The 71,380-nt window shown below is 45.0% G+C and overlaps 3 protein-coding genes, 1 long non-coding RNA gene and 1 pseudogene across 12 annotated transcripts; 2 read left to right on the forward strand and 3 right to left on the reverse strand.

Annotated features, from left to right (window-relative positions):
* The first annotated feature begins 2,650 nt into the window (after nt 1-2,650).
* Nucleotides 2,651-6,596, forward strand: LOC136528990 (uncharacterized; annotated as a pseudogene).
* A 3,167-nt stretch (nt 6,597-9,763) lies between these two features.
* On the reverse strand, nt 9,764-13,006 carry LOC136528136 (protein RDM1-like). 2 transcript variants are annotated; one of them, XM_066521048.1, is made up of 4 exons: nt 12,849-13,006; nt 12,628-12,759; nt 12,109-12,258; nt 9,764-10,464 (listed from the first exon to the last, which is right to left on the reverse strand). In XM_066521048.1, exons 2-4 carry the CDS (start codon nt 12,755-12,757, stop codon nt 10,067-10,069), a joined length of 678 nt encoding a protein of 225 aa, XP_066377145.1. In that variant the 5' UTR covers nt 12,758-12,759; nt 12,849-13,006; the 3' UTR covers nt 9,764-10,066. The 2 variants fall into 2 exon arrangements, with proteins under 2 accessions (XP_066377145.1, XP_066377146.1); XM_066521049.1 differs by lacking the exon at nt 9,764-10,464 and adding an exon at nt 10,508-11,036.
* A 1,920-nt stretch (nt 13,007-14,926) lies between these two features.
* LOC136527579 (uncharacterized) lies at nt 14,927-19,767 on the reverse strand. 3 transcript variants are annotated; one of them, XM_066520362.1, is made up of 6 exons: nt 19,379-19,767; nt 16,645-16,978; nt 16,326-16,542; nt 15,648-16,185; nt 15,451-15,549; nt 14,927-15,346 (listed from the first exon to the last, which is right to left on the reverse strand). In XM_066520362.1, the coding sequence occupies exons 1-6, from the start codon at nt 19,449-19,451 to the stop codon at nt 15,096-15,098; spliced, it is 1,512 nt and encodes a 503-aa protein (XP_066376459.1). In that variant the 5' UTR covers nt 19,452-19,767; the 3' UTR covers nt 14,927-15,095. The 3 variants fall into 3 exon arrangements, with proteins under 3 accessions (XP_066376459.1, XP_066376458.1, XP_066376457.1); XM_066520361.1 differs by having other exon boundaries at nt 16,645-16,981; nt 19,379-19,765; XM_066520360.1 differs by having other exon boundaries at nt 16,645-16,984; nt 19,379-19,763.
* Nucleotides 19,768-23,665: 3,898 nt separating this feature from the next.
* On the forward strand, nt 23,666-27,122 carry LOC136527126 (uncharacterized). Of its 6 annotated transcripts, none has more exons than XR_010776684.1 (5): nt 23,666-24,011; nt 24,072-24,731; nt 26,044-26,148; nt 26,497-26,688; nt 26,768-27,122. It is a non-coding gene; the product is annotated as an uncharacterized lncRNA (long non-coding RNA). The 6 variants fall into 6 exon arrangements; XR_010776683.1 differs by having other exon boundaries at nt 23,668-24,011; nt 26,497-26,629; XR_010776687.1 differs by lacking the exon at nt 26,497-26,688 and having other exon boundaries at nt 23,674-24,011; nt 26,768-26,818; nt 26,902-27,122.
* Nucleotides 27,123-57,813: 30,691 nt separating this feature from the next.
* LOC136526315 (putative B3 domain-containing protein Os06g0632500) lies at nt 57,814-59,326 on the reverse strand. The gene is made up of 4 exons (XM_066519018.1): nt 59,252-59,326; nt 58,899-59,151; nt 58,690-58,757; nt 57,814-58,155 (listed from the first exon to the last, which is right to left on the reverse strand). The coding sequence occupies exons 1-4, from the start codon at nt 59,324-59,326 to the stop codon at nt 57,814-57,816; spliced, it is 738 nt and encodes a 245-aa protein (XP_066375115.1).
* Between the last annotated feature and the right edge of the window lie 12,054 nt (nt 59,327-71,380).

Raw genomic sequence — 71,380 nt, forward strand, 5'->3', positions numbered from 1 at the left:
GTGTGATACACTATTATGCATTCATGTGTTTACTTTCATGCATCGAACTATTTTTATGTGATAGTGATATCTACGTGATCGTGATAGTTATGTGATATGTGACATGTGTGCTCTCTACTTTGAATTATTTATATGTCATATCACTTGTGTTATGCTCATTTGCTTTGCTTCCGCGTTTTACTCCGATGCAAATGAGCTTTATTACTTGTACTCATGCTTATTTCATATCTTTTGAGTACATCATATTGGCTTGGGTCATATAAGCTTGCCTAACTCTTTTGTTCTTATTGTCAAAAGTTTATATGAACTAAGCATGTTAAAAACCTCATCTCTTTCACATACTCGAGGTGATATTGTCATCAATCACCAAAAAGGGGGAGATTGAAAGCATCTAGGCCCCTAGTTGGGTTTCAGTGATTAATGACAATACGTGATTACTATGACTAACGTGTGTTTTGCAGCTGCAATTAAGTTAGGTCATGGTAATGGCAATTGATTGGACAATCATGGTTGTCATGCCCCTACGATGGAAATCGTTTCGGTTTTCAAAGGATGGACGATAAGGTTAAGGATGGACTAGTTTTAAGTGTCGTTTGGAGTTGAAGAGACACTTAGAGTAGTTTAGAACTTTGTTTTTTCCTTTGGCCGTACTATAAAGGGGGTATGGACAGGTAGCTTGACCTAGGTGAGTCTAGTGGGTTAGGTGTGGTGCACACTTATCAAATCTAGCACTAGGTAGCTCCTAAAAAGTCTTTAGATCAATTGGAGCAAACTTCATTCACATATGATTGCGAGGTGGAAGTGAATAGAGGGTCAAATGCTGACCAGACGCTGGTTCCGGTGTGACCGAACACTGGCGCAGAGTCCGGCCAGTTCATTTGATCAAGGCAAAATCGTCTGGCGCGACTGGACGCTGAGAGGTGAGTGACCGGACGCTGGGTGCCAGTGTTCGGTCGACTCCAGTAAGGTTCCAGAGAGGGAAAATAAACAATGGGTTTCAGGGAGAACTGACCGGAGCGTCCGGTCACCCCGTAGAGGCACATAACGGTTTGTTTTGAATGAGGAGTTATAAATACTTCCTCTATTCACTCAAGGGATCACTTTTGCTCATTCCAACAGCTGAGAAACACCCTTGAGAGTGCCAAGAAGAGCAAGGTCCTAGTGAGGTGATTGAGATTTGAGAATCCAAGAGTGAGACCTCATTAGTGAAAGCAAGAGTAGCAAAGTGTGCATCCACCCTTCTCATTAGGCTTGTCGTGGTCAAGTGAGAGTTCGTGCTTGTTACTCTTAGTGATCGCCATCACCTAGACGGCTTGGTGGTGATTGGGAGCGTGGTGATCATCCGGCGGAGCTTGTGGATGACCCAATTCAAGTTGTGAGCGGTTGTGGGTGATTCACCGCGACGGAGTGTCAAAGAATCAACCCGTAGAGAGCACTTGATCCTTGCGCGGATCAAGGGGGAGCTACACCCTTGCGCGGGTGCTCCAACGAGGACTAGTGGAGAGTGGCGACTCTCTGATACCTCGATAAAACATCACCGCGTTCCTCCTCTCTTTACTTTGAGCATTTACTTTGAGCAATTCAATTCTGGTCTTTACATTCATAGAATTGCCATGCTAGAGTATGATTGGAACTTAGGTTGTAAGATTTTTTATGCGGTAGAACATTAGAAACACTTTCTAGGCACAAGGGGTGAAGTTGGGCTAACCGTAGGGTTTAATTATTGCAAAGAAATTTAGAATTAGCCCAATTCATCCCCCTCTTGGGCATCTTGATCCTTTCAGATCCATCGTCGGCCACCATCGTCGAAGAAGACGCCATGGCCACCTAAGATCTGGAGGAGCCCCATTGCATCAAAGCTTTGAAGTGAGCCGCAATATACACCCGACGCCGAGGCCGGGATGAAATCGCCGTTGAAAGAACATTGGCCGGGGATACACCCCGAGCCCCTCCGACCCTAGATCAATGTTCGCCGACGACTCATGCCGCAGGAAACTCGAGCTCGATCCGCACTCCAGCTTGCTGCACCGCCCACAGCCGCCGTTGTACCCTTGATAAAATGCGCCGCCGTTACCACCGCCTCAACGAGACGACGGAGCAGCTGACCGCGCAGACTCCTACAGGGGACTCGCCGGATCCCCTCGTCCCCGGTCCCATCATTGACGTCAGAGGAGAACGCCAAAGGGGCGAGGAAGAGACCGGGGAATCTTATTCCCCTACGATGCCGCCACCATCGCCTCGTCGACGCCGCCAGGAAGAGGAAGCCGCAGAGAAGCCATGCCTCCCCGGCAAACCCTAGACCTAGATATAAAACTACCTAGTCTATGTACAACCGCACGGCAATTCACCGGTCCTCCTCGCTCTCCGACGCCTTTCTGGCCACCGGAGAGGAAGGGGACCAGTGGGGAATGGGGAATTTGCCGATCGGAGAGTAGTGAAGGAGAAGGCTGGTCGGGTGCCCATGCCTCGCTATTTAGCAGAGAGCCTGGCGTTTCTTGTGGCCTGGTACATCGGTGAGAAAGTTGGATCGTGGCCGTTGTTTGAACCGACATAAGGAGGTCGATGGCTCAGATTTGATCAGTGTCCTTTCCCTCAAATCCGCCCGTTCCCTCTCCGTTGCCGACCAATAAGCCATTGTGAGGCCCGAAGGGGGGAGAGAGAGAGCTAGGCGGATTTTGGAAGCTACATCAGCGAGGATATCCCAGACGGAGAAATTCTTGATTTCTCACCTCGTCCCCATCTAAATCTTCCATGGGCCTGCTGCATCTGATGCACCTTGTGCACATGCAGCCGGACCAGGAGCGCCGCCGCCGGCAAGCCCAGGCCACCAGTAAGCCGCCTCCTCCTGTAAGCTTGTCTTCTCTCCCTGATGGACAGGGGGCAGGTACTATTTATCTCTTTCCATAGTCTGCTCCAGATTGCCTTCCTTCTCTATAGGACTCAAAATAAAAATCTGTAGCAGTTTATTTTTGTGGCTGCAAAGATTGTACCTTTTTCATTATCGTGTCATTGAGGAGGCTAAGGTCCTCACCCATCTCCTAATTGTTTGATGTGGATCCGTGTACATAAATACAGAAGTTGGACAAGAGAAAAATCGAGTTACTCTGTGTGGTTGAGTTTGCTATTCATGACTCAATATCTGGGTTGTTCATAACATGCATGTTGCGCTGCAGATGGATTGATTGCTTCACGGGCTAAAAGAAAGGGTTCACCCTGCCAACGGGATGATGATTCTCAGGGCACTGAAACAGAGGTATATTCAGGACCAAGCCTTCCAGAGGTATGGCATAAAGTGTTGAGTGTTGAGTCTAAATTACTGCTTGCACTGCATAAATTGGTGGACATATACTAGCTCAATAAAGTTTATGAACTGATAGTTTAATGCTGTAGTCCCCTACTGTCCTGCTGCATGAAAATAAAGAAATGGTTGTCTTCTAAGGCTATCCGTACTCGTCGACCTCTATTTTCATCTCTAAAAAGGAATATTCTATCCTAGTCATTAAGATTCTCTACTCTATCCTCATTTCTTCCGCACCCGTGTTATCTCTATCCCATACTCTATATCTACTATTCCATATTTTATTCCCCTCCCTCTTCCTTTCTCTCTCTCCCTAACACTCTCTCTGTTGCTACAGTGTTTAGCGTGGTTCGCTCGCACGCGCGGTCTGTGGCGGGTTCCTGTAGCGCCGGTACGCTGCCGGGGCCTTTGCAGGCGCGCGGTGCGAGCGCGCGGTACGCTACCCTAGCGTACCGGCCGCTTTAGCGCTCTGCGCTGCGGTCAGCCTAACGAACTTACATCTTATCTCTGTTAGACTAATTCAGGCAGTACATTGTAATTTGTGAGCTGCATGTCCTTGCAGGATTGCAATTCTTTTTTATCTGGTGTGTACAGCCTACTATCTCGTCAATATAGTCACTGATAGCTGCCAAGTCTATTTGATTTGTTTAATCATTATATCTTGGCCCTCTGGCTGTTTAAATATTCAGATGTATACCGTAGCATTGGTAGTGTACACAAAGTGCATGCTCATTTATGTTACTTGCTAACATAGATTAGCATGCTATTGTACAAAACATCATTCCTTTCATTGTAGCTGCTCAAATGCAAAAAAGAAGAAGAAGAAGAAGAGCACTACATTCCCTATTCAGGGAGCAGTATATTTTCCCAGTAAAGGTAAAAATAGAGTTCAACTTCATAGTATATTCAGGATCAAGACTTAAAGAGGTACAGCATATAAATCCAAGTTAAAGATCACGATGACTGCTTTAACTGCATATACTTGCTCAATAAAGTTTATGAACTGAATAGTTTAATGATGTACTCTCCTACCATCCTGCTGCATTACATAAAAAAAAAATTTGTTGTTTTGTAACAAATGTGACATTTTATCTCTGTTAGACCAATTCAGGTGTGCATTGTCATTCTTTGTATCTCATCTTCAGTCTACTATCTCATCATTTTAGTCACTGTGGTTTATATCATGTATCTTACACTGTAACTGCCAAAGCTGTTTGATTCTGTTAATGCGTTATCTTGGCCTTCTGGCTGTTTAAGTTTTCATGTCCTAGGTCAAACTTCTGTAGTTTCGACCAAGTTTTTAGAAGACTATATTGACATCTAAAATACCAAATAAATGCACTATCAAGACATAATTAATTGTGAGTTTAAAGAACTTGGTCAAACTTCATGATGCTTGACTTGGGACAAAGTTAAGTAATAAGTGACCAACATTGACTAGCATGTTTTTGTATGAAACCTTCCTTCTACTGTTTCTGGCTCAAATGCAAAGAAACAAATACTGTTGAGCGCTACATGCTTGATTCGGGTAGTAGTATATTTTTGCAGTAAAAATCCAGATGGAGTTCATAGTATCTAATCAGGCCACTGAAACTGTTCTCTTTTCTTTTTCAATTTACAACCATAAACACTCCATATTTTATTTTGCTTCCATCTGAATCAACCATTTTCCTCTACTTCTAATGTTGAGCTTCTTGACCATGCTTGTGCATGCAGGACATCTGGCGTCATATACATTCCCTAATGCCAATGCGAGATGCTGCCCGAGCCGCTTGTGTATCTCATTCCTTTGTAGATTCCTGGAGATGCCATCCCAACCATACTTTCAGTAATGAAATATTGGGCTTGAATGGAAATGCATATGGAAAGGAAGAATTAGCTAGAGCTTTCTACAGCAAAGTTGACCACATTCTGAAAATGCATTCAGGAATTGGTGTGAAGAAACTCATGTTTCGAATCGCTTCAGAGTATACTGCAAAGGACTCTTGTTATCTTGACAGTTGGCTTCAGACTGCTGTTACACCAGGGATTGAAGAACTCACCCTTATTCTGTGGTCAATGAAGGCAAAGTACAATTTTCCTTACTCAGTTCTGTCCAACGGGAATGGGGACTCAATCCGATATATCTTCACCTTGAGGGTTGTTCCTTCCATCCGACAGATGCACTTGGTTGGCTAAGAAGTCTCACTAGATTGCATCTTTGTTTTGTATCTATTACTGGAGACAAGTTAGGGTGCCTTCTTTCATATTCTTTTGCTTTGGAGAGGATGGAACTAAGTCACTGCGATCGAATAGTTTGCCTGAAGGTACCTTGCCTGCTCCATCAGCTCAGCTACCTAGAGGTGTCTTATTGTGGCAGGCTGAAAGTGATAGACAATAAAGCTCTAGGTCTGTCTGACTTTGTATTTATAGGACACCCTAAGGTACAACTATCACTTGGAGATACATTGCAAATAAAGAACCTAAGCATGCGCTTTTCCGGCGTAGTTTATTACGCCCGTGCTGAACTTCCATCAAGCATGCCAAATCTCGAAGCTCTTACCCTACATTCACGCTATGAGGTATGACTTTAGGTGACTGTAGACTAGTGATATGCATATCTTACTATAGTGCATCAAGTCATAGCTTGGAGTTAATTAACCAGTCATCCTTTTGCAGATGTTCAGTACACCAATGCTGCATAGCAAATTCCTCCACCTCAAGTACTTAAATATTGCTCTTATGGGAGCACCCTTTTCCCCAACTTATGATTATTTGTCTCTGGCATTCTTTTTTGATGCAGCTCCTTGTTTGGAGACTTTTGAATTGGATGTGAGTCGCTGCCCATACTGCTATGATATTGGTTGCTACAATGGAACAATCACTTTAATTTTGCCTTTTCCATTATAGGTATCGCAGCGATACATGGAGCATGTCTCGAGTTTCAATGACCCTGCAGATCTGCGGCAGATGCGAGAACAACATCATCACAGCCTAAAGAGAGTGAAGATTGTGGAATTCAGTTCCGCAAAGAGCTTGGTTGAGCTAACATGCCATGTTCTCGAGAGTGTGACGTCACTTGAGTGCCTCACATTGGAAGCCCCTCAGAGTTGTTTGAGGTGTTGGGACCCTGACAACTATTCTGGCAAGTGCCTTCCAATGCACGAGGATGTTCTCATGGAAGCTCACAGGGCAGTCTTAGCTATCAGAAGGTACATCGAGCCTAAGGTTCCATCTACAGTAAAACTACATGTTTTGGAGCCATGTAGCTGCCATGGTTTTGAACATAAGCAAGATGCTTAATTATACTACTCCATTGTTGAACTAGTATTACTTGCACTGGTTATATTCTCCTGGTTGGCCGCGTGACCCACCTTCACAGGCGTCGGATCCACCGCCTTACTTGTGTACGGTTCAGATCCAGCGTTCCGAGCCGACGATCCCTGTGATGCGCAGCCGCGCAGGCATTCCAACGATCCGTGTGATGCGTAGGCATTCCAAACAAACACCCGAGACACTCGGAGAGTATCAGCAGCATTGCTGGGCGAGGAGCGAGCCGATTCCCACTCTGCTGATGCTGGGCTTTTCCAGGTGATTATCAGCCCGTTTAGATTCGGACACATTCTAAAAATCTGACAAAAAATCTTAAATTCTCAAAATATTTCGACGCACAGAGTCTTAGAATTGCAGAGTGCTTTAGAACTTAGGCACCGTTTAGATCTCAGCTGATTTTAAGAATATAAAAAAAAAATCTTTGAATCCCATGATCCAATCCAAACAAGCTAGATTTTAGGGGCATTCAAACACACAAATTGCACCATGCCGCCTCCGTTTCGAAATACTTGGCATTTTTTTACCAAAGCGCCATGAATTTGAAACAAATAAAGTGGTATAATTTAAATGTTTCTAGGACATTCATGTAGTAATTTTATAGGGGCAAACAAGAAAAAATGGTATCCAAAGCACCATGAATTTGAAACAAATAAAGTGGTCAAAAGTGTACTATTGTGAATCGGATGTTGGTATTTATTTGACGCAAATTCTGGTCAACACATTACCAAGGGTTAGATGGCCTAAGGCGCACACACGACCTAATCCGCAACAAAGGTAGGTCTAAATGACTGAGCCAATTAGCAAGCCGACGAGGCTGATTTAACGCTTGTTCTTAGCATCAAACAACCACGAACACCTCCTGGAAAGACCCATATCAAAGATACACTTAGCAGGGGTGTCATAGGATTGGCAAGGCCACCTAAAACACCAGCAAATCTCATCGAAAGAAATGATGAACAACAATGGTGTTGAAAGTTAAGGTTTGGAGATAAAAAGTAAAGTAGATAGGTGTTTTTGATGATTGAATATATGGATCTCTAAATAGGTCAAGTGGTCTTATTTCAGAAGAAAACTTATTGCACCTGCAATTTACAAATTTCCCACGAGATTTGATGAGTTTTGAAAGGAAAATACGATTTGGGGTTTAGATTGCCAAAAGTGGCCTGGGCTAGTTTCAACAGTGCCCTAGTCGAACTCCTAGCCAAAACCGGCTTGGGCCAGTTTTTTTCCATCTGCCCGCAATCTTTGCTTAAACTGGCCTAGGACGGTTTTAACAACCGGCGCCCAGAGATGCTTCTCAAACTTGGCCTAAATAAATTCAAAATTGATCCTTGATTTTCATGTCCACCTTCGACTCTTAGATCATATTTTGACTATCAACATACACCCTCCCTATTTTTAAGTGAAGCATATGCGAGTTTAAAAACACATGACGGTTATATCAACGATGTCGAGTTCATCATCTATGTTTAGGCTAAGGGTGATGTATACATCAACCATATTGTTATAAGGGTGATAAGTGTATATCAGCCATATTTCAAGCAGTTCTAGGCTTTTTGCTTGATTTTCTTATAACAAGTGCACTGAAATTTGTGTCAGCACCATCTTTGTAGGAAGTGTTTGGAATCCGTCTTGTTGCCCTCGGCTTTTATCTTTATTTGCAGCAACTCCTAACTTCACTTTTAGCATAGTGGAATGAGCCAAATTCTCAATGACAACCGGCTCTTTGATCTCATTGATCGGCACCTCCATGGAGCCAATTGTAAGAAATGTTTGCTTAATAGCCTCCACAAGAGCAGCGAGAACCTCCTTCTAAGCACATGAATTTGCTTTGGAGGCCACTGGACTTCTTTTTTAATAGGCTGATTCATTGAATCGGTTTTTAGGTGGGTATACTTGCTCATAAGTCAATCAAAAATTGATTATGATTGCACCTGTCTACTAGATATTTTGATCTTATTAGCCTTCTAAATTCCAATCTCTGAATGCTTTGGTTTGTACGTGTGCATGGGTCTTTGATCCACCTTAATTAGGCCGATTTGAGAAATCAGTCTTGCCATTTTTTTTACTATTTAGTGGCTTGAACAGCAGCAATAACATCTTCTCTTTCTGCTTCCCCACATGAGTTTCTTCTCCCTTCCCCCAGTGCCAGAAGTCTTGATGGTCAAATCCTATTTTTAATATTCCATAATATCAGTAAGCTTTACGTGCAAGACCTTGCACCAAATTATACACCATGCGTATTTTTGTCATTGCCGACATAAGCTTGTATTCCGATAAAAAAAACATAAGCTTGTATTTTCTATGTTTTATAGACTCAATCCCATTTGCATCACATCTGTTTCATTTGAGCCTAAATATATTAATTAACCTAGGACCAAACACATGTATTTGAGCCCAAATCTCACCAAATATTTTTTACCCTTAATCAAATAATGTCATTCAATCTGCCAAAAACTCACATAGAACCTAAATACACTTTCAAAATTGTTTGTGTTAATCATGATATTGGAGAAAACACATAAATACTCCCTCCGTCCTAGAATCTATAGTATAACATAAATTGTAAGGCGCATTAAGAGCTAATACAAAAGACACGTGACTTCATTTTCTATATAATCGATTTAATGCTCGTATTGGATATTACATTTGTAGTAGTTTTTATGACTATAAAAATGATCATGGGATTACATGTTATTACAAATATAACTGTATTAAGTTTGTATTTTAATAGTTATTAAAAATTCTTGGGCAAATTATTATTAGTCAAAAATTGTAAACCTTGAACCTTGGTATGCACGTTCACCTTATAAAGGGGACTGGAGGGTGTAGTAGTTGTAGCGCATAATAGGCTTGCTAATAGACCTAGGGCAGCCAATAATTATTTCATTAGCTAGTGGAAGGGCAAACAGGTGCCAATAATCCTTTGTACCTCCAACCAACTATCCAACAACATATCAATCAGCCCAGCTAATAATTAGGGCTTCATCTCAATGTCCTTTTTAGTAATGCATACATGGATTATGTAACAGAAGCAGAATGACATGCCATAGCTCTGTGTGTCTGCGAGTTTGTAAACTCTTCATATAAGTGTGACGGACAGCATGGTAGACTACTCACTGAGCAAGCCATTAAACTCTGACATCAAAGGTAACTTCCAATTTGAAGCAAATATGTTCAAAAGATTTTGGAATTCAAAATTTATGTAATCATTGTGGCAACTCGCAAATGCAGCAAGACATGACATACAGAATATGTCAGCGGTACTATTTGACCCCAATACATAGCCATATCCAAAGCCCAAACTAAACATAACCCTAACCAGCTCCACAGTCCACACTCACCGACCCAAGGGTCAACTTACCGGCCACACAAAAACAGCCAAAGCACACGATGAAAGCTAATCCTCAGTAGGCATACATGTTCGAAGTCTTGCTGTATTTGTACCTGGTACTGTTAAGTATCAAAGCCAGAGTACACGCCGCTCCCCCTCAGGAGCCGCTTCTCCTCCTCAACATAGTTCTTCCCCCTGCTGGCTTGCCCCCGGTCCCTCTTCCGCTTCTCCTTCTGTGAGAAGGAAGCATCCTTCTTGTCTTTCTCTAATAATAACTGGTTCAGCGGGGCATTATGCAGACCGATAAGCTTCTCTCCTTCAGTCACTGCAGCCCTGGTTTGCTCACGTTCTTCATAGGATTCAGGTGCATCTTCTTTGTCATTGCGGTCTTTCCCAGTGGACCAAGACCAGTTAGCTTCCTCTACTGGACGAACTGTCAAGACAGATGGGCCACCATGGTATCCATGCCGGCTCAAAGCACTAAAATCCACACCAGTTTTCTTCTTCTTTGACTTGGCCGCTGTTCATAGAGCTAAAATTAATGTTAAAATAAACTCTAACAAGAAGATATCATACTCAGAAGTCAGAACAAGCATCATGTGGAATTCGTATCACTGTATTGGTACTTGCTATTTAGCAAATCAAACTGTGTCAGGCTTACAACATGGAAACCCCAAAATAGACAGAATAAGAAGACCCAACTCGTAAACGTCTGCTAGTCCAACTTTATGGAAGGAAACACTGGATCTACGTAAGCATGGTACATGGGATCTGAGGCCCAGAGACTAGCTAAGTGCTGGCCAGAGGTGGTCAGCCTATGGACCTCTTCAGTGGCCCAAATTAGGGTCTCAGCTCTGACAGGGTGGATGATAGCATCCAGACGCCGGTGCTCATCATCACTCCCAATCCTTTGCTGATCCCACTTTTTTAGGAGGACATTGGTGAGGTAATGCAAGGGTTGTTCATACAACTGCTTCAGCGATCCAGCGAGTCCCAGCCACGATGTGAATGGGATTACAGAATCACAGTAAGCAGGAACAGGAATGTGCTTCATGTATTGCTGATACATTTCGGCCCTCCTGATCAGAGAACCTGCATGATCCCATTACCGCATTAGAAAGATCATCATTCCCGAGGATCTGTGACAGCTCAGTCCATGTCTCAGAGGTGCCCAGTTAAAAAACTAGTTTTTTTTTCTCAAGGGACATTTGTAAATCTAAGAATTTAATCTTAGTTGTAATAACTGAATTGAGATTGTAATTTGGGTTGTAGTTACCAAAAAAAAGTTGCAACAAAAAACACTAAAGCCATATTTTAAAAGCATCTTCCTTATTTGCACAAACTATTCCTTGGAAAAAATCAGGAACAAATTTCCTAAATAAACCAGTTAACCAGATACAGGTATTGGCTGGTAAACCGGCAGCTGCAGCTGAAAGCGAAACTTTGGGGTCAGGTAAGGCGAGCCTGTTTAGTGCTATTGCAATCTGTAAAAAAGAATAGGAAACCTAATCTTTCCCAAAAATCCAAGCCGCTGTATTAATATGCTGACCATCAGTTTGGGAAACTCAAAACTTGAACTATCCAATTAACTCAAGGACAAGACTACATTGATAAGCTGACAACTTTCCATGGAAAACAAGTCAATATATCAGAGTTCACTCAATCACATGAAGAATACCATGTTCAAAGAGAGCTCTGGTTATGGTGATTACGTTGCTTAAGTAGCTTTCTTCATTTTTTAAGCAAAACTTGTTCAGCCTATTTTTCAGTTGCAAACCAACTTTTGTAAGGCAAATAAATATAAACTAAGCAAGTCTCCCCAGTAACTAGCTTTTTATTATTCCCTCTACATTCAATTTGATCTGAGAAGACCACAGTCCTAGACCAATAAGCAGTAGTCTTCATACAGGGTTCCCAAGCAGTAGTGTTCATGTATTGCTGCAAATATAAGTCTTATGACCTGTGCTGCATCGTTGAGAAGATGAAATCTGGAGACTAGCCTACTCAAAACCAGGTGTCAACTTAAGCCCAATCCACAATACACAAACTTCAACAGTCACAGTACAACATCAATCAATTATCAATCATATCAATTCGTCGCCTAGTCCTATCCGCAAGTGAAACACACAAAAAGCGAAGTCATTCACGAATCAAAATCCCTCACCTTCTGCCACCGAAGCAGATTTGGAGGAATTGGGCAGCCCAAAGGCATTCCAACCATTCCCCTCCCCAGCATCGTCGTTGGAATCCGAGCTCAAGTCATCATCGGAAGATACGCCATGGGATTCCTTATGCAGCACCACCCTCTTCATATCTTATAATCAGAAACAAGGTCAGTGCCACTCCATTAGGAGACAATCTTCATAGATGTTAAAAGGTAACCTTTATATATTAGTTTGTCAATATTAAACCTATGGAAGTATGGCCTATGTTGCATCTACGGAAAGGTGAAAACTGAACAATAAGAACTACACCCCTGGTGACCACACACTAACAATTGACCAGACTACTCATAATTGGGCAATCAATCATCTCAGGGCCAATGGAGACTAAATAAAAGTTTCAACAGTCAAAGTGAACCATCAAACAACCATACCAAGGCATCAGTCTATCCGCGAGTGAAACACGCATATGCAATGAAATTAGCAGATCTAGAGTCAGTAAACAACCGGAGAGGTCTCACCTTCTCCCGCAGCAGCAGCTTTGGAGGCGCTCCCGCCCTTCTCCTTCGCGCCTACTTGGTCGGAATCTGAGGCCGAGGAGTCGCCGGAAGACACGTCGAGGGGCTCCTCCGACGGCACCGCCCTCTTCATATCTGATACCCGCCAACGCGGTCAGCGCCACTCAATCCGAAGTCCGCAGAGAACGCAGAGGAGCAGGGGGTTTGGGCCTTTGGGGCCTCACCTATATGAAAGCGGAGAAACCTCGCCGGATGGGGGTGAGGTTGAGGACAAGGCGGAGGACGCGGTGGGTGGTCGCAGGCGCCGTGAACGCCGAGAGTAGCTCGAGTTTCGGAACCCTCGGACGGCTTGGAGGCTGGTTGTGGAGGAGAGTGGACTGATTGATTAAAATTCTTGGGCTCAGTAGACTAATTTGGCCCATATGGAACGATTGTGTTTCTTGGTCCACATATGGTCTGCATATGAGGGCCCGTTTGGACTTTGGAGGGAGTGGGAGAGAGAGGCCTAGCTACAGTACAGTAGGGATAAAAAACAGATCGGATATGACTGATATTACATTTGTTTTTATATTTCTGTTCGGATTCGGATTCGAATACGGATACTGTCAGTCATGCCGGATAAGATACGATGGGATGTCGACATCATAAATATGCGATTTGAGTATTCGGATACGGATACGGTATCGGATGTTGAACATCCAGACTTGGATACGGTAGATCTGAACCCCTCTAAACGGATTCGGACTCGAATACGGTCAGAAAATATCAATACCGTTTTCATCCCTAGCTACAGTATATGTGCTGAGTTGCATTTGCGAAATTGCGAAAGAAAAAAAAACAAAACGATAATGCTAGGAGGAACGTCCGTCCGCGGCGAACGCTCCTGTCGATGGACCCGACGTCCGGAAGCTGTTGTTCCTAACCGCTCCCTCTGCAGTCACCACAGGATTAAAAAAATTCACGCATCACCGCGACCGGGCTCAGCTGCAGCTCCCGCATGCCTCTCTCTCTACCGCGCCTCCCGCCGGCCTTCCTCTCCACCGCCGCCATGCCCGCACCGCCGCGGCGTGCTCGGCGCGCGAGGCTGCACCACTGACTGCTGTTGTCGCCTCCACCGCGTGCGTCCTATCTCCTTGGGGTTGTACAGCCGCCCGCCCACTGTCATCCTCCTTCTCCACCGTGACCGCATAGCCGGGATCCCATTGTGCCATGCTCCGCCCGCCTAGCTGCCATGTTTTGCTGAAAGCGCATATTGCAAGCGTATGTTTCGAGTGTTTTAAATGTTTCAGAGGTATGGTGTAAGTGTTTTAGATGAATATTACGAAAATAGATCAGGATATTGCATATATTGTAAATGGTTGTATACGTATGTTGCAACTTACCAATGCTTCATCTTTGTTTTTCGGACGCATGTTGCAAGTGTGTTTATGTGGATGTTGCATATGTTTCACACATACGTTGCATGCGTTTTATCTGGATGTTGCGTATGTTTGTAATGGTTTTTATGTGTTTTTTTAAGTGTTTCATCTGCCTTCAGACGTATGTTGCAAATGTTGTATTTGGATGCTTCAAAAACTGATCGGGTGGGCATCTCTCCTGCTCACCTTATGTTGCATCGTCTCGGTGTGTCCTCCTCCCAGCGCCGACAGGGCATCCATACGACGTCGTGGCCCGGTCCTTCCGAATCAGACGCGCCCTCCCCCTCCCCTCTTGTCGCTCGAACAGCGCGGGCCCTGCGTGGAGCATGAGAAATGGAGACAGTGCAGGCCCTGCGTGGAGCACGAGAAACGAAGGGCAGCACGCGGGGCGACGTGCGAGCCTAGCACTGCCGTAGGCAAAATGCTCCTTTACCGATACACAGCCTGTTCGCTTGCTCGTATACGATTGTGGATTATAAGCTGGAATAGTATTTTTCTCTCACACCAAACCAGGCAGCTAAATAATTCACGATCGTTTACGGCCTGCCGAACAGGCTGACAGTTTTCATTAGTATGCAGTTGCCAATGCAATTTATCTTTTATAGACGAAATGGTCAAAATGGCCCTAAAAAGTTTTGTAATTTTTAAAACGTTCACGTAGTGTTTTTTATTGGTTTTTATAAAGGCAAAATGGGAAAGTTTTTTTGGATACGTAGTTGTCAAGTATTTTCAAACAAATAAAGTGGTACAAAGTGTAGTATTTGGAAGTAAATCTTAGTACATTAGGTATGAGATGCTTCTAGGTCAAGTTTAGAGTTCAAACTTAAAAGTGTATACTGTATCAAATAATACCCTCAAAAGGAAAGACCAAACATATCCATGAATAGGATAAATTAATCCTTTTATTGAAATTTTGTTCATGCATTTCATATGGAGCGCAAGTATCTCAGCTGCCAAAATCCACTGCCGATGGATCGCCACAAGATTCAAAAACGCGATATCAATGTATCATTTGTTCCATTGCAGTTGCATGTGCCTTTCGCTCCAACGCCGTCAGACTTTGGGCACGGCAGCGAGGGAGGCCTCTAGCTTCTCCGCCGGGTGCGAGAGATCGACCATGTCGCCCCTCAGGTACTTCTCGTACGCGGCGAGGTCGAAGTGGCCGTGGCCGCACATGGCCATCAGGATGACCTTCTCCTCTCCGGTCCGCTTGCACTCCAGCGCCTCCCTGATCGCCGCCGCGATCGCGTGCGTCGGTTCCGGCGCCGGGATGATTCCCTCCGTCCTGGCGAATTGCAAGGCAGCTGCTCCACAGTTCATGGACGCCAGTGTTATGATGTTATTCTTCTTTCATCCATTTCCTTGTTGAAAAGTCTCATTGTCATTGACGAAAGGTATAGTAGGATACCTTGAAAGCATTCAGTCTGCTGTATCGCGATGGCGTCCATGAAGCCCAGCTCGTACACGTGCGAGATCAGAGGTGCCATTCCATGGTAGCGAAGCCCACCTGCAACGAATAGAAGTGCACGCATTGCTCGATCAGCAAGAAGAAGAACAAACATCAGAGTAATCGAGGAGGCAAGAAAGCGTGTGAAGAAAAGAAACCTGCATGGATCGGGTCGGGGACGAAGCCGTGGCCGAGGGTGTGCATCTTCATCAGCGGCGTGAGCCCGGCCGTGTCGCCGAAGTCGTAGGCGTAGACGCCCTTGGTGAGCGTGGGGCACGCCGCGGGCTCCACGGCCCTGAACGCGGGGCTCATGTTGCCGCGCAGCTTCTCGCGCAAGAACGGGAACGCGAGCCCGCCGAAGTTGGACCCGCCGCCGGTGCAGCCGATGACGACGTCGGGCGTCTCGCCGAGCGCCGCCAGCTGCTCCAGGCACTCCTCCCCGATGACGGTCTGGTGGAGGAGGACGTGGTTGAGCACGCTGCCCAGGCAGTACTTGGTGTCGGCGTTGGTGGCCGCCACCTCCACAGCCTCGGAGATAGCGATCCCGAGGCTGCCGGGGCTGGACGGGTCCGCCTCCAGGATCTTCTTGCCGGCCTCCGTCGCCGTCGACGGCGACGGGTGCACCTTGGCGCCCCACGTCTCCATCATCAGCCTCCGGTACGGCTTCTGGTCGAACGACGCGCGCACTTGCCACACCTGCATTCGTCATTAGCGCCGGTGCCACCGCAAAATTCAGCAACGAACCGAATCTTGCCCGAGCAATAAATCAACCACGAGTCACGAACAGAGGAGAGGAGTGGCCTCGCGATCTCGCGGTGAGAGAAATGCGCGCTCACCTCGCAGTTGAGGCCGAAGAGGCTGCTGGCGAAGGACAGCGCGCTGCCCCACTGGCCGGCGCCGGTCTCGGTGACCACGTTCTTCACCCCTGCCGCGGCGTTGTACCACGCCTGCGGCACGGCGGTGTTGGGCTTGTGCGACCCCGCCGGGCTGGTCCCCTCGTACTTGTAGTAGATCTTCGCCGGCGTGCCGAGCAGCTTCTCCAGCCTCCTGGCCCTGAACGTTGCATTGCCAGCATTGTGTTCACTCACTCCATACTCTGAATCTCTGATCGCAGCAGCAGCTATTGATCGACACAAAAAAAAAGTCATGATGTACCTGATCAGGGGCGTCGGGCGCCAGAGCTTGTACACGTCGATGACCTCCTCGGGTATGTCGACGAAGCGCTCGTCGGTGACCTCCTGCCTGATCAGCTCGTCGGGGAACAGAGGGGAGAGGTCGCTGGGATTCAGAGGCTGGTGCGTCTGCGGGTGCAGCGGTGGCGGCGGCTTGACCGGCAGGTCGGCGATGAGGTTGTACCATTGCTTCGGGATGCTCACCTTGGCGCCCGGATTCGAGCTGGCCCTAGCGGTGAATCTCAAGCTTCTCCTGCTGGCACTGGCAGCAACTCGGCGTTTCGGTGTGCACAGCAGCGAAGCGCTCTGCTCTGGCCCTGCTGCTGCGTAAGAATGTATGTTGTCAGGTTGGTGTTTGCATTGTCATCCACCAAGATGAACAAGATTTAACGAAAATAGCCATCAGTAGCACCTACTAATTTGCCAATGCCGATAAAAGCTCTAGATTATCTTTGTAGTTTTTTTAGAATTCTAAGGACAAAGCCCTGGTCCATAATGTGTTGCAAAACAAGGCTAAGAATACTAAGTGTTTACACAGCTCGGCCTCACGAGCTTTACTAGTAGCCCTGGTCCATAATGTGTTGCAAAACAAGGCTAAGAATAACCCTCCGTGTTGTTTGTAGTTGTAAGACCATCCCGAATAATTGAAAATCAAATGTTGTATTTCAACAAATCTGAATAGTTAGATTATAATAATCAGCTAAAATAATTTAATGGTGATCCAAACATAAGAGATTGTGTGATAAATTATTATAATCCAAGCATCAGATTATAATTATTTTGTAATCCACGTGAGACCTACTGATTGGAGTTTTATTTTTGCAAATACTGATAGGAGATTATGAACTCAAAAAAAAAAAACTTGCGCCTCCACCCTTGGCACCGCAAGAAAAAGCTGCAAAATGCAAGGGCACCTCAGGTAATTGAAGAATCCAAACAGTTTATACTATCATAATCCATAATCTAGATTATTATAACTATATCGTAATCTAGATTGGAATCAAAACATGTCTACACTGGTCTCTAGAGATGGTAATGCCCTTTCACATGCCAACTCAACCATTTAATCATTTTTGCTTCTCCGGAGGAGCCTTACCAAACGGTTTGGACCTATTTTAATAGGTCTCCTTCTCAGCTGCGGCTCCTTTGGAGGAGCCCTGTCAAACATTTTGTGGGGAAAACAGCTCCAGCTCCTCTAACCCTTCCAAACACACCCGGAGCTGCTCCCAACAAGGGCGGTCCCAAGGCCCGGCGAGCGTGGGCAGCTGCCCGGGCTCCAACGCTTTTTTAGTGGTATTCTACAATCGCTGCTACAGAAAATTGAACGCCCGTCAAGCAAATTGAGCCTGAGCTGAGCGGAGCACCTGCTATTGCTAGGTGACGTCGTACGACGCTAGCTGGCACATATCACTTTCTAGTAAAACTACTACCATTATATTGCCGCTGTCAAACCTCTAATAATGTATCTCATGCTTCTGTTTTGTGGCTCCTGGATGTGTTATATTACGGGTAACTGTATATTTCCTTAGCCTAGTACGTACGCACTATCCAAAACTAGATAGGTTAGGATTATGCAGCAAATGAATAGCTACTCCTTATAGAGTGCAAATTAAACGAACTCACGATCACTTGACGGGATTTCCTGATACCACGTAACCAACACGCATCACCACCTTCAGCCGGACGCTAGCACGGTGTATAATGTCAGAAGAGCCCATACTATAAGATTAGTGTTGCAGAGGCCGTGTTGATCTTAATAAGCCTGTATTTACTAAGATCATGCATTATTATAACTTTTTTCTTCTTAATAAAAATGTGCTTAGGTACATGCGGCCATGAAAAAAAAAGGCTAGCACTCATATAATTGATCATATTCATGGTCTGTGGTGGTAATCCTGTTTTATGCTAAGATGAAGAAGAAAACTTCCTCTGACTTCGCCCAGGCTCGGTTCAATTCCAGGGTCCGCCACTGGCTCCCAATCATGTAAAAATCAACCCGGTCTATTTTGAACCTAATAATTCTAGAAATTTATCGGCCAACTTTTAATGCTTGGCCTAGCTACGACCCAATCACATACTATTTATAAAGAATCCCAACTATCTGATCAGAACACAAAAATGGCCCCTTCTGCGACTTGGGTTTAGCGTTCTAAGTCGTCAAAACTCCACCCCACCCAAAGGTGAAAGAACCTACTAAACATGCTTCTGAAATCGTCAAAAAATCGAACCTTTATGCAATCATTCATGGATGCAATCATGCAACCATGGTTCCTGTTATCTGATACTCCCCAACTATCTGAAGAAACAGAGACACAGTACTAAAAATAATGATATTCAGATGCGTTGAACAACTAGATATATATGCTACTCGATGCTGGGATGGGGAGTGGCCAACAAACAGCATCAAAAGTTCAAAACGATAACATAGTATACTCCTGGAGATTTGTGTTGGCAGAAAGAAAGCTAAAAAATTTGCAAGGGCGGCACAAGGTTCCCCAAGCTGAACCTGACCGAGCCAGGTAGAGAAGAAGAGGTTCTTGCTCCCACCTATCCAAAGAAGAAAGACGAAGCAAGAAGTACCTGGCAAGGTTAATGAGGTCGACGAGCTACTATCCAAGGTCATCGATTAAACTAGCAAGGATCGGAGTTGGAGAAAACAAGCAGACGAATCGGCGGGAGGAGGATTCTGAAGCGGGTGTGTGTATCCATGGGCGCACCTTGGGAGAGAGCAGGACGAAGGGTGGAGGTTGAGGCTGCGGCGGTGGCGGTGGCGGCGGCGGCGGCGGCCATTCTCGAGTCCTGGAGATGTGACTGCCTGACTGCCTGCCTGCTGCTGGTCTGATGCTCGCGGCCGGTGACTGCCGAGTGGTTTAATCACCGCGTCTCACGGTCACGGAGCGCGCGGGCGGACGCAGAAATTTTTATGCGGATCACGGTGTAGTAGTAGTTTATTCAGAGGTTGCTTCAGGGAATCAGGGGCTAGCTCCCTTTGGAGAGGAGTCCCGAACAGAAGAGGAGCGATCCACCAGTCTGAGTGACCGCTGACCAGCCTGTCGACGTCGCTGTCCCCGCGCCTTCAATGGCACGGCGGCTGCGGCAGGGCACTTTCGTACTACCTTCTATGGACTCGTGGTCGTGGGAGCAGAAGCGAGCAAAAGGTCAGACGAAAGGTTGCGGAGAAGACGAGAGAGGAGCACCAAGCAGACGCCGTCCGGCGCACGGAGTCCGTGGATGGGGGGCAATTTGCATGGTTGTGGCTCGCCGTAAGTAAATTTTCAATTATTTTTTTTACGCAAACCAGTCCGCGGTACTTCTTCGTGAACCCGCTCGCCCCTCCGTTGCATGCTCTGACCCCAACGAACTCGCCAGCGGCGGCGGCGGATTAGGGCAGCAGGCGTTTCTTCGGTTGTTCGCTTCCTTTTTGCCCCCCACCACCAATGTGGCCCCGCGGTTGGTGCAGCAGTTAACCGCGCGTGATACATAAGCCCTTGTTTAGTTGGACCCCAAAATCCAAAAAGTTGCTACAGTACCTGTCACATCGAATGTTTGCGGCCCGTGCATGGAGCATTAAATGTAGACGAAAAGAAAAACTAATTGCACAGTTTGGTGGGAAATTACGAGACGAACGTTTTAAGCCTAATTAGTCAATGTCTGGACACTATTTGCCAAATAAAAACGAAGGTGCTACAGTAGCCCCAAAATCCAAATTTTGTGAACTAAACAAGGGCTTAGGTGCGAGGAAAAGAGCGTCGAAACTAAACTCGCGGTTTTTTTTATATGTCGTGTTGAGGTGTAAAATTTTGGAATGGACTGTGATAGGTGTCTCCAAAACAAGCAAGTCCTCGTTAAGCTACGGATAAATTGAACGTTGTGCACGTTTCGAAACACAGTGGAGAGATGCGCACGTCTCTGTGTTGAAAGAAATGGAGTGTGGCCGTCGTAGGTTGGACGTTGAATTTTTATGCTCACGATGGAGTATGGACCACCGGTCAGTGGATGATGCCACGCGACGTCCGACGAAGGATTCAAGCACCGAGGCCACATGTCACCTGTGGCTTCCTTTCCACTTTCTTTCATTGTCCACAAATTCGTATATCTCTACGGTAATGCACTAATCAAAATTATACTATGTCTCCTCAGAAAAATACCCTCCGCTAAAAGTCTCTGACCATTATACATCCAAAAAATACACACAAGAATTTGTCTCTATTAAAATAAAGACTAATAAAGCACCAAACCCCATCCAACTGCTAATCTGACTAGTCCATTACGCGCGCCATCGCGCGCGTCGACAAATCACCTAGTTAAGGCGCAAGTATAAAACATGTTTAATCTTTGCATGGAAGCAATATTATGAGTTTAATGTAGATATGTCATGCACAGAAACTGAAAGATTAGAGCTTTTTTTATATGGTGCAGGACACATCTAATAAGAAAGTCATATCACATTTCCGCAACTTATACAGATAGCGTTTGTCGTGTTGTGTATTTAAGTAGCATTTTATAGCTAGAATGATGCCACAGAAAGCACAATGATACATATGTATTATGGAAAACATTCGATGAAACTGACATGTACCTACTCCGCAAAACAACAGGTTCAGGGAGCTCAGATTTGCATGGAGTGCATCCCTGAAGTGATGTTTTGCCTAGAACATTGGAAGTAACAGAGAAATAAGATAATCAAACCACCGCAGTAGGAAAGGTATCAAAATACAAATATAGTTGGAATATGAGCAGTGAGCACCTTCAACATTAGCATGGCACGGCCAAAAAAATAAAGAGAAACCCACTAGCCCCTTGTAGCATGTGGATGAACCATTTGACATGAAAGGCATCTCCATGTCCATTTCATAAGAAAATCAGCACGGTGGTGCCACGGCCAAAAAAAAGGGAAACCCATTGACGACTTGTAGGGTAGTTATTCAGTTACCTGTACAACAACATGTTTTCTGAAACCATTTAAAACCACAAACGATACTGCTGTAGCAAGCCTGTTGAAAGATGTGGACTCTATGTAAATCATCATATAGTGGCATGAGAATGAGAGGCAGCAGGAAAGGATTGCAATAGCCGATATCCTACTTCTCAGTGATCCATCGGTGTAAGCGACACATGAATAAGTGATAAACAAATGAGCAATAGATTAATTTAGTGGAGGCAGTCAACTAAATAAAACGAAATAGAACAAGACCTGATAAATCTAGGAAGAGGGGGTGATTTTCAATGGAGAAAGATGATCCTATGATCCCTATGCCACATACATATATGGAGTGAGTGGTAGGGAGAGACGAACGCATAAGCGTACTGTTTACCTTGGACGGCGTGGCTGAGGTTCGATGGAGGTGCCCGTGCCCATGGAATTAATAAAGCGAAACCAGAACCAAATTAGTAGATCCTGCAGGATAATCTATAAGTGTCAAATGGTTTAAAATTAGATTGGCCCAAAATAGTTTTTCCAATGTAGGTAACAGTAGGATAAACCAAAGAACAAATATAAGATGTCTGCTGAAAGGTAGCTACCAAAGAACAAATATAAGACAATAACGATCTGGCAGGCAAGGAAGCTGGAGTTTCCAGATTAACCTTAATGAACTCTGAATTCTGAATTTATCACAAAGAGAAAACAAAGAGCATTTGTTTGTCTTGCTTAAGCAGAACACTTGATGTGATATTGGTAAACTGAAGGACATTTTAGTACTCAATCTTGATAATTTACATGATCCTAATTAGGAGAGATGGAGAGAAAATAGCAAGGAATGTGAGGGGTGGTACCTTGAGGAGCACAGGAAGCATCTGATGGCAATCCTGACACACACTGCTGCAATAGATAGGGAGAAGATCAATAGAACTGAAATCAACAGGCGGAATATACATGGAAGCAGATACTGCAAACCTAAAACTAATCAATGCACCACAGGATCGATCCCTTGGTGCAGTCACCCGCTCCCAGTGAGTCCGGCGTCTCGTAAAGCAAAATCATGGAGCAAGAAACATTGACAAGGATTCTGAACTTCGATTAACATAAAAAATATAGGAACAACGTGCAGGGAACTGACAGGCTCCAAGAAGAACAGACAGAGCATTAAGGCTACAACCTGCCGCCCACATCAACGAATTCCATGGAACGTGCAATGTCAGATTTGCTGCCGTAGGCCTCCTCAGAAAAAGAAGACAGGCTGCTCCGCCTTGGGTGGGACCCAGATCCGTAACAGGTGAGGGAGAGAAGAACTTGTAATAGGAAGACGGAGGAAGGGCCCGCCAGCGATGGAGGTGGGGAGACGCCGCAGGGAGACGCTCGGGCGATGGCACAAGGAGACGCTCGTCGACGGGGGCGGCCACCGCCGGGGCTGGCACCCGTGCCAGGGCCAGTTCTACGCCGGTGCATCACCCGCGCCGGGGTCCGGCCGATCCGGGACGGCCATCGATGGAGACGTGAAACCCTAGGTCGGCGTGGCCGCGGCGGCGGGGGCCGGGCGCCTAGGCCCGGTGCCGCGGGGCAGTGCACCACCGGAGTCGAGGCCGGGGCTAGGGCCGGACCGGCGCCACCTACGCCGGTGCACCGCCCGAGCGGGGGCCGTGTCCGCCGATGCGGCGCAGCGCCGCCAACGCACAGGGGAGCGGCGGCGGTGGGGGGCTCGGGGCGAAGGGAAGGGAGGGGAGGAGGAGGAGGACGCGAGATATTCTGGGAAGAGTCAGTAAGGAGAATCAAAAGCTGCGTTTATATATATATGGGTTGGCTGGATTCGGACGAGAAGCCGGAGAGAGAGAAGCCGGAGAGGAATAGAAAAGAGGTCGGAGAAGGCAAGGAGAAGCCACTTACGGTAAAATCCGTTCGAAGCAATCTGGATCGTTTACTGTGAGATTCGACGGCCGACACAATTTAGGGCGACGTGGCAGCTGGTTCTGGTAAACTCGTTTGATAAGAGTAGATGCAAGTCTTCTCACCCCGCGCCCTCCATCCGACGCACACGGCCTTCAGACGCGCTCCACACACGTCGCGCGCCTCTGCAGACAGGGATCGAATCCCTGCCCCGCTCCGGTGCCACTTTTATTTTGTTCCGAAAAAAAAAAACGAAACAACGCTTCGTTCCTCTCCGACGCCCGCACGCCCGAGTGGCCCCTTCCGATGGCGACAACTAGGGCTTGCGGCGGCGGCCACGCCCTCGGCGGGCGCGGCTGGAAGGCAAGGAGCCGCTCGACCGCGACCGCGCCCGGGGGCGTCAGGCAGCGGCGCCGGGATGGGAGTGAGCCACGCCGCCGCTCCGCCGCTCCGCTCCCTTCGTGGTTCCGCCACTTCTTTCTGCATCGCCCCTTCTTCTTCATCCGTGGGCCAGCAAGGCCTCAGTCGTATGTTCCCCTCCCTCACCCTCCTCCTCTCCCTCTCCCTTACTGTTTTCCCCCTCCCAGATTTGCGGCGTCCTCCACGAAGCAGCATCTCAAGCCGTGCTAGATGTGGATGGATTTGAGGTGGTTTTGGAGGCCCAGGGGATGGATGCGGTGGGGCGGGCTGGACGTGGAGGGTGCCGACGGCGGGGGCGCCGGGGAGGCGATGCGGCAGGCGCAGTCGATGGTGCCGGCGCTCGACAACGACAACGCGCGCCTTGGAGGACCATGCGGAGCTGCTGCTTCTCGGTTACTCGCCATGGGGCAAGCGCATCACACATCTCATGACACGGATTGCCGAGGCCGCCACCGCGCTGCACGACATGGGCAGCACAGTCGCCTTCACAGCTGCCGCTGTCGGGCTCAAGGGCTTCTGCATCGTGCTCTTCGTCTATGGCACGGAGCACGCCTACCATGGTCTCCACACCAAGTGAGGACGCTGCTTTGCTTTATCTCTTGTTTCATTATATATTATTACAAATTTATCGTTTGCTGGAGTGAGGAGGACCTGGCCATGCCGCCATGGAGGAGAACGAGCTCCAGCCTCCAGCTGCTGCTGCTGCCCCCAAGGTTAGGCAGAGGAGGATGATCTTGCCGTGGCCGAGAGTACTCCGCCAGAACTAACCGCCAAGAGACTGCATGTTCCTCGAAGTGGACGAAGAGGATCCTACTCTGCATTTGCCAGTTGAGTCTTGGCCTGCTTTCTCTTCTCATTCGTATGTGCATCAGTGCATGTGCCTTTGTGGAAACAAATCGTGATCAATAGAGATTGGTATCTTTTTCATTTGTACGAATAATTAGAAGAGACACTCTTCAATATTTGCAGTGGTAATAACTGAATGGCAGAACGCAATATATTAACACAGTGAGTAATTATTAAATTGGAATGTGTCAAAAGCAAGCCCACATCGTTGCAGTTTTTGGGGCTGCAGGCAAGCTCACAGTTGAGCTCAGCTATGCTATATTATGCTTTAGGCCTTGTTTAAATCCAGGGTGTAAAGTTTTGGGTGTCACATGGGGGTGTTGCATGGGGTGTTTGGATACTAATAAAAAAGATTACAGAATCCGTCAGTAATCCGCGAGATGAATTTATTAAGCCTAATTAACTCGTCATTAGCACATGTGTTACTGTAGCACCACATTGTCAAATCATGGACTAATTAGGCTTAAAAGATTCGTCTCGCAAATTAGTCGCAAACTGTGCAATTAGTTATTTTTTTAGTCTATATTTAATACTCCATACATGTGTCCAAATATTCGATGGGATAGGGAGTAATCTTTAGGGGAAGAAACTAAACAAGGCCTTACACTCTCCCTCACTAACATACATGTTTTGGTTGGCATTAAAAAGTACTTAATCCATCCCAAATTATAAGACGTTTGACTATTTTGACACCAAGTTTGACCACTCGTCTTATTCAAAATTTTGTGCAAAATATCACTTCTTTTGTCATGGCTTGGTTTATTAATAAAAGTTCTTTAAGAATGATTTAAATTTGACTATATTTACACAAATTTTTTGAATAAGACGAGTGGTCAAACTTGAGTTCAAAAAAGTCAAACGTCTTATAATTTGGGATGGAGGGAGTAATTAATAAGCATCCATGTTACACTGCGTCACTGTGTGTGGACAATCTGTGGCCAATTTATTTGCATGCAACAAGGAGCTCCCAGCTGACTTGTGCTTTATGCTAAGGTTATAGGTAGTTTTTCATTCTCTAAGAATTCATACACAATTAGAAAAAAAACTAAATGCCTCAGCCTAGAAGTTTTCTGTGGATTTGTGTACATTGTTTCATTGACTGAGAGACCCCATGATAGTTTTGTTTGTGATCACACATGGGCACTCTCATATTTGCTTCTTTGCTTTGTTGCAAATACCAAATAATTATGCTCTATGGAAATTCTTACATGGATTCTATTACCTTTATGAATACATTGGCTTCCTCTGTTAAAGCATGGACTCTGTTGTTCAACACTTGACTCTTATTTTCAGGCTACACCGCTACAGCGAGGAACATTGTCTCAGCTGAAATGCAGAACCTCTAAGTTTTGAGGATGGATCTATGGATGGCTCACTGCTCATATCTGCGTAGTGAGGGTTAGAAAAATCTTGAATTGCTAGAATCCTGCAAATTATTTTTTTACTTGTGGATTAGTAAAATAAGTAGCAAGTAGGCTATCATGCTTTCAGAAATAGAAAGCAGAACTACTCCAGTTACTAAATGGATTCATAAAACAAAGGAAATTCGATCAAGTTAGCTGCAGCCTTGCATAATGTTGTCAGGTTTGTAAGAGCACAAGAAAGTAGCACATATCTAACATGAGATGACCTCTTATCATATTGTATCCTTGATTACTATTGTTATGTTTTTTTCCACAAATTTAGCCAGTTTGTTGCAAGAAAAGCCGTTCTTGACAGAATTTGTTTGGCCATTGATATTAATAGAAAGATGGTTCTGCACTCGGAAATAGCATGGTCAAATGTCAGAACATTCCTGTTGTGAAATGTTGGTTGGGTTTGAATTAAGAAAGAAAAGCAAGTTAAATATGATGGGCTTTCCGGATTTGAGTCAGCATTGGTAAGCTAGAAGCCTATATATACTGATGTGCCTATCTTATGGTCCGTCTTTGTAAGCTGGTATGATAGCAGCAGACTGCATAACTCAGTGCTGTCCTAAGTTTCGGTTATACTTAGATATCTTTTTATTGCTTTACAGGTAATATGCTTTGGCTCTCCTCTACATCATTTTGGGATCACAAGCTTCAAGGTAGTATTGATAAAGAGAAGATGTCTGAACCCAGTAAACATGGACACCTTAATTGAACTCCTTTTAATGTATTCTCTTTTTAGTGAACTGGGATGGCTGAAAGCTACACTCGCTGCACTAAATTTGTTTAAATAACCACATTGTGCTTGTAAATAATGTGTTCACATGAGCGCTTGTAAATAATGTGTTCACATGAGCTTTACAGCTTTATGTATGTTTATCCAGTATGGAGTTTTGCTATGAGGCAGAGGACCTTTCATTGAGTTGTAGCTCCAATATAAAAAGTTGGGAATTATGTGTGAAATTATGTTTGTTTGTCAGAAAAGTGTCTATATGAAAGTTGTCACATGAATTTGATCGTGTTTTGGGTTTTGGGTAGCACGGACATACTAGTACGTTTTAGTAGCAATTTAGCTCTCGTTTTCTACTCCTTGTCATCTTGTGGCAACCTGGCAGCCCAACAGAGCCAAACACCGGAATCAGCCACTGCTCTAGAGAAGTCAAAACATTTGATAATGTTCTGATTCGAACGTCTGACGTTCCGGATGGACGCGACAGACAATGATTCGTTACGGCGCCCGCGTGTCCTCCTCGACTAATCTCTCGACAGCCTTATCCGTTCGTCGCACCATCCGCTTATTCCCACGCCGCCTCGCTCCCTCCCGCGACGCGCGCCTGCTCGCGACGCAAGGCTCCGCTGCGCTGCGCACCCCATCCCACGCCATTGCTCCCCATCCGCTCGCTCGCGCACCTCTTGCCCCTCCCGTCGCGTGTGTCGCTGGCTCCCTCCTTGGCCGGTGGCGGCGCCCTCACCCACCCTGGCGTCCTCCTCACCCACCGCGGCATCCTCCTCCCCACCCCGCGGCTCCTTCCCCCACACCGACGGCTCCTTCACCCACCCTGGCATCCTCCTTTCCCCACCCCGGCGGCTCCTTCCCCCACCCCGTCGTGCTCCTCCCCACCCTGGCGGCACCCCTCCCCCCACACCAGCGTCCTCCCCCACAGGGAGCCCCCAATGCCCGCAAATCCGGCGGCCATGGCGCTCCCCGATCCAGGCTCTCTCTCTCTCTCCCTCTATGTTGTAATTGTATGTTTCAATTGTTTCAGATGTTTCAGAGGTATATTGCAGCTGAATCATATGGATGTTGCAAAAATAGATCGGGGATGTTGCACATGTTGCATATGATTCAATTATTTTTAGAGGCATGTTACAATAGTATGTTTCGAGTGTTTAATATGGTTTAGAGGTATGTTTCATCAATGTTGTCCGGATGCATGTTGCAATCGTGTTATCTGTATGTTGCATATGTTTCACACATATATTGCATGTGTTTTATTTGGATGTTGCGTATGGTTGCAATGGTTTTCAAGTGTGTTTGAGGTGTTTTTTTTTCTAGTGTTACAGAAGCATGTTTCAAGTGTATCAACTACCTTCAGACGTATGTTGCAACTGTTGTATTTGGATGTTTTAAAAGTAGATCGGGTGTTGCATCTCTCCTCCTCCCACCTTTTGCTGCATCGTCTCTCCCGAAGCCGGCAGGGCATCCATATGACACCGCGGCCGGGTCCTTCCGAATCGGAGCTGCCGCACGCCCTTCGACTCTTGTCGCTCGGGCGGCGGGGGGGGGGGGGGGGGGGGGGCGCGTGCAGCGTGAAATGGGCGCGGTGCTGCACTGCGCGGCAGGGCCTTGCAGATGGGGGCGCGACAGGGGGCTTGCAGAGGGAGCGCGCCTAAGATGGTAGCGCGGTGGCGGGATTGGGGTGTGGAGGAGATATGCCGTGGGGGGAGGGGGTGATGCGTGCATGCGTGTTGGCGCTGTTTTTCTGTACGCAAGTGCTGTTTTCTAAGGTGCGTCCGGACACGTCCTGGCACCGGGTGTCCGGGCACTAGGCATACTGCAAAACATTAGCTCGCCGTTTTCTTAATATAACGGTCCCACTTCATCAATGGACCATTATTGGGTTTAGAGGAAAAGGATGGGCTAACCTGAAGCCCAAAGGCTGAGATGAAAATTTCTCCATGGATTTGTTATAGGCCTTGTTATATCGAACCCATGACCGCCCAGCCCAATAGATTGCGTGCAACTAGTAGTAAAAAATAGCGTCAATCTAAGAAGCTTATAAACAGCACTAATCTCCTCGATCTGAGTTTATAAGTAATACCGATCATGCTAGAAATTAGAAGTCAAGCTCAGTCGGTCCTCATCACCAGTTCTCGCTGCCGCCGTTGTCTCGGTGCGAAAACCAGCCCTTAATTAGCCACAGCCTCCACAGGCGGGTTATTTACCCACCTGTAGACAGTTCTGTGCGTCTTAGCCCCTCTGCCGCAGATGCACTGTACAATTAAGTATGGTGGATGAGGTTGTGTTGCACGGTGGCCGCCGTGACTTATGGATCGTTACGTCGCCGTCGTGATGGAGACGTGGCCGTGGTGAGGGCATCGTTAGATGCCTGCTACAATATGCGGCAGCGGCGCCCGTAGTAGGGGACTGCCGGTCGTGACTTCGTTACGTCGTGATCTATGAGTCGTGGCCGACCATGCATATCGATGATTCATGAAATCAATAAGGCTAAAAACATTTAATTTAAAATTGATTTACAGTAACACTACTTGAAAGCGACATGGCTATATCGATCTACAACAAACATAAACTAACTTTAACTGATGATACATATAGGACACAAACTACTTGTTGCTTATATAGTTTAGAAGCCATGCTCATAGAATTTGGTTGAAGTGGCTTGGTGACACTAGCAAAAGGTGGTCAAGGACATTTTTTTGGTACGTGCGCGATGATCTAGTCTGTGGATTGATTTGATAATCACTATACTCCGCCTATGTAGTGTTTGTTTTATTCGAAACTATGTGTGTAATAATTGTTATAAAAAGGTACAAACACAAATACAAGTTTTGGAAGGTCCACAAAAAAATCTAACCAGCTCATCCATAGTAAACACGTCCGAATATAAAGTTGGAGGAAAATCTTAGATGTTGCAGGGCTCAAACTACACTGCCTGTATGCTATAGCAGAATAGAGAACGCCGTCCAAAAGTGTTTGAGGTTTGAACTCTATCCGAACCTAGGGGAATAATTAACTTCTAGGTTACCGATCACTTGTGGCATTCACACAAAACATATCCCAACATTATATCAGCAAAAGAGGAATTAATAAGAAAAGCAAGCACATGAAAGCAATTTTTGAGTGGCGAGGTGTAAAAGGAAAGCATCTTTTGGAGCAAGTAGCAGCGAAGCTACTCTAGGAATTGGTGAGCCTAGAAAAGCTTACTTCGTTCCTAAATCCTCTTTGTCCTCAGGCGTTGCTTTATTCGTCTGTCTCCAGGATGGTCAAATAGCTTTGTCGTATTTGGCTTATAAGCCATGACTTATTAGTCAACGAACAATATTTTTCTCTCACACCAAACCAACCAACAGTACTTTCAGCCATGGCTTATAAGCCAAACCAGCCCAAACGAACAGGGCGGTAGTTTTTGGCCAACAACCATTTTGCTTCTCATCTTAAAAGTTTTGTAGACACCATATCAGTAATACAATTCAAGTCCAAAGGAAGAAAACAACGTCCCAGTCGAACCCAATGCAAGTGGCTAATGTCGAATTCAAATACTCTTAAGTCCAAGTCTTCCAAAGATGATCCAATCTTATTAATATTAATTGAAGGCTCTAATGGAGCCTCCACCTTAATTCTCACGATACACACTAAAAAAAATATTTAGGCCCTGTTTGGATGCAAAATATTTTAAGTTTTCAAAAAATAATATCATAGTTTTATGAAATACTTTGATTTTAGAGTGACATGAAGTGTTTTGGATGCAACAAATTTTATACTTTTGAATACCATAGTATTGCTAAAATTGTAGTCTTTTGGAGTTTTAAAAGCTAAGCTCTATACCACTTTTTTCTAATGATAATGGTACCCTCTCGGCATCCGGATGGATGGACGGGATAGACCCATGTCGCACCGTGCACCCCTGCGCCTCGCATTGGACCCGCCTCGCGCTGCGCGCGCCCCGTGCCTCGTGCCTCGTGCCGTGCACCCCGCTCGTGCCTCACGCCGCACGCTGTCCACGCCTTGCGCCTCGCCCCCCCGCTCGTGCCTCGTGTCGTCGCCGTCCGCGCCTCGCACTGCGCTGTCCCGCACCGCGTCAACTAGCCTCCATTGGGCGGTAGCGAGTAGATGAGCCTATGTTGTAATCGTATGTTTCATGCATTTCACATGTATGTTGCATATGTTTTATCTGGATGTTGTAAAAGTAGATCTGGTGTTGCATATGTTGTAATGGCTATACATGTATGTTTTAAATATTTTAGCTGCTTCAAACGTATGTTACAAGTGTTTTATTTGGATGTTGTATATGTTGCAGTGGCCATACATGTATGTTGCAAGTGTATGTTTCAAATGTTTCATCTATTTCAGATGTATATGACAAGTGTTTTATCTAGATGTTCCATATGTTTCGGTGGATATACACATATGTTGCAAGCGTCTATTCAAAATATTTTATCTGTTTCAGACGTATGTTGTTTATCTGGATGTTGCACTTGCTATACACATATGTTGCAAACATATGTTTATAAATATTTCACCTGTTTCAGATGTATATTGTAGAAGTGCTTTATGTTGCAACTTTAGCTGGCGTAGGAAGCGGACGCATGCAGAGGCGGTCCCCATGGGCGTAGTGGTCCCCATGTGCGCGACAAGCGAAGTGGGCGTGGGTGGTCCCCATCTGCATGCACATCAACAGGTATGTGGCGCGCAACTGCGTGTGTATGCGCACGACGTGCAGGCGCTGCGGCATGTGGGGGCGGGCGTGCAGACGCAATAGTTGCATGCGGGGCACAGGCGCCATTCCATTTCTTCATGAGTGGAGCATATTAATTTCGCGTGGGAGCTATGCATGCAGAGAAAAAATTGCTACCACTCCTACAGATGCATGCAGTAGAGAGAGGGTGGTCCTAACGCATGCGAGATTGAGGGAGAGCAGGCCGTGTAGGTGGGTGCTCGGCGCTGGGATTGGTACACAGGAGGAGGTGAGGTGCAGCAATCAGGGCATGTGGCGGGCAGGCGCGTGCGTCCGGACAGGGGCTAGCGTCCTGACGTCTGGGCGCTAGCCATGCCCTTTTTTTAAACCATGGTTTTGCACATCAATGGGTTCTAACTTTATTTTCTTAACACTATGGTTTCTTAATAGTACGTACAACGTCCAAACAAGGCTTTATCTTAGAAATTCTCACAAAAATAATAAGGATCTGGCGATCAATTTTGATAGACTCCAATCAACATTATTTATAATAACTAGACCATCAATCTATCTCTAGTATGGTCAAGAATCTTATATTATAGATCATATGGGTATTAAAAGTAAAGTGGATAAATTTAATTAGAACATACAACTAAACAAAATCGATTATCTTTTAGTTCTTTACTATATCTTCCTATTCATATCCTAACACAATACACATTTAGATACTCTATAATCTCTATGCGGTTGTGATGAATCTATCAATTACTCTATATAGGATTTTATCCGTTGTATGGTACCTCTGCGAGATGTTAATTATTTAGTTGTAACCTTGGTTTAAGTTATGTTAGCTTTTGTTGTATCTATTCTTTTGACATTGTAAGGAAAATGGACCCTCGGCCTATTTACTTTGGATTTTGGTGTTTGATGACTAACACAACCAAATTGGACTAATGAATTTGCAAGTGTTTGTTTTGTAGTTCAATAGGGTGCAAGACGTAACTTGGACGAAGGCGATGTGATGATCCGATGATCAACACCTCAAGCAAGACCTTAGGAGCACAAGAGAAGACCCAAGAAATCAAGCAAAGTCCAAGCATAAAGATTAGAACCAAGCCGTATGCAAGATCGCGAAGAAATGAGCTCACTGTGGTGACCGAATGATGGACCGGACGCTGGACAAGCGACCGGACGCTACGACCGGACGCTGGGCAAGTGGCTCGACAGACAGGCGACCGGACGCTGGACCGGACACTGGCGGCAATCGACCGGACGCAGGACAGCAGCGTCCGATCAAGTACAGTAAGGTTCCAGAGCGGCAAATCTGCGACCGGACGCGTCCGGTGGCAGGCGACCGGACGCTGGCCAGCGTCCGATCAGCACATTGCCGGCTCAACAGTCGGGACGACCGAACGCGTCCGGTCAGGACGATTCAGCGTTCGGTCAGTAGCAGAATTGCGGGAGTTCGACCCCAACGGCTACTTACTCAGTGGGGCTTATAAATACAACCCTCAACCGACCATTTGAGTATTGTGGAGCTGAAGAAACATACCAAGGGTGTTGATACACCATTCTAGTGATCTCCACTTGCATAGTGCTTAGTGATTCATCAGGTGATTAGCGTAGGTACTTTGCGAAGTGCTTAGGTTGATTAGACCACCGCTTATGCGCTTGCTTTAGGTTTAGGCCTAGTGTTTAGTGAGATTTGCATACCTCCTGCTACCCCGTGCTTGCGAGCACAAGTGTTGTACATCGGAGGGGGCTTGAAGTCTTATGAGATCATACCAACCGAGTTTGTGGTGTGGCCGCCACCGTGTACCGGAGGGAACAAGGCCCGCGGCGTTTCGGCCGGAAACTTGATAGTGAAGACGGCGGGGAGCATCCGAGAGAGGCTTATCGGAAGGCACGTCGGAGACCCACTTGCGCGTGGGGAAGGCCCGATGCTATCCACGGAGTTACCCGACCGAGAGCTTGGCCCTTGTGAGGGATTTCTTGCGAGGGGCTCCAACGAGGACTAGGGGGAAGCTTGCGCGCTTCTCGATACCTCGGTAAAAATACCGGAGTCATCGACGGGAGTTTGCGTATCTCTACCTTGCTCTTTAGCTTCCGCACTTACATTGTTTACATTACTTGTTTCGCGGTAGAGATAGCAACTCACTAGCAAAATCGTAGTTGCATATTTAGATAATTCATCTATTGCATAGGTTTTGCTAGAGTTAGAAAAAGAGGCCATAGTTTTGGAGTTAGAATTTTAAGTTGCCTAATTCATCCCCCCTCTTAGGCGTCACGGTCCCTTCAGACATCATGAATTTATATTTTTGCTTTCAAGTTTGACATTAATTCGTTGTCGTGGAGTTCTTGTTGTATCATTTATTCAAAATTTCCTCTTATGTTTTATTAAAAATTGATTCTAGGTCCAAAACTCCACTTTTAGTTACAACAATAATGGTATAAACAATCATTTCATCTAGCACCATGACACTCAAGATGTTAAAATTCTTCTATCAAAAAATTATATGTGTAATATTATGGTTTCTTTGTCATAGAATTTCAATGTAATTTAAAATAAATTGCAGTGTCATTGAACCTAGTTTGTTAAGGGATCATTTTCTTTTCAATATTGATAAACTATAATAAATACTTGGTATATATGGTGACATACTGACATATAGTATTTATGTTTACTTTGAATTTAACAAGGGCAAGCCGAATTAGAACAATATAAAGTGTACTTTATAGCTATTCAATTATCAATTCGAGCTCTAGCGCTAATTTTGAGCATAGTGGTGAAGCTTAAATGATTGTTGATGTCATTATAGTGCAATCTACTATCTAAAATTCTTACTTTTAAAAAAGTACAAAAAGAAAGTTTTGAATAAATACAATAAGAATAAGTTTCAATGTTTGTAGCAACTAATAATATCAATTTTGAAAGTCAAAATCTGGATTCATGATATTATGAGACATGTCAGTTATTCAACAAGAGCCACCATAGCTTATGTTAAAGTTTGCCATACAAAGGGAGAAAACTGTGGATATGGATGGAAAAGACACACATATTTATTGATAATTAAGTTTATCACACCCAGAGATTATAGAGTATTTATATACCTATTGTGTCAGAAAATGAACATGGTGACACATAGCATTTATGTTGTGACAAACTAGCACAGGTAAAGATTTTCCATGTACAAATCTAGTTGATGAGAAAGATCTCCACTCCTTCAAATTCTTTCTTTCAGTGCGTGCTGTCAGTCCGAGCCTCCAAGGCCGCAAGGTTTGCATAACACTATGGCAGCATATACGAGGGACTCATCTACTCTCACTACTAAAAAAACGTTTGTAGCAACAGAACAATTTTTTTTGTAGGGGCAGCTGGTGATGGAGCCGCCCCTACAATGGGCGTGCTTGGGACCCACGAGATCAGCCGCCCCTACAAATGGAACAGTAGAGGCGGCTGGTGATACGAGCCACCTCTACAAATGGGTCGATTTGTAGGGGCGGCTCACTTACCAGCTACCCCCGGTGTTGCGATTTGTAGGAGCGGCTCAATCATCAGCCGCCCCCTACAAATGCCCCACGTATAAAAACCTGTAGCCCATTCTTCCTCCTCGGGTCAGTCACTCCAACCCTTGAAAAAAGGTAGGGAGGCCTTGGGCACCTTTCAAAAATTACTCTACTAAGGGAGGAAGATTTTGGTCTCAAATCCTTTGGTGGAAATGTTGTAGAAGGTAAGAAAATGTTATTTCACACTTTTTTTTGAAGTTTTAATGGTTGGTTAGTGAGTAATTAGAGTTTTGCTTTTCTCTCTTTTCTATGGTGCTTGAGCTACATATAAAGCAAATTAGACCCAAGTTTTGAATGGACTAGGGTAAATTAGATAGGGAAATAAGATCATGCTCTTATTTGGTCCATGTTTCTTGATTTTAGTGAACAATTAGTTAGTTTTATGGATGTTTTATGTGCATGTAGATCTAAATCTAGATCTAGGGTTTGTTTTTTTTATTAATTTTGTTTTTGTAAATTTATGTTTGATGAAATTAGAGTAGGGTTTGCATGAAAGATATTGGGTAAAATATAATTGTTGCTAATTGTTGTCTTTGAAATTATTTATTGCAATCAACAAATATGTATTTTAATTATTTATGGATAAATATGCCATTAATTAATTTTCCTCTACCATAGTGTGTTTGTATGTTTCATGTAATTATATTTGATTTATATTCATATATATATATATATATATATCTGAAGTATATACAATTATTTTCAAGTAATTATTAATTTGATTCATTTTTATATATATCTAAATAAGTAGTCCTTTAATGTTTGTTTTGTTGTTGTTATAAAAGATGGAGTACATGAACTCTTGGATGTATGGTTCGTTAAGGTTCAAGGCAGGTTTCTGTGATGAGGTGGATAAATTTATTGAAGCCGCAGAGAAGCATGCAACGATGTTGATAGAGAATAAGAATATAATTATTTGTCCCTATAAAGATTGCAAGAACCGTATGGCATGGATAGATGTGACTATCATCAGATCACATTTGATTATGAGAGGATTTGTTGAGGACTACACAGTGTGGATTCATCATGGTGAAACGGTTATTGTTAACGACGAGGATGATGAGGAATACGGTGACAAAACCCTAGAATCCCTGTCCTAATATTTAGCAGAGCTTGATGCACGAATGGATCCTGAGTTTGGCAATGAACAAGGTGGCGATGCTGGTGGTTGGGATGGTAACGACGAAGGTGGCGCCAATAATGATGGCGTAGCACGTATCGGGGATGAAGATAATTTGGAGGACATGATTTAAACCCTTGGACCAGAGATTTTACTAAAGAGCTCGAAAGATCTAGAAAATTTAGAAAGAGTGACAAAAGCATCGAAGGAGACTATGTATGGTGTTGAAAAGGGTTGTCCGACACATTGGTCATTGCTACATTTTATGCTTGAGCTACTCATCTTGAAGGCTAAGTACGGCTAGTCAGACTGTAGTTTCAATGATCTATTACGTCTCTTGTCATGGGTGCTGTAACAACCAAACTCAGTTCCCACCAACACATACCAAGCGAAGAAGGTCATAAGTCTATTGACAATGGGGGTTGAAAAAATCCATACATGCCCCAACCACTGTATCCTTTTTCGTGGCAAAATGTTCAAGTCACTGGATAAATATCCCTGGTGTGGGGCCAGCCGGTATAAGAATAATGACCTTTACGGTGGAGATAAAGCCTCCATGGGAAAAAAGAGGAATAAGAATGGTACGAAAAAGGTGGTACGAGAATCTCAACACCCAGAGGACACTCCATTAGGCAATGATGCAAAGCAGAGAAGAATTCCTACCTTGGTAATGTGGTACCTGCCAGTGATCGACCGCTTGAGACGTATCTTCCTAAACCCTAAAGAAGCTGCACTCATGACATGGTGTGATGATGAGCGCAAGGTGGATGATGATAAGATTGCACACCCGGCTGATTGTAGTCAGTGGCAAAGGATCGATGAGAAGCACAAAGAATTCAGCGATGACCCAAGGAATATACGGTTTGGCTTGAGCACCGATGAAATAAATCGCTTCAATGAGAGAATGAGCGACAACAGCACTTGGCCAGTGATCTTGACCATGTACAATATCCCGACGTGGTTGTGTTAGAAGAGAAAGTACCTTCTCCTCACTATTCTTATTTATGGCCCTAAACAACCAGGCATTGATATAGACATGTTCCTCAAGCCTTTGATGCAAGAAATGGAGAGGCTATGGAGACATGGGGAGCCGATGTACGATGCGTTCCGAAAGGAGGACTTTATATGTAGAGCAATAATATTTGTTACTACCAATGATTACCCTGTGCTGTTTGCTTTATCTGGACAGATCAAAGGGAAGACGAGAGGCTTAGTTTGCTTGGATGGTACTACATGGGTGTTCCTGGATGCATCTAAGAAGATAGTTTACCTAAGGAACCGACGCTTCTTAAAGACAAGTCACAAGTACCATAGCAAATTATTCTTTAGATTTTATGACAACACCCCAGAGATTGAACCCCCTTCGGAGAGACATCATAACAGAGAACACATGTACAAAATGGTGAAAAACATACACATCGTCTATGGAAAGAAGAATCCAGATGGGACGAACAGAGATAGAAGCACATCTTCTATCGAAGGCGTACCTTTCAAGAAATAATCGATCTTCTTTCAGTATCTGCCTTATTGGCCAGACTTGGAGGTCCTCCATGCCATTGACGCTATGCACGTGCAGAAAAATATCTTTGAGAGTCTCATTGCTACCTTGATTAATACAGGCAAGTCAAAGGATGGTCTGAAATCACGGGAAGACATGGTGCAGCTAAACGTGATGCCATAGCTTCATCCGGTACCTAAGGCTAATGGAAAATACACTCTGCTCGCGGCGTGCTTCAACCTAACACCAGAAGAGAAGAGAGCTATATGTACTTTCCTGAGAGGGTCAAAGTCTCGACTGAGTTTTCAACGAATGTGAAGAAGCTAGTGTCGATGGAGGACTTATAAATAACACACTGTAAGGCTCACGATTGTCATGTGATGCTGATAGTGTTTCTACCTATTACAATCAGGGCTATAAAGCCAGAGTTCTTGAAAATGGCCATCACAGTGTGTTTGTAAGACTTTATTTATGCATGTGTGTGAGACTATATATTTATATATGTGTGAGACTATATATTTATGTATGTGTGTGAGACTATATATTTATGTATGTGTGTGAGACTACATTTATGCATGTGTGTGAGACTACCCTTTGCAACATCCAGATGAACCTATTGCAACATCTACTCTATTACTACTAAAACAGCTGTAACACACACACTTGAAATAGACACTTATTACTACTGCAATATGTTCGGACTACTATTGAAACACTTAAAACAAGCACTTAACACTTTATGAAATGAAGAAATGACCAAAATAAAAGTTGGAGATCTTGACGAGTTATACAACTTTTATATTCATCACCTTTACAGATGAAATCATTTAATGGTTGAAAATCAGGTTTGAAGTTGTAATTTTTTAAAATTTAAAATTTCAATTGTCCAAAATTAGTGACAAAGATAGATGACTGGACTAAAATGATAGAGCATGATTTTAGAAAATTTTAGGAAAAAACCACATCATTTGGAGTTAGTATGAGGGAGAAAAACTAGTTACAAGTTTTAGCCACAGATTAAAAAGAGAAATCACACTTGTTCATCATTGATCATCATGAACAGTTGTGATTTTTCTTTTTAATCTCTGGGTAAAATTTGTAACTAGTCTTTCTCCCTGATACTAACTCCAAATGTGATGTTTTTTTCCTAAAATTTTCTAAAATCATGTCCTATCAAGTTACTATATTGATTTAATCATTCTTTTCATTTGACAAAGTTTGAGCAATTTAAATTTTTAAATTTTAAAAAATAACAAGTTCTAACAAGATTTTGAAACACCAAATGATTTCAACTGAACAAGTGATGAATACCAAAGTTGTATAACTCATCAAGATCTACAACTTTATTTTGATCATTTCTTCATCTGACAAAGTGATAGTATATATTGTTGACAAATCAACATGTCTCTCGTATAGTTCATGAAACTATAAGTGATATACGAATTTGTGAACAATGTTTACTAATACTTTGTTAAATAAAGAAGTGATCAAAATAAAAATTGTAGATAGTGATGAGTTCAACAACTTTTATGTTCACGACTTTTATAGTTAAAATCATTTAATGTTTCAAAATCTTGTTTGAAGTTGCCATTTATTGAAATTCAAAATTTCAACTGTTCAAATTTTATCAAATGAAAAGATGACAAAAATAAAAGTTGTAGATAGTGATGTGTTCAACAACTTTTATGTTCGTGACTTTCTTATTTGAAACCATTTAAGGTTTCAAAATCTTATTTGAAGTTGACATTTATTAAAATTCAAAATTTGAACTGTTCAAATTTGGTCAAATGAAAAGATGACCAGGATATAAGTTGTACATCTTGATGAGTTCTACAACTTTGATATTCATGAGTTTTTCAGCTGAAATCATTTACTCTTTCAAAATGTTGTTTCAAGTTGTAATTATTTGAATTTCAAATTTTGAATCATTCAAACAAAGTCAGATGACAAGATGACAAAAATAAAAGTTATATATGTTGATGAGTTATACAACTTTTATGTTTACAACATTTTCATTTTAGGTCATTTAATGTCCTAAAATTGTAGTCGAAGTTTGAAAATTTAAATTTTTAATTTTTGAATTTTTATTTGTTTTTATATTGTTTTGAATATCACCAAATTGTTTTTATATATATTTGTGCATATATAGAATACTAAAAAATATTATATACACTTACTCTGTGTTTTTGTGATATAAAAAATACAGAATTAATAATTTAATAAAACGGAAAATATTTGTAGGGGCGGCGAGATCAGGAACCGCCCCTACAAATGCATTTGTAGGCGCGGCTAGATCAGGAACCGCCCCTACAAATCGTCCAGGGTATATAAGCACGGGCGCTCGGGGACCGAAATTTCCTAAGTGTTGGGCGCTCTCTTCTTTCCCCCGACGCCGTCAGGCTACCCAATCTCCACGGCGGCTAGAGTTTTAGAGCCCCCGGCCGACCGACTCGCCGCCTCCTCCACGACCGGTCCACAGGTGCGACAACAAAGCCCGAGTGCCTCGCTCCGCCAGCCCCACTACCCTCCCCCACCTGGACTCCCTACGCGCCGCACGGAGGTCGCACTTAGCGCCGCTCGGGCGCCTCCTTCCGGCCGCCGCCCTCCGCGCCACTCAGGGCGTTGTCCGGCTGCCTCCATCCCGCCCAATCACTGCCACCCGAAGCGCCGTCCCGCAGCCGCGAGTCCGCCTCGCCGTCTGCATCTTGGACCTCCTGTACTCGATCCACGGCTCCCTCCCCCAATATGCTGCTACGACCTAGCCTCTGCAGTCCAAGTCCCATCCTAGGAGCCTAGAGGAGAGGGAGGTGGTCCGAGACGCTGCCGGGGCGCGGTAAAGGAGAGGGGAGGTGCACTGCTGCTCACCCCAAGTCGCAACTGACCTCCGCCGCTCGACGCCGGACGAGTGGCCAGGAGCGACTTGACTCCTGTGTGACTCCTGCAGTCCGGCTGCTGTGCATGATGCAAGTCGACTCCAACCTAGCACCAGGTATTGTCTTTGTCCTCAGACCTGAAGATTTGAGAAAAGTCAAGCTAATACAATGAAATTTGCTCTTGCTAACAGGTAATCAAATTTGCTCACTGTCCACTATGAATGCTTATTAATTTATTGTTGAGTATTTACAATCTTCTTTTGGCAGCGTGCATTGATATTAGAAGTCATATTCTTCATGTATTGACCATACAAATCTACAGAAATTAATCACCAACATAAATAAATTCGTAATTGTTGCCTTGCTTAAAGAAAATTCATATTAGAGTTCATTCAAATAAAATTCAGAAATAAGCTAATTTGACGAGTTTGATGGTGAACTCAGTGTCCAACTAGAGAAAAACGATGTCATGTTAATGCAACCTGCTTGCTCTGCTTGGTAAGGCATTTGAAACCATCTAAAGCAATGTGCTGATGCCGACAACAATGTGCAACCATTTAAAACAATGATCTTTTAGCTATTATATAATTTTGGCCCTGGTATATAGTTTCAGCAGCCCTTTTCTTCTCATATGCTTGCTAAATTGAGTGATTCAGTTATTGCATATGTTTCTTTACACTGCCACTCGACATAGGGCTCCTATTTGAACTTAACAGAAATGTGTTAACCTTGTAGCTGCAAACTTTCACTGTTTTTCTTAGGAGTTAACTATCAGCGCGTGGCACGGCCGGTGGTGGCACCGAGCCGGCGCTGGCTCTGTACAAGCGCCCAAGGTGTGCTCCTAGCTTGCTGCTGTGCACTCTCCCCTTCGTATACTCTGAGCTGTGAGTTTTCCTACTGGTAAGATGTGCCCTCTGTGATTTGCTATGAAATAGTGGAAGGGGAACCGATGCTAGAAGAATATTGGTGAACTTATACTGATGTGTAGAGGTCATGTGCTTATGAGTTAGTACTACTTGTCAATGGTGGCGTGCTTGCTTAAATGGGCAGGGTTAGGGTGGGAAAATAAATCACCTTCTTACAGTTGAGAGTTCGGCCGCAGTCACAAGTGGTGGCCGCTGCTGCATCAGCGTGCTTAGCCTTGCTCAGTCCACACTTCTAGCTTCCCATCAGCTTGCTCTTCTTCGCCCTCTTCTGGCTTCCCCCATCAGTGCTACATCCATGTTGCCTATTGATTGTTGGGGTGGCACCTGGTGTGTGGATTTTGCTTTTGGGAGTCATTTATACTACTACTACTCTTCATCCCTCCAAATAGATATTTACTTTATACTTCCCCTCTTTCACCCCACACCGGGCTTGCAGCCTTCTACATTGTTTCGTTCGCCCCAGCAGTATATGTTTCACCGTCGGATGACTGATGACGTGATGAGGTATGGCTAGAGAAAAAAAACGAACCTTTTCCTTCAGTACAACATGTCGTCCTCAGTGTGCGCCTAGATGTCTTTACCATTTTTGATGCGCTGCTGATCTGGTTTGCTGTCGCTGACGAATTCAGTATTGTTTTAGACAGGTTTAGATCTGATTAGTCTTATATGTTTCAAATGCACGGTGCTAATTTTTGTTTCGTTAATCTCACACTGCCTAGTAGCATAATGCTGCGGTTTTATTTAGTATCTTGAGCTCTCCACTAACTCCAGTACTCCAGTTCATAATTTGATATAGATTAATGAGAAGAAGCTGGTTCCATTTCAATGGACATCACGGAAGACATGATCCAGTAAGAAAGAAAATGCTAGCTATAAAAATACTATGTGCGATAAGTGTAACTTACTTTAGTACTCCATTATATGGCTGTCAAAAGCATTACTTAACATTTTCATATGCAAAATACACAGTGCCCCAAGCAGAAACCTGGAAGTGTACATTGTGGATACTATGTATGTTCTACGATGAGTAACACCCGTGCCTACAGGAGATACCCCTTAAGGGTAAGTTTGAACCTCTTCACCCGTAATATAAAAACTTCGCACATGATATGAAATACTAAACCGAAACTTGTTCTCTTATAGTGGAAAGAAGAGAAAGAAATGAAAAGAGACTCATACAAAGATGACCAACTTTTAGAGCTCGTCGGCGACCTTTGCAACTTCATATTGGACCAGATTGTACACGTTAAAGGCACCTACCATGACTGAGATTCCGACTTAGATAGAAATCCTCAGTACCAACACTTTCGTGAGACTGAAAGGCTAGCTTTAGGCCGTTGATAACAATGTGTACGGAATTTGACATTGGTCTTACCTTGTGGGACGGTTTGGACTTATGTAACGAATTAGACTTATGAATTATGTCTATTTAATGATAAATTGTATATATTATTATGAATTGGACTTGTAATGGTAGTTTATATAATGTTTTTGTGCTTGTGGTCATATTTGAATTATATATATATATATATATATATATATATATATATATATATATATATATATATATATATATATGTATATATATATGTGTGTGTTCTGGTCGAATTTAAATTATAAATTTGATTTTTTTGCGGAAAAATATACTATAGGGGCGGCTGGTACTAAAACCGCCCCTACAAATCGAATTTGTAGAAGCGGTCTAGGAACCGCCCCTACAAATGCATGATTTGTAGAGACGGTTTGGTAGGAGCGGCTTCCCAAACCGCCCCTACAAACCCTCTAAAACCACCCCTACAAACCCTGTGTGACGTAGTGTTAGTGCCTGATCTTTTATAATGACAGCCGGTGCATTTTATATACTCCCGGGAGTAGTTACTCCCATAATCAATAAATCACATTGTATATGTGTACGTACTCATTTATCAATTTGAGTATGTTGACATACTAATATTAAGATACTCCATATCTTTACTATGTGAATTTTTTTTCAAAAGAGCACATATATTTTAATATATTATATAATACTACGATAGTAGCATATAAAATAAGTATAACTATATACTCTAAGTATACATACACACTTGTCATACATAGTACCCTAGATGGTCTAGTATGATTGATATACTCTATCTACATACACTTCGTCGGGCCATATACGTCATAAATCTAGAGATATACATATGGGAGTAACTGCTCCCTGGAGTAGAAAATAATTTCCATATATATATATATATATATATATATATATATATATATATATATATATATATATATATATATATATATATATATATATATATATATATATATATAACACTATTGTAGACCTCCTGACGAATCAAGAGCTCACGATCACAGGATTCTTCTGCCCAAAAGTTGTCATCTTAAAGCATTGTGATTACAGCGTGCCCTGCATTACCATGCACTGGTTATACATTCATTCATTTAGGCGTGTAGGAGAGGAGCCAACGCAAGCCGTGCAAGTACTCTTTCTCAAAAGGTTGCAGCTAGGCAGACAGGGGTCGCAACTTGCACACTTTGCAAATGGGCCGGATTATTAGTGGCAGCTTTTGGGAAGTTTTGTTCTTCTTTTGACTGGTCCTACCAAACTATTGTACGTACACATGATGATCGTCTTAATTCTTATTTTACTTGCATTGACCTAAATGTATATATAGCTTGTTGCTGTGGGATACATGTGCGATAATTATGCAAGCTAAAGGTAAGAAGCTAGAACAAGAAGAATTTGCTGCGGCTATATATACCGGCCCTATATGGTAAGGAATAAGAGAAAGAGAGTTAAGTGAATGATGTTCTCTGTCTCTTTGAGGCAACAAGTTTGCTCATTACAATCTGTACTCCACAATCTGAGGCAGGTAGCCTAAGCTGTGAAGGAAAGTCGTGCATATCTATTTATACTTGTACTCATCCCTTTACACAAAAAGTCGATCGACAAGATCACAAACGAACAGTGGTTTGGGTACAACAATAATTAGGGTACCAAAGTAAACCAAGTCTGCCAATGCAAATCAAGCCTCTACCGTCCAACTTGTACTGTCGATTAATTGACATGAGGTAGTGAATAGTGATCACCACAAGTAGCTAGACCAAATCTCTTGATGAACAACGTACATCAATTAATTATAAAAAATGACCCTGAAATGACCGCACGTATTAGTGACTCTGAGAGATGCCGGCTTATCGCCATAAACTTTTAAATTGCTATCTGAGCAATCTAGCTAGCTATCCCTTATCTCAATTACATGATGTCAGAAAAGGTTAAAAAATTGCTCTATATCGTACCTTAAACCCAGGACTAGCTAGCTAGCTTAGCTAGCTTCAGGTGATCGTGTGAATATATCGAATTGAAGCCCAAATACTATTTGCCTTCCATTATTACCATAATATATTCATGACATCTCAAATCCAATTACGCCATCAGCAGCACTACACTTCATTGTTCGCAGAGCAACTACCTGTTCAGACCTTGCAGTGTTCACAGCAACGGCTAAGCTATAGCTGGAGAAGTCTGAAGAAGAAAGAATCTGCAGTCAGGTCACACCGTGTGCTACATACGGTGCACCCAAGCTTGACCGTCAGAAGAGCAGTCTATTCGTCGTCTCGTCTCGTCCCGACGTGCACAACACGTAGCCCGCTCGATGAGCCGATCGATCCCGGCCGTCGGACGCCGCCGCAGAGGTGATTCCGGGCATCCTGGCCTCCCGCTGTGCGCCCACCTTCCGCTATAAATTGGGGGAGGACCCGGCTGCCCCAGCACATAAGCAAGCAGCAGCAGTTTCCTAGTGAGCTTACTGCTAGCTAGTGCCTGACAACTGTCGTCTGTGCTCTGAGAAGCTTAGCGTCTACAGCCGTCAGGCAAGAAGAAGAAGAAGCTTCGGGTGATCGATCGCCGGAATGGGAGCCAGCCTGTGTTGCTTCGGGTCAGGAGGCGGGTACTGCGCCGACGACGAGCCGGGGCACGAGCAGCCGCGGCGGTCGTCCAGGAAGGTGCGGCCGAGCGACGAGGACGGGCTGTGGTACGTCAGCGAGCGCGACGTCGACATGAAGGCGTCGGAGTTCATCGCCAGGTTCCATGCCACCGCCTCGACCTAGGTTCGTGGAGGCCTGGTGTTCCATGCACGCCGATCACCATGCATGTGAAAGCTTTGGTCTATATCTGGGTCTCTATCGGGCTGATGTCTCCTATTCTAGCTAATATAATCTCTAGTCTCTAGCTAGTGCTTCTCTGCTTCCCCGGTTGATGATGGCTAGTTGGTGTTGGTTACTACTCTACTTGGTTCATTCTCCATTAATTAGTACGTGCTTGATATAATTAAGCCCCATGCATGTCAATAGATCGATCTACGCTCAAATATCCGTAACTATGTATGTAAGGATGTGTACATCTGTTCCTCCTAAATAAGGGCAATGTTGGATGAGCTTATGGATGTATATATAAGGAGTTGGTTTTCAAAATGAAATGCTTAGCTAGTTTTTTCTTTCTTTTTTTGCGAATTGGAGAGAGCTTTATTTGTTGAAAATTAAGGAACGTCGTCATTATATACGAGACTGCTCACCCAGTCCCAGACTGAATAAAAGAAGTACACTTTGACTCTCACAACGCTAACTCGTGCGCAAATTTATTCTGCTCTCTCCCAACTTTGCCGAAGGAAATGCTTCCCTAGTTTTCTGCTTTATTTTATTTTTGTCATTTTTTTCTCCTAAATAAGGGGATACTTAATTATACAGTGATGGCCTGTGAGTGTTATTACGATCTGAGAGAAACAAGGGATGATATGGCCTGAACAAGAAATTGGCAATCTTATATGAAGAGATGGACTGTTGATTGGTATACCAGGCTAGCTACCAGCTTCCACCTGTATCTGTTTTTTGTCCTCATCAGGAATGCTAGCTTATAGCTACTTGTTCTGATTAACAAAAAACTACAGTCTCCTAGTCTTCAACAGTTTAACTTGTATATATGATGGATAAATCAATTAACTATATTCAGTTTTAATTTGCAGATAGCATCATCTATAACTTCATCATTAAAACCTAGATCGATCACAACATGACGTTTGTTTTTAACTGAACTAATTTTTAATTTGCAGAGCCACTAAAACCAAGATCGATCACAACATGATGTTTGTTTAACTGAACTAATAAAAATTTTTGATTCCATAATAGAATCTAAGGCCACCAATTACCATCAGTGAACAAAATAAAACGGTTTCTTAATTGGCTATCCAATAACTCGAGATGAAAAAATAAAATATGTTTGCAGGGAAACTAGAAATCAACTTGTGTGCAAACATATGTCTATGAGTTTCAATCCAGTGGTGTATTCATCTTCCAGCCTTCCACATAATATTTAGGATACAGTGGAAGGACAAAAATTGGAATTTAATTAGACAGGAATCTTAGTTTAACATAGTGACCAAAAACAACATCTAGTTGATCAGTAATAACTTATTTAACAATTTTTATATTATTCTTCCAAGTGAGACTCGCAAAGATGTTCTGCTTCTCATTATTTCTAGAGATTCGTCGCTTTGGATCATTAATTTCCTTTCCTACTATTAAATTTGGTTTGCAATTAATTTTGCAAAATATTTATGCAACTTTTCTGTTTCCGTTCATTGAAATATTTTATTTATATCTGAATAGCTTCTGAAGAAAACGGACCAAAAGTGATCATTTCTCAAAGCTCAGATAATATATATCACATGACTAAACTATTTTCTAATTACGATTGGCTTGATATTTCCACAAAAATGAAATGAAAATGCTTGTCCATTGACTGTTCTTTTCATAGTAATTTTGAAATTAATATCTGTGCTGCATTACAGAAAACAATTTCGCCCACAAATGAAGTGGCATTTTGGTTGTCGATAGTATAGTCTTTTCAATCGAGTGAACATATTCTACAGCTATATACCTCCACGCCGTTTAAAACTCTTATAGCCGCAAAATCGGCCATTGAAGAATTTATAAATGTGAAGATATGGCTATTTTCTCCGACAAAAGTTTGATAAGGAACACATTTGTCCCGTGAACTTGTCCCTGTTTCATGCATTGATGCATAGTGGTATCTCATAGCCCAGAACCGTGTTCCAGCCTAGCAATGTAACCTAACCATGTCCGGATGTCCTTGGCTCCCTGCCGATCACGGTGTCACGTTAGATGACCAATCAATCTTTGCATTAGTCACCTCTCGTGCACGCTGCCATGACATTTCCTCCATGCCATCACAATGCAAGTTGGCAATCAGATTCTGAATTCTGATGAGCACAATTTTTTTGATGTGTAGTTTGATGTGTTGCCTCAATTTATCTCATTCTGCATGCATATGTTAGACTGCTATCTAAATTCATCACAATATATACAAATCAGACTTGACATATTTTAATTAATTTCACTTAAACTGCAATTTTTTTACACCTGAACCAACACACATAATAATATAACATGGTCGACAAGGATCACCAGCATCCAAACTCTTAAGAACATGTGATGCGAGTTCCCGGCAAAAGGTTCGATCCAACTTAGGGATCACAAGAATTTGTCTTTGAGCTCTCATCCTTTCTTTCCGTTAACGTTCGAAATTCCCCCTCTATATAGCCATCATCACTTTAGGGGTATCAAGCTTCTCGAGAGAAAAACTTTAGGGGTATCAAATCCTCACAGGGCAAATGTCCTCCTGTTAGATAAGAACGAGCCAATGATTTGTGACAATTCATTGGACCTCTTGTTGGAAAATGATCCCAAAAAGATCATCACTGTGCCGAATCAACTGTCCTGGGGATCACTTTATTCTCCAGTGCGGTGCAATTACACATTACTGTGTCTTTGACGGTCAATCCACAGATTATATGAACAGAATCTGAATATGCCCAAGAGATGGTGGAGATGTCGTTCTGAGAAAGTAAAAAATTCCCAAGGCATACACCCAAACACTTTCACTTTGTGTGCTCCCCACTGCCTGACTCTTCTACTCCCCAGCTACAGTTGCCAAGGGCGACAAAGAGATGACGAGCGTTGCCGGCGGCGATTCCGCTAGTCTCCTCCCCCTTCGGCGGCCGGAGAGGCATCGGAGTGGGAGGAGGACCGGGGAACCGCCGTGTGGATGCATATAGTATAGGTAGGTGTTTGTCTAGATCTAGGGTTCGCTTGCCGGCGGTGGTCGTTGGTGGAGCAAGGGTTAGTCGGGGGGAGCGTTCCTTTGCGGCTTGTCTTTCGAGGCGAAGGTGGCGGCGTCGCGGGGAATAATACTCCAACTTCTCCTCGCCCCGATGGTGCTTTACTCTGGTGACACTGGCGAGTTCGGGAGCCTTTGTACAGGAGTCCGGCCCGGAGCTTTGTCGTCTTGCAGGTGATGTTGATCCTGTCCTTTTTCTTCAAGGATGCGGGGTGTGCTGCGGGTGTTGCGGATGGTGTCTGGCTGGATCTGGCTCGTTCTTCCCTCGGCGGCGGTGGTTGTCGATGGAGAGCTCAGATCCAGGAGTTGGAGGGCTTGGGGCGTGGCCCCGGTCGATGGGCGACCGCCGACGGCTTCTTCAACTTCGACTCCTACCAAAGCCTTTGTGCGATGGGGTTTCTCCAGCTCACGGTGAGGCTCGTCTTCTTCTTCTTCGACGGTGATGGCCGGCGACGAGGAGGTCGACTGTGGCTGGTTCACGAAGGATCCAGGGGCATCGGTGTAAATTTTCTCGTTGTTAGGGTCTTTTGTGAAGTTTGGCTGGCACAGCTGCCTTTGTATCCTCTACGTACGTTTCTGTATTCGTACAACTTGGTGTATGTTTTCCTTACCTAATACAGATGCGTATTATAAAAAAAAACACTTTCACTTTCAACTGTACAAATTGTGAGACATCTACAAGATTTCGTGTATACGATTGTATGCAGATACTATAATGTATATATGCAGATATACCATATATAATTCATGATCAGATCAAGCGAAATTTGTGCAAAACAGTTATGAATCACTGAATCCATTTTTTTTTTGTAGTTCTGAAAAGCAAAAATATATTAAGCAGATGTCTAGAGTACACTTCAAGGAGAATATCACAATATATGTCTCCATAGTTCATATTTAAAATGGACACTTTATGAAAGTCTAAGCTTCAAACAGCTTCGGCGACTTCTTTTTTGTTTTTCTATTGTTGAAGGAACAAATGGTGATAGAGAATTAGGTCACCACTTTAGACAACATTGGATGGAGGAGAACCATCTTCAGACTGTGTTGTACAGCTAAGAGAGTTGCTGCAAGAGCCTTTTCTGTACTTGGGGAGTACCAGTTTCCTCTGAAAAAGTACACCAGGTTTCTGGAGGATTAACCATTGTTAATGCTATAGTCTTGCTGGAACAATCCTTAATTTTTACTAACTTAGTTGTTCTGGTAGTTATCAAGTACGATTTAACAAACCTTTTCACCTAATAAAGGTTCTGTTTTTGAATAATTATTTAAGCACCCTGAAGCTAATAAACTATCCTTCTTGATTTTGACATCATAGGCATTATCTTATTGTTCAGTGAACCAAACTTAAGAACCTAATTCTCACCTAGTTCAGATAGCTCCTCGGTGGCACAATCTTTACTCCAAATCTTCAACTTAATGCTGCCATATGGCAAGTGACAGGAACTTCACTGTTGGTTCTAAACAAGATTTATGCAGATCTTACCAAGCTGCAAACCAAAGAATCTGAAGAAAGTAGAAGGAAAAGAAAAGGCGAGCTGTTCTGTGAGGCAACTATCAGAACTAGTAGGTTTCATCAGACCTGCGCAGCCGCGCTCATCTGAAAAGAGTGTAATTCCATCACCTTAGTGAAAAAAATAGAGGACAAAGCTTGCATTGGGTCAAGAACCACTTCCATATTGAAGCCACACGAGAGATTTTGCTTTGAACCAGCAAAAAAGCTGTGCTAAGCATCGATTCCCTGCACAAAACTAGCTCTCAAGTACCATGTGCTCTTATCCTCAGAACATCTGGGTCTTATTTTCCATTCTGCTTCTTAAACAGAATTCAGCATGTATGTACAACTGATAAGTAACCAACTTAACATTAGCAGGTGCAGAATGTGGACATGGCAAGAAATGAGATTAAAAATCTACCGGTGTGCATCAAGTAATCTGCCAACATTATAAATAAATATACTGATGCTTCAAACTTTCAGTGGCCCAATATTCCTTAGACTACCATACTTTGAGTTCTATATTCTCAGACTAATAGAGACTAACATCCACATGAAAATAACTAACCAAGAACTGACCTGTCACAAGTGGAGTTGGCAAGCAAAATATTGAGACTAACTCCTAGCCTCCTACTAGCTGGACACAATTGTGACATGCCAGACAGTTGTTTCGATGACTCTGAAGGTGCAGCAGTCGCCTTCTTTTAGGTTGTTTTCGCTGCAAAACCTTTTCAAGCCTGGTCCACTTAAGTAGCCATAGTTGATGGCGTTTTTGAAGCATACAGACCAAGATCTTGTGTTGCCCACCGATGTTTTCAGTGTGATTTCACATGCTTCCAAAACACCAACCGAAGAGCAAAAGGACCCTTTCAAACTCTGCATTATTACCACAGTTTGCATAAATGCTTCAGATAGGGGGATGGCAACTTTTGCGAATAACAGAGTTTGCAAGTACCACTAATCGAATATGATGAAGAGTAGGAGTTATGATGTAGAGCATGGACTTTTGGTGTTTTTGTGTATTGTAAAAACACATTTTCCTAGCTTGAAACAAGTGTAAGATGGTAGTGGTTTTGTTGCCTTTTCTGAAAACAATAATTCTTAGTCCGAATTCAAGGGTTTCAATGAACTACCTGAACCAGTCCGTTTTGGCTAAGGTCAAGAACTATGTATTTTAAGTGTGTTTTTCATTTTTAGATCAGAATGAGGTAAATATATTGCAATGGGTCCAAACTATTAATTCAGGTCACTATAATCATTTATGCCAAGGTATTGCACAAACACTTTCCTGAATAAGGTATTCTAAAAAATCAGAATGAACTAAATTACTGTGTGTCGATGTGGCATGCGGTTTAAAACAGAAATTGAAATTTGCATGTTTATTTGTTAAACTGAGAAAATCCTCAGTACAAAGACCTGAATTGCAAAATTCAGTGGAGCAAGGAGGCTGATTTGCACTGGTTTAATTTCTCATTCGTTGACAAGTATGTTTATCAGAAAATTAAACTAAACACAGTTGCAGGAATCATAAGTGATCACAAATAGGCGCGTAAGATCAAAGCCAGTAACCCGCTTTGTGAGTGAATGACAAGGCATGGTGCAGACAAGTTTCTTCTGCGATACAGCCTTCTTAGCAGAAATTGGGGAAAGCTTTGGTTTTCCGTGATATACATCCACACGGGTACTCTCATTCCTGGTCTTCTTTTTCTTCTTGACAGGTGAAACACCAAGCTCTTTATCACCTGCACAATCAATATAATGTCACATTACCATAAGTGACAGTTCATAACTAAAGCCACTCAAGACTTGTACACTGTGCTGACTCACCTTGTTGGGGCACGGTGCTTGGACCTATCTGTTATGACCGGCGCCCATTATACAAGGCGTAGGCCCATTACTGGCCAGGGGCAGCTGGCCAGGGGGCCTAAAAGCTCATAATTATTTTATTTATTCCTATTATTATTAGAGAGATTATTATTAAAGAGAAGTATAAATACTTGTAAAGACTTTGAGATTGAATTAAGCAAAAACAGAGTTGTTTCCGGCTTCCTGAAGGGAGCCGGGATTTCCTAACCCTAGCTGCCTCCTGCTGTTGTCGCGCATGAACAGTACCGTCGCTACTGTAGCACCGCGAGAGTTCTAGGGCTGCAGTAGCAGCCGCCGCGCTCTCGCCGCCACAGCGCCCCGTCGGCGTTGAGAGTACAGACCACGTCCTCTCATCTTCCACCCCTATAACCTACGCAGTAATGCCGGTAGGGCATCAAGTCCTATCAACCTGGTATCAGAGACCTTGCCGATCATGGCCTTCTCCGCTGCCTCCACTCCGCTGCCTCCACGTCCACGCCTTCACCGGCGATCTCCGCCGCGCCGCTCTCCACCACAGCGCCTCCCGCAATTTCAGGTGTGGTGGTGACCCCGTCGCTGCCGCTGGGATCGGTGGCTGCCCCGGCCCTGGTATTCTCGCCGGAGCAGACGACGGCGGCAATCGTGGACCTCAGCCACTGCATGCGGGAGGTCTAGGAAACGCTGCGGGCGCTCCTCCAGGGACAGCTGACCGTCACGCCGCCGCTGCCCACACAGCCACCACCACCCCCTCCGCCGCCGTCATCAGCCGCATCCTACCCGGCCATCTCGTACCCCTACGGGATGCCCAGCGCGGCACTGCCCTCGCCGCCGGCCACCGTATCGCTGCCGTCGATATATGTTCCGATTCAACAGATTCGTTTTCCACCGTCGCCGTCGCAGATTCCGGCCTGGGCGCTCAGTTCCACGACAGAGCCAATCTACTCCACGACAACACCGCGGGCGTCCATACCGCCGGCGCTGACGACGGGCGCTGTCGTCGCTCACGGTGGGCCGTTCGCAGCAGGCACCCTCTATGGAGGTGTCGATGGCACGCTCCTCCATGGCAGCAACCTCCTACCGCACTCCATTGCCTCTCCAACCATCGACAGCTTCCCTGCATGTGCTAATCAAGGCGGCGAGCAGGGGGCTGATCATGGGCGCCACCCCCCGAAGTTCTACAAGCTGGAGTTCTCGACGTACGATGGCTCCGAGGACCCCCTGAACTGGCTCAATCACTGTGAGCAGTTTTTCAGGGGCCAGCGCACACCGGCCTCCGACCGCACCTGGCTGGCTTCCTACCATCTCAAGAGGACAGCGCAGACATGGTACTACGCCCTCGAGCAAGACGAGGGCATGCCTCCTTGGGATCGCTTTGTGGAGTTGTGCTGTCTCCGCTTCGGGCCGCCTGTCCGTGGTACCAGATTGGCCGAGCTGGGGCGGCTACCTTTCCACTCCACCGTCCAGGAGTTCTCTGACCGCTTCCAGGAGGTGTTGTGCCATGCGCGTGACATCTCCACAAAGCAGAAGGCCGAACTCTACGTTGGCGGCCTCCCGGAGCACATTCGGGTAGATGTGGAGATGCGGGATCCACCCAACCTTCAGACCGCCATGTATTTGGCCCGGGCATTCGAGCGTCGCGCGGTGGACATGCCTCCAGCGCCTCTCTAGCAGGGCGCCCGACCTCCTCAGCGGCCTGCTTTTCCCCCGCGCGTGCCAGGAGTGGGTGCTCCTCCACCTGGAGCCCCTGTCCCCCTAGTGGGCGGACCAGCAGCGGCGAACGGGGCACCCCCGGTGCGTTAGTTCTGCCGCCTCACGCCGGCCGAGCAACTGGAGCGGCGTCGATAAGGGCTTTGCTTCAACTGTGATGAGCCCTACGTCCACGACCATGTGTGCCCACGACTCTTCTACCTCAAGTCGGACGACTACATCGACGACAGGCTGGGGGATGCCGCGGCGATGGATAACGTTGCCAACCTCGAGGCTTTGGGCGTCGAGGAGCCTGCAGCCGCTAATGCTCTCGTGGTCTCTCTACACGCACTTGCAGGGATCCGCACAGACAATACGATGCTACTTCCGGTGATGGTTAAAGGGGAGCGGCTGTTGGCGCTCCTCGACACCGGCTCCACGCACAACTTCCTCCATAGCGCGATGATGCGCCGCCTAGGGCTCGCCCTGACGGGCGGTGAGCAGCTCCGTGTCACCGTGGCCAACGGCGACCGGCTACCTTGCAAGGGCATTGCTCGCCACGTGCCCATCCACATCGGCTCGAAGTCTTTTTCCATCACGTGCGTCGGATTGGACTTGGGCTGCTTCGACTTCATCCTCGGCGTCGACTACCTACGGACCTTGGGTCCCATCTTGTGGGATTTCGAGGCCATGACACTGTCCTTCTGGCGCGAGGGTAGACGCGTCCTTTGGCAGGGCGTGCGCAGCCACGACGCGATGGTCCCACAGCAGCACCTCGCTGCACTCTCCGTCGACGCCCAGCAGCCGCTGATGGACTTGCTGCTGCTGCAGTAGAGCGCCGTCGTTGACGAGCCCATAGGGCTCCCACCGGTGCGCCCGTACGACCACCGCATCCACCTGCTGCCCGACACCGCTCCGGTCGCGGTGCGCCTGTACCGCTACCCCTAGCTACAGAAGGACGAGCTGGAATGACAGTGTGCAGCCAGGCTCGTCCAGGGCATCATCTGGCCGAGCACCTCTCCGTTCTCTGCACCCGTCTTGCTGGTACGAAAGGCAGACAAGTCTTGGCACTTTTGCATCGACTACCGCGCCCTCAATGCCAAGACTTCCAAGGACAAGTTCCCAATTCCGGTGGTGGATGAGCTGCTTGACGAGCTCCATGGCGCTCGCTTCTTCACCAAGCTCGATCTGCGCTCCGGGTATCATTAGGTGCGGATGCATCCCGACGACGTCGACAAGACTGCCTTCCGCACGCATCACGGCCACTACGAGTTCCTGGTGATGCCGTTTGGGCTCTCCAACGCCCCAGCAACTTTCCAGGCCTTGATGAACAATGTGCTCCGACCCTACCTACGGAGGTTCGTGCTGGTATTTTTCGACGATATTTTGATATACAGCTCTTCGTGGGCTGAGCACCTGCAACACGTCAACATCGTCCTCAATGCGCTGCGTGCACATCATCTTCACCTGAAGCGCTCCAAGTGCTCATTTGGGGCGACATCGGTGGCCTATCTAGGCCATGTGATCTCCGAGGGTGGCGTCACCATGGACGCCGACAAGGTCGTCGCTGTTGTGGCATGGCCGACGCCACGCTCCGCCCGGGGCCTCCACGGTTTCTTGGGCCTCGCGGGCTACTACCGGAAGTTCATTCGGGACTTCGGCCTCATCGCAGCACCGCTCACGCGTCTCTTACGGCGAGACGCATTTGCATGGGACGACGACACAGCAGCAGCATTCGAAGGCGCTCAAGAGCGCCTTGACCACAGGGCCCGTTCTCCAGATGCCAAACTTCGCCACGACCTTTGTCATCGACTATGACGCGTCGGGTGTGGGGTTCGGCGCTGTCCTACATCAGGGCGCGGGACCCGTCGCCTACTTCAGCAAGCCCTTTGTGGCCCGGCACTTGAAGCTGGCAGCGTATGAGAGGGAGCTGATCGGCCTAGTGCAGGCAGTGCGCCATTGGCGTCCATACTTGTGGGGGTGCCATTTTATGGTTCGTACTGACCACTACAGTCTCAAATTTTTGCTTGATCAGCGCCTATCCACCGTTCCGCAGCACCAATGGATCAGCAAGCTCTTCAGCTTCGACTTCTCTGTGGAGTACCGCCCGGGGCGTCTCAACACCGTGGAGGACGCTCTGTCTCGCCGGGATGCAGAGGAGGGGGCCACGACCACCATGGAGGGGGCGACTGTGGCTGTTCATGCCCTATTCGGGCCAACCTTCGCCCTCCTGGATGACATCAGGCGGGCAACAGCGACCGCGCCCAATGGCCAGCAGCTCCGGGCCGGCGAGCTCTCGGAGCCGTGGCACCTCGACGACAGGCTCCTTCTCCATGGGTCCCGCATCTTTGTACCGGACCATGGGGACCTGCGCCACCAGGTGCTCCTCCTGGCGCACTCGGCTGGCCACGAGGGAGTCCAGAAGACCCTCCATCGCCTCCGCGCTGATTTCTACATTCCACGGGATCGCGTGTTGGTTCAAGATTGGGTGCGTTCTTGCACCACCTGCCAGAAGAACAAGACGGAGACGTTGCAACCGGCGGGGATGCTGTAGCCCCTCGAGGTGTCGTCCCAAGTGTGGGTCGACATCTCGATGGACTTCATCGAAGGGCTGCCCAAGGTCAGTGGCAAGTCCGTCATTCTCACCGTGGTGGATCGCTTCTCCAAGTACGCACACTTCATCGCGCTCGGCCACCCCTACACCGCCACGACCGTCGCCCGGTTCTTCTTCGACGGCATTGTCTGCCTTCATGGGTTCCCGCTGTCCATTGTCAGTGACCGGGATCCCGTGTTTATCGGGCACGTGTGGCGGGATCTCTTCTGGATGGCCGGCGTTAAACTCCGCATGAGTACGGCATTCCACCCGCAGACGGATGGCCAATCTGAGGTGGTCAACAAGGTCATCGCCATGTACTTGCGCTGTGTGACGTGCGATCGCCCGCGTGGATGGGTGGACTGGCTCTCGTGGGCGGAGTATTGCTATAATACCTCCTTCCACACCGCCCTGCGCGCCACTCCCTTCGAGGTCGTCTACGGTCGGCCTCCTCCGCCAATGTTGCCCTACACACCAGGGACGACGCGCACGGAAGCTACTGATGCTCTTCTACGATCCCGGGATGAGGTCCTGGCAGAGGTTCGCCAACGTCTTTTGCAGGCCCAGCAGCTGTCCAAGAGGTATTATGATGCAGGACATCACGATGTGGAGTTCCAAGTGGGTGATTGGGTCTAGCTGCGGTTGCTGCACCGCACGGCGCAGTCCCTCGAGCCGGGCGCCAAAGGCAAGCTCGGTCCCCGCTACGCAGGGCCCTTCCGTGTCCTGGAACGCATCGGCCGGGTGGCGTACCGTCTGCAGCTGCCGGAGGGTGCTCGTTTACATGATGTCTTCCATGTGGGCTTGCTCAAGCGCCACAAAGGGGACTCGCCAGCAGCGCTGGGCGTCCTTGAGCCGACCCTGGACGGTCGGCTGCTGCCAGCTCCTGCCAAGGCGCTCTGGGCTCAGCAACGCCGGGGTGCCTGGCACGTACTCATTCAGTGGCGCGGCTTCTCCGAGGAGGATGCAACATGGGAGTCTGTCGACGAGTTCCGCATCCTCTACCCCGACTTCCAGCTCGAGGACGAGCTGTTTACGCAAGCGGGGAGAGATGTTATGACCGGCGCCCATTATACAAGGCGTAGGCCCATTACTGGCTAGGGGCAGCCGGCCAGGGGGGGGCCTAGGGGCTTAAAAGCCCATAGTTATTTTATTTATTCCTATTATTATTAGAGAGATTATTATTAGAGAGAAGTATAAATACTTATAAAGACTTTGAGATTGGATTAAGCAGAAACATAGTTGTTTCCGGCTTCCTGAAGGGAGACGGGATTTCCTAACCCTAGCCGCCTCCGGCTGTTGTCGCGTGTGAACAGTGCCGTCGCTACTGTTGCACCGCGAGAGTTCTAGGGCTGCAGCAGCAGCCGCCGCGCTCTCGCCGCCACGGCCCCTCGCCGGCGTCGAGAGTACAGACTACGTCCTCCCCTCTTCCATCCCTATAACCTACGCAGTAACGCCGGTAGGGCATCAAGTCCTATCACTATCAAGTCATCAGTCATGTCTGCAGCTGCTGCTCCATACTCCTTTGAGTACCCGTTCTGCAGGAACGCCTCAACTGTGAACACCATGTTATCTTCATACCGGAACAGAAGGATGTTCCTTTCAGAGAGATTGTGAGTGGTTAGAAACTGCGCCCAGCCATCTCCAAGTAGCACCCCCGACTGACCGCGGTCTAGTTCAACATGCCAGAGCTTGCCGAGAGGGCTGAAAACCATGGCCTTCTGCGTGCTTGAACAACTTCCAGTCAGGTGTTCTTGCACGAATTTGTCATGAATTTTCTGAAAGAATGGGCAAACAAAAGAAACAGTGGCCAATGTGGCACAAATAGCTACTCCCTCCGTTCCTTAATATAAGCCATATAGTTTTTAGCACCAATATTAACGCACGGTTTGGGGAAGGATGTGAGACCGAGGAAAAAAAGGAAAATCAGGCCATCTTCTCTCTCCCAATCAGATTGCTTCCTAAATCTAAGGGATTGGTTGGGGCATGTGCTATGTACGGTGGAAATGTTTCCAAACTAATCGGCGTGGGAGCTGATACATACCTATATTTTGGATTTTTTTAGAAATCTATATGGCTTATATTAAGGAACGGAGGGAGTACATTAGAACGGTGAATGTTGTTTTTATCTTTAATGGCATATGCCCCCATGTGTATCAACATTAGATACGTACACATGGAGATGCATGTGGTCTCAATGGCAAATTTTCCAGGTTCCATTAGAACATTATAAACTACACATGTGGTAGCATGCTAGTTGGTGTATGTATTTAGTGAATAGAGATTAGAGAGGTGCGTGAGAGCTTGGTCACCATCTTTTCCAGGTCTTCCGTGTGAAGCACTCTCATGAACCGGGGCCTGTTCTTGCCTGCTGTCACACCTGTGCAGCCATGCGAAAGAATCGTTGAAACAATCAGCAAGAGTTTGCCGATTTGAATATATATAAGCATGTCCGGTGATGTTCACCAGCGTGAGGCGTGCAGAACCGCGCGAGGCAGCCGGCCGCGTCGAACGCCCTAACCGTGGCCACCCCGCGCCGCTCCAAGCCTGAACACCACGCTCCACCCGGCGCCGATCCCGTGCGCGGCTGCGAACTCGGCCCAGGCACCGCCGAGCTGCCACGACGACCCCCCGCCACCTCCATCCGCACGGCGCAGCTCCGCGCGCCAGACCTTACCGAGCGGGCTCACCAGCAGCACCACCACCGCCCTGCCATCCCCCATGGCCATGCCCTCCTCGCCGCCGAGCTGCGCCGCGAACTGGCCCAGGATGCGCTGCATGGATCAGGCACGCAGCAACTTAGTAGCGGCAATGTAGCACGATGCGTGTGAAAGAAACGAGGAGCCACCTCGTGAAGGTGTAGCGGCTCATTACCAGGTGATGGAGGGAGGACGGCGACAGCAGCGCCGCCGCGTACTTGCGCCGCGCGCGGTGGACGGAGGACGACATGCTCGCTCGGACGGCTCGGTGGACCGTGGAGGCGTGGACCGTGGACGGATACGATGCGGCGTGAGTGCGCGCAGGCTGCAGGAAGAAAAGGAGACGGGCGGCGACGCTTGGAGTCCCCGAGGCGGCGAGGCCCCGACGAGGGCACCGAGGCTACAGATTCATTCATAAAACAACCCGAATCTCATATCGGAATGCCGGAGCAAGAGGACGCGGAGAGCTGCTAGCACAGTGGCACAACACAGGTAACCTCTTTTCTCTGCTCCTTGTTGATCGGATAAATATACAATAGTTTTTCTTCCGTTGCAACGCACGGACATGTTTTACTAATATATTAAAAATATTAATATTTATGTTACATAATTAGTATCATTGGAAAGATATTTGAATCTAGTTTTTTAATAAATTTATTTAGAGATACAAATATTACACGTATTTTCTATAAATCGAGTTAAATTTATGGCACGCACACCAACGATGACAGTTATTTAGGGACTGAGGGAGTACTCGCCAAATTATCTAAACACTTCATATATTTCCTAATGCATAGTTTCTTGAAAATAATTTTTTGTCTAATCGTGTCTTCTCTATATGATTTACCTATCACATCTCTTTGTATCAGTTCCAAGCAAATAAGAATATGTTTTTTATGCGGCTCAGATATGCTAAAACAACACAAACATTAACGGGCTAAAATGCCAATGCGAATGCACAATAGCTCACCATCTTGGATTGTACGCTCTATGTTATAATGCTTTTTCAGCCCTGTTTATTTCCTTTGGCAAAACTTTTGCCCAACACTTTTAACCCATGTTTTGGAAAAATAGATCTAAACAGGTGGAGCAAAAAAGAGCAAATCCAGAAATGCTAAACATTTGCCATTTGCTACCCAAGAGGTCCAAAACTGGGCTAAAACGCTCGGCACGAGCTGGAAGCCCACTACCCCCGCACCCACCCACCCCGCTCGGTACCCTTATCCATTCTCCCGCACCCACCCCCCGCCGCTCTCGCTCTCTCCCTCCACGCAAACCCTAGCTCCGCTCGCCCGTCGCAGCCCAGATCCAGCTTCTCCTCCCCGACGCCCAGATCTAGCTTCTCCTCCCCGACGCCCAGATCTAGCTTCTTCTCTCCGTCGCCAGATCTAGATCCACGCGGCGCAGATGGACGAATACAATGGCGACGGCGACAGCGACCGCACCATGGACTTCTTATCGCAGCCTGATCCGTATTCCCCCACCGACGGCTACGAAATCTTCCCTGACGCGGCGAATCCTTTTCTTGGCTCAAGCAGCATCTATGCTCCTTGGTTGGGCATGGAGCAACTCGACCTCAACTCTCAGGGGCGAAGGGTGGCCTGTAATGGCGGCCTATTAGGGCATCCTCGCTCTGGCTCTGAAGATGGAGGCATTGGTAGCAGCATGGGCCCTCCTCTCGTTCGCGTCCGCAGCGGCAGTCATAGCCTCGGCTTACGCGCGGCTCACAGTGGCGGTGGAGGAGGTGCCATGTGAAAGGTCCTAATAGCTAGAGGGAGTGAATAGCCTATAAAAATTTCTACAACAACACTAAACAAAATGGTTAGACAATTATGAGGCAAAGCAAATGTTACGCTAGCCTACTAAAATGCAAGCCACCTACCACAATTTTAGTCTCTATGATCTCTAGGCACACAAAGGCTATGTCACTACACTAAGTTAGTGAACTCTCAATGACTAACTAAAAAAACTCACTAACCACTAGATACGAAACAAGCTAGCTCTCAAAACTAATTACACTAAAGAACTTAGCTACACTATGAATGTAAATACACAAGTGGTTGAGATGTTTATACCGCCGTGTAGAGAGGTGTGCCAATCACAAGATAAAGCTAATCAATTACAATAGAGTCTCGGTGACAAGAGGTGACTGAAAGGTCCTATTGGCTAGAGGGGGGATAGCCTATTAAAAATTTCTACAACAACACTAAGACAACTAATTAGTCAATAAGATAGCGAAGCGAATTTTGTGCTAGCACTATACTTGAGGTTGCAAGCAACCAAACCAATTCTATTTTGTATAGTCTCTATCCACACAATGGCTATGTCACTACACTAAGTTAGTGTGCTCTCAAAAGCTAACTAAAGAGCCACACTAACCAAACTAACAAGCTCTCACGACTAGCTACACTAAGGAGATTGACAACTAGTTTACGGTAATATAAAGAGATAGAGCAAGATGGTTATACCGCCGAGTCGAGGAATGAACCAATCAATCACAAGAATGAATACCAATGAAGACCAATCATCTTGGAATCAAATGATGACACAAAGATTTTTTATCGAGGTTCACTTGCTTGACGGCATGTTAGTCCTCGTTGTGGCGATTCAATCACTTGGAGGTTCACGCGCTAATTGGCATCACACGCCAAACCCTTAATAGGGTGCCGCACAACCAACACAAGGTGAGGATCACACAAGCCATGAGCAATCCACTAGAATACCTTTTGGCTCTCCGTTGGGGAAAGGTCAAGAACCCCTCACAATCACCACAATCGGAGCCGGAGACAAGCACCTTCCTCCGCTCGACGATCCTCGCTGCACTAAGCCATCTAGGTGATGGCAACCACCAAGAGTAACAAGCGAAATCCACAGGGAAACACGAACACCAAGTGCCTCTAGATGCAAACACTCAAGCAATGCACTTGGATTCACTCCCAATCTCACAAAGATGATGAATCAATGATGGAGATGAGTGGGAGGGCTTTGGCTAAGCTCACATGGTTGCTATGTCAATGCAAATGGCCAAGAGCTTGAGCTAGAGCCAGTCAAATGATATTTATAGACATTCCCAAACAATAGAGTCGTTGGCTCACACCGGACAGAACACTCCCAGTGTTCGATCAATTATTGCGCTGAAAACCCGAGATTTACTAGTTCACATCGGACGCGTCCGGTGTGGCGACCGGACGCGTTCAGTCGGTCTCTGCAATCCTATATCGGGCTATATCACTTTGACCTGAGGCTAAACAGTAACTCGTTAGCATTCGGTCACTCCACTGAGCCAGAGTCCAATCACTTTCACTTAATCGCTCACCTCGGGTCTAAATATCTGACGCGTCCGGTAGCCACACCGGACGCGTCCGGTCACTCTGTGACCAGCGCGACTAACTCCTTTTCAACTATATCTTCTTTACCCTTGCTCAAATGTGCCAACCACCAAGTGTATCACCTTGTGCACATGTGTTAGCATATTTTCACAAATGTTTTCAAGGATGTTAGCACTCCACTAGATCCTAAATGCATATGCAATGAGTTAGAGCATCTAGTGGCACTTTGATAACCGCATTTCAATACGAGTTTCACCCCTCTTAATAGTACGGCTATCGATACTAAATGTGATCACACTCACTAAGTGTCTCGATCACCAAAACAAAAAAGCTCCTATCAAGTTTCACCTTTGCCTTGAGCTTTTTGTTTTTGTTTTACCTTTTCCAAGTCCAAGCATTTGATCATCACCATGCCATCACCATCATCATGTCATGACCTTCATTTGCTTAATGACTTGGAGTAGTGCTACCTATCTCATAATCACATTGATAAACTAGGTTAGCACTTAGGATTTCATCAATTCACCAAAACCAAACTCAGGCTTTCAATCTTCCCCTATTTGGTAATTGATGACAACCCTTACCAAAGATATGAATTGAAATTTAATTGAAGCTATGTTGCTTGCCCAAGCATATTTACCATGTGGAAAAGGATATGGACAAGTTTCATGAACCCCAAATGGTAGCAATTGCTGCCCCTACATATGTGCTAAGAGTTTGGATTGTAGCTTGCACATATGCTTAGATAGGAAATATGGAAGACAATGTCTACCAAATGATGCTAAGGTATAAGAGATGGACCTTTGAAGCGTGATACCAATCGGAGTGCACCAATATTTCATCCTTAGCACCATTAGTAACTAGACATACACAAAAACTAGAATACCCCGTGAGATCAACATTAGAAGTGAGGGTCTAGTTTTCATAATGTGAGCATGAATCTAGTTACTTAACCTATGCATGCTAGTTTTTCATTTTATCATTCAAACCTACAACTAGCATACACCACACAAGTATGGATATTGACATTTAAAACTTGTGCCATGCAAGCAAACATATAAAATGCCCATTCAAATGCATCCACCAAGTTTATGATCTTGCTCCCCCTACTTGTGTGCTCAAAATTTTAATTAATCCCTTTCTTTGTCATATGTCTCCTCCTATGTCAATTTTCACTATTTCTCCCCCTATCACTTATATCTTTGTTTTTCTCCCCCTTGTTGTCTTTTCACTATCTTTGTACACTATTTCTCCCCCTTTGTCATCAATGACCACAAAGGATTAAATGATAGATAGGTTAGGATTATCAATGTCAATCAATGGGGTGAGGATCATTTTCCCAAATTTGGTTCAATCTAGAATACTTGTCAAAGATATTTAACTCGGTTTGATCCAAGTGAAAGCATCTAGGCCCCTTTGTTGGGTTTCGGTGATTAATGACAATACAAGATTACTATGACTAACGTGTGTTTTGCAGAGGCAATTAAGTTAGGTCATGGTAATGGAGATCATTGGGCAATCAAGGTGGTCATGCCCCTACGATGGAAATCGTTTTGGTTTTCAAAGGATAGACGATAAGGTTAAGGATGACTAGTTCTAAGTGTCGATTGGAGTTGGAGTGACACTTAGAGCAGTTTAGGACTTTGTTTTTTCCTTTGGCCGTACTATTAAGGGGGGTATGGACGGGTAGCTTGACCTAGATGAGTCTAGTGAGTTAGGTGTGGTGCACACTTGTTAAAACTAGCACTAGGTAGCTCCACAACAGCCCTATGATCCTATGGAGCAAACTTCATTCACATATGTTCGAGAGTTGGAAGTGAATGGAGGATCAAATGCTGACCGGACGCTGGCTCCGGTGCGACCAGACGCTAGCCGTAGGGTCCAGTCAGTATATTTGATCAAGGAGATTATGTTCGGTGCGACCGGACGCTAGAGTGGTCAAGTGACCGGACACTGAGAGACAACGTCCGATCGACTCCAGTAAGGTTCCAGAGAAGGAAATCTGCGATCGGACGCGTCCGGTCAGTACTGACCGGACCCTAGGGGTTCAGCGTCCGGTCGAGTACAGTAAGCATCCAGTGATGGTTTAATGCGACTAGACGTGTCCGGTCAGTGGTGATCGGACGCTGCCAGTGTTCGGTCAACACTTAATCACTGGTGTGCGGGTTGAACTGACCGGAGCGTCCGGTCAACATGACCGGAGTGTCCGGTCACCCCGCAGTGGCTCATAACGGTTCGTTTTTTAGGCTGCCTTATAAATAGAAGCTCCACTCATGTGTGGAGTGACTTTGCTCATTCCAACAGCTGAGAAACACGTTTGTGAGTGCCAAGAAGAGCAAGGTCCTAGTGAGGTGATTGAGATTTGAGAATCCAAGAGAGTAGCCTCATTAGTGAATCAAGAGTAGCAAAGTGTGCATCCACCGTTCTCATTAGGCTTCGCGTGGTCAAGTGAGAGTTCGTGCTTGTTAGTCTTGGTGATCGCCATCACCTAGACGGCTTGGTGGTGATTGGGAGCTTGGTGATCACCCGGCGGAGCTTGTGGGTGACCCAACTCAAGTTATGAGCGGTTTTGGGTGATTCGCCGTGATGGAGTGTCGAAGAATCAACCCGTAGAGAGCACTTGATCCTTGCGCGGATCAAGGGGGAGCTACACCCTTGCGCGGGTGCTCCAACGAGGACTAGTGGGGAGTGGCGACTCTTCGATACCTCGGCAAAACATCGCCGCGTTCCTATCTCCATTTACTTTGAGCAATTACTTTGAGCATTTACTTTGAGCAATTCAATACTTGTTTTTACATTCATAGAATTGCCATGCTAGAGTAAGTTTGGTACATAGGTTGCAAGTCCATTGTGCGTTAGATTGATAGAAACACTTTTCTAGGCACAAAGGGGTTAATTGGGCTAACCGTAGGATTTAATTATTGCAAGAAAATTTAGAATTAGCCCAATTTACCCCCTCCCTCTTGGGCATCTTGATCCTTTCACCAAGGACAAGCTTCTCCACACCTCCAAATAAGGGTTATCTTGTACCATGTTGAGTTAAACACTTAGAGCTCATTTTCTAGATCAAACACTAGGTTTACAAGCCCACAAACGTGTCATATGCTATCACTAGATCAAGTTAAGCATAGAAGCAATAGTGGTACCATACAATCATCAAATTCATTTGATTTTCATTAATGAGTCTATTAATTGTGAATGATGTCTAGATGCACTAAACATGTCCTTAGCAAGGATGTATGCCATGCCAATCAACTTTTACCTTGGATTGCTCGAAGGGGAGGCATGTTATATAAGTGGGGGTGCATCAACACATATTTGAGAAATCCAATATGTTCAACTTATTTCTTAGCTTGCAAAACCTTTTCTCATCCAATAGCTTGGTGAATATATCGGCAAGTTGATCTTCGGTGCCTACACTCTCAATGCAAATGCCCCCTTTTTGTTGGTGATCTCTTATGAAATGGTGGCGGACATTAATGTTCTTTATTCTTGTATGTTGAACCAGATTGTTGGTTAACTTGATTGCACTCTCATTGTCGCATAGCAATGGCACTCTCTTAAACTTGATTCCAAAGTCACTCAAAATGGACTTCATCCAAAGTATTTGTGCACAACAACTACCGGCAGATATGTATTCGGCTTCGGCGGTTGATAATGCAACACTATTTTGCTTCTTTGATGACCTTGAGACAAGTGATCTTTCCAACAATTGACATGTGCCCAAGGTGCTCTTCCTTTCAACCTTACATCCCGCATAATCCGAGTCGAAGTATCCAACTAGCTCAAATTTTGCTCCTTTGGGATACCACAAACCAACATTTTGTGTATGCTTCAAATACCTCAATATTCTCTTTGTAGCTTTCAAATGACTTTCTCTTGGCGAGGCTTGAAATCTTGCACACATGCATACACTAAACATGACATCCAGCCTTGATGCGGTCACATAGAGTAGGCTTCCAATCATAGACCGATACAATTTTTGATCCACCATGTTGCCACTTGTATCACTATCCAAGTTGTCATTTATTCCCATTGGTGTACTAATGGCTTTGCTATCACTCATGCCAAACTTCTTGATCATGTCCTTGATATACTTGCCTTGACTCACAAATGTACCATTCTTCAATTGCTTGATTTGAAGACCAAGGAAGTAACTTAACTCTCTAATCATGGACATCTCAAACTCATTAGCCATCATCTTTTCAAATTCTTCACAAAAGTCTTGATTGGTTGATCCAAATATGATGTCATCAACATAGATTTACAACACAAATAAATCTTTTCCAATCTTCTTGATGAAAAGAGTGGTGTCAACCTTACCCATCATGAACCCTTTAGAGAGTAGGAAGTCCCTCAATCTCTCATACCATGCTCTAGGTGCTTGCTTCAAGCCATACAATGCCTTCTTCAACTTGTACACAAGGTCGGGCTTCTCGTCATCTTCAAAACTAGGAGGTTGCTCAACATATACTTCTTTATTTATGTAACCATTGAGAAATGCACTCTTGACATCCATTTGATAGAGTTTGATGTTGTGGGCATAAGCATAGGCTAGCAAGATTCTAATTGCTTCCAATCTAACAACCGGGACATATGTTTCTCCAAAGTCAAGACCTTCAATTTGTGTATAGCCTTGTGCTGCCAATCTTGCTTTGTTCCTTACTACTATCCTATCTTGATCTTGCTTGTTTCTAAAGACCCATTTGGTTCCAATCACATTGTGTCCCTTTGGTCTCTCTACTAATTCTCATACTTGATTTCTTGTGAAGTTATTCAATTCTTCATGCATAACATTCACCCAATCAACATCCTTCAATGCTTCGTCTATCTTCTTTGGTTCAATGGATGACATAAATGAGAAATGCTCACAAAATGAAGCCAATCTTGATCTAGTTTGCACACCTCTTGAAATATCAATAATGATAGTGTCCAATGGATGATCCCTTACAATATTGGTTGGTTGGAGTATAGGAACTTGATTGCTTGCACTTGCTTGATCATTGGGTTGAGATGATGCACTAGTCACTTGATCTTGTTCATTATCATGAGAGCCACTTGTACTAGCTTACTTTATATCATCTTCCAAATTTATGTGAGTGAGCACTTGCACTTGACCATCTTCATCATCATTCACTTGCCTAGGCCTCAATTCACCAACATCCATGTTCTTCATGGCATTTGAAAGTTGAATGCCTCTATCATCTTCCAAGTTCTCATTTTTTTCTTGTGAACCCTTAGTTTTATCAAATTCAACATCATGAACTTCCTCAAGAGTACCACTATCTAAATTCCAAACTCTATATGCTTTGCTAGTAGTTGAGTATCCAAGTAGGAATCCTTTATCACATTTCTTGTCAAACTTGTCCAATCTAGTGCCTTTCTTCAAGATATAGCATTTGCAACCAAAGACCCGAAAATATGCAATGTTGGGCTTTCTACCATTCAAGAGCTCATATGGTGTCTTCTCTTTCAATGGGTGACAATAGAGGCGGTTGCTACAATAGCAAGCCGTGTTGATAGCTTCGGCCTTAAAAGATTGACTCACATTGTACTCACTAAGCATAGACCTTGCCATATCAATGAGTGTTCTATTCTTCCTCTCAACAAGGCCATTTGATTATGGGGTGTACTTGGCCGAGAATTGATGTCTAATTCCAAATTCATCACACAACTCATCAATTCTAGTGTTCTTGAACTCACTACCATTATCACTTCTAACTCTCTTGATGGTTGTTTCAAACTCATTGTGAATGCCTTTGACAAATGATTTGAATGTTGCAAACACATCACTTTTGTCCACTAGAAAGAATACCCAAGTGTATCTAGTATAATCATCTACTATCACAAAGCCATATTTGTTACCACTGATACTAGTGTATTGTGTTGGCCCAAATAAATCCATGTGCAATAGCTCAAATGCTTTACTAGTGCTCATCATGCTTTTCTTAGGATGGGTGTTTCCAACATGTTTGCCGGCTTGACAAGAGCTACCAAACTTATCCTTTTCAAACACAATATCTTTCAAACCTCTAACCAAGTCATGCTTAACCAATCTATTCAATGGTTTCATTCTAACATGACCAAACCATCTATGCCATAACCAACCCATGCTAGACTTAGTGAACAAACATGTAGATAGTTGAGCTTCACTAGCATTAAAATCAACCAAGTATAGTTTCTCATATCTAAAGCCTTTGAAGATTAAGTTAGATCCATCTACACTTATGATCTCTACATCATCTACCCCAAATATGCATTTGAATCCAAGATCACACAATTGAGCCATGGATAGCAAATTGAAGTTCAAGCTCTCTACAAGCAACAGATTGGAAATGCTCATATCATTGGATATTGCAATCTTACCAAGCTCTTTGACCTTGCCTTTGTCATTTTCACCAAATGTGATACTATCATAACCATCATTGCAATTGGTGTTGATTGAGTTGAACATTCTTGCATCACCGGTCATATGTTGAGTGCACCCACTATCAAGAATCCAATGCCTTCCTCCGGCTTTATAATTGACCTACAAAAGAAGATCAATTGTTTTTAGGTACCCAAACTTGTTTGGGTCCTTGAAGGTTAGTCACTAAGCTCTTTGGTACCCATCCATGGTGTACCAATAAACTTAGCCTTCACACCATTTGTACCCTTAGTAAGCACATAGAAAGAATTAATCTTAATTGAGGACACATTAGCATTTTTGCTCTTGTTCTTGCACTCATGCTCTTTATGACCAACTTGCTTGCAACTAGTGCAAAACCGATCGTTGTTCTTCACAAAACTAGTCTTGGGAGGAGCAAAGGCCGCCTTGCCTTTCTTGGGGGTATAGCCCAATCCCTCTTTGTAGAGAGAAGCTCTTTGGCTACCTAAGCACATAAGCAAGCGGTCCTCACCACCATAGGCCTTAGCCAAGGTGCGAGTGAGCTCATTGACCTCCTTCTTGAGGGTCTCATTCTCAACCATTAGTGAGGCATAATAAGTGAAACCATCACTACTAGATGAGGTAGAAGTAGAAGTGCTACAAGAAGGGTTAGTGGGAGCAACATTGATAGGCATATATAATGATTCATCAATTAAATCACAAGTTAAGCCTACATTACATGTCTCAACATGCTTCTTCTCATTTCGTTCATTAAGCAAAGAGGAATGAGCTTTTTCAAGCTTCTTGTCAGCCTTGCCAAGCTTCTCATGGGCTTCCTCTAGCCTCTCATGAGACGCATTGAGCTCATAAAATACTTGCTTAAGGGGTTTTATTTCCTTATGCAAGCTTTTGCATTCCCTTCTCTTAATGTCAAAGTGTTCTTTAACATTATCTAGCATGTCAAGTAGTTCATCCTTAGTTGGTTCATCATCGTCACTATCACTTTCATTTTCATTTTTATTATCATGTTCCTCATTACTTTCATCATCATAAGTTTGTACCTTAGTGGCCTTAGTCATGAAGCATGATGGAGTGTTGAAGAGAGAAGGCTTCTCATTGATAGCAATACTTGCAAGTGCCTTCTTCTTGGTGGTCTTGTCATCATCACTATCATCATCATCACTTGAGGAAGCATCACTATCCCAAGTGACCACATATGAACCACCCTTTTTCTTCTTCTTGAAAATCATCTTGTTCTTCTTCTCTTTCTTTTCCTTCTTGTCCTTCTTCTTGTTCTTCTTGTCATCATCATTGTCACTATTGTATGGGCATTGAGCAACAAGATGATCTTTGCTTCCGCAATTGAAGCACCTTCATGACTCTTCCTTGTACTTGGATGAAGACTTCCTTCCTCTAGCATGGTAGCCCTTCTTCATCATGAACTTGCCAAATCTCTTAACAAAGAGAGCCATCTTCTCATCATCCATCTCATCAAAGCTCAAGTCTTCATCTTCACTTGATGATTCTTGCTTTGCCTTGCCCTTGGATGATGTGGTCTTGAATGCCACACTCTTCTTCTTGTCATTCTTCTTGTCATCTTTCTTCTCCCTCTTTTCTTCCTTTTCATCATCATCTCTATAAGCATCATCGGTCATGATATCTCCCAAGATTTAGTTTGGTGTCATTGTGTCGAAACCGGTCCTCACTAACAAGGTGACCAACATGCCAAATCTTGCGGGTAAGCATTTCAAGAACTTATAAGAGAAGTCCACTATACTTGGGGTTGCAAGCCACCTACCAAATTCTATTTTGTATAGTCTCTATCCACACAATGGCTATGTCACTACACTAAGTTAGTGGGCTCTCAAAAGCTAACTAAAGAGCCACACTAACCAAACTAACAAGCTCTCACAACTAGCTACACTAAAGAGCTTGATAACTAGTTTGTGGTAATGTAAAGAGATAGAGCAAGATGGTTATACCGCCGAGTCGAGGAATGAACCAATCAATCACAAGAATGAATACCAATGAAGACCAATTATCTTGGAATCAAATGATGACACAAAGATTTTTAACCGAGGTTCACTTGCTTGCCGGCAAGCTAGTCCTCGTTGTGGTGATTCACTCACTTGGAGGTTCATGCGCTAATTGGCATCACACGCCAAACCCTCAATAGGGTGCCACACAACCAACACAAGATGAGGATCACACAAGCCACGAGCAATTTACTAGAGTACCTTTTGGCTCTCCGCCGGGGAAAGGTCAAGAACCCCTCACAATCACCACGATCGGAGCCGGAGATAATCACCAACCTCCGCTCGACGATCCTCGCTGCTCCAAGCCGTCTAGGTGGTGGCAACCACCAAGAGTAACAAGTGAATCCCGCAGCAAAACACGAACACCAAGTGCCTCTGGATGCAAACACTCAAGCAATGCACTTGGATTCACTCCTAATCTCACAAAGATGATGAATCAATGATGGAGATGAGTGGGAAGGCTTTGGCTAAGCTCACAAGGTTGCTATGTCAATGCAAATGGCCAAGAGCATGAGCAAGAGCCAGCCAAACGATATTTATAGATATCCCCAAACAATAGAGAAGTTGGCTCA

Source organism: Miscanthus floridulus, chromosome 19 (assembly GCF_019320115.1).
Source record: "Miscanthus floridulus cultivar M001 chromosome 19, ASM1932011v1, whole genome shotgun sequence".
Classification (NCBI taxonomy): domain Eukaryota; kingdom Viridiplantae; phylum Streptophyta; class Magnoliopsida; order Poales; family Poaceae; genus Miscanthus; species Miscanthus floridulus.

Bases quoted from the DNA above. Each gene is read 5' to 3' on its own strand.
- LOC136528136 (XM_066521048.1), bottom strand. From the start codon at position 12,757: ATGAAGAGGGCGGTGCCGTCGGAGGAGCCCCTCGACGTGTCTTCCGGC. The intron at 12,259-12,627 runs GTGAGACCTCTC...TCTGATTATAAG, and splicing joins AGCTGCTGCTGCGGGAGAAG to ATATGAAGAGGGTGGTGCTG. The intron at 10,465-12,108 runs GTGAGGGATTTT...CTCTATGAACAG, and splicing joins ATCTGCTTCGGTGGCAGAAG to CGGCCAAGTCAAAGAAGAAG.
- LOC136527579 (XM_066520360.1), bottom strand. From the start codon at position 19,451: ATGGCCGCCGCCGCCGCCGCCACCGCCACCGCCGCAGCCTCAACCTCC. The intron at 15,550-15,647 runs GTTTCTTTTCTT...TATTCGTTGCAG, and splicing joins CCCCGACCCGATCCATGCAG to GTGGGCTTCGCTACCATGGA. The intron at 15,347-15,450 runs GTATCCTACTAT...ACTGTGGAGCAG, and splicing joins GCAGACTGAATGCTTTCAAG to CTGCCTTGCAATTCGCCAGG.
- LOC136526315 (XM_066519018.1), bottom strand. From the start codon at position 59,326: ATGTCGTCCTCCGTCCACCGCGCGCGGCGCAAGTACGCGGCGGCGCTG. The intron at 59,152-59,251 runs GTAATGAGCCGC...TGATCCATGCAG, and splicing joins CGTCCTCCCTCCATCACCTG to CGCATCCTGGGCCAGTTCGC. The intron at 58,156-58,689 runs GTGACCAAGCTC...CCATTCTTTCAG, and splicing joins CGGAAGACCTGGAAAAGATG to AAAATTCATGACAAATTCGT.